The 63,380-nt window shown below is 39.2% G+C and overlaps 1 long non-coding RNA gene across 1 annotated transcript; it reads left to right on the forward strand.

Moving 5' to 3' along the window:
- Positions 1 to 31,609: 31,609 nt before the first annotated feature.
- On the forward strand, positions 31,610 to 51,169 carry LOC125693990 (uncharacterized). Its single transcript, XR_007377358.1, has 4 exons — positions 31,610 to 31,939; positions 48,541 to 48,664; positions 49,299 to 49,452; positions 50,611 to 51,169. It is a non-coding gene; the product is annotated as an uncharacterized LOC125693990 (long non-coding RNA).
- The last annotated feature ends 12,211 nt before the right edge of the window (positions 51,170 to 63,380 follow it).

The following is a 63,380-nucleotide window of genomic DNA, read 5'->3' on the forward strand; positions in this document are numbered from 1 at the left end:
CTTCATGTCTTAGAAGCTCTTTTTCTTTGTTCTGCTCTATACATCACATAGATACTACTCCCTGGTTCTGTGGTAGTCTGATAATGCTCTGATAAATTTTATCTTTCCACTGTCTTGCCTTCAGCACTCTTCATTAATGGTTCTGGATGCCAAAAAGCAGGTAGTTAACTTCTAAGACTAATGAGTAAAAGTACATCTGTTAATTGGTATTGCAGTGCTTTGTAGTTCCAGTATAAACAGGCAGACACCAGATACTGCTCCTCATATATCTGCATGGTGTTAGACAGGAGCTGGAACAAGTACAAGGTAGCTGTTTTTCCCAAAGTTTCTGATCCTTCAACCTCCAGTTCCCCATCACAGTCAATGAGAAGAGATGTCCTATACAGGTCAAAATGTGATGTGATATGGATGATCATAAGTGATGTTGACTCCATTGGATGATTGGACTACTGCTTATGTGGGGGAATCTATGGATATGTGTGATGTTGTATAGTTAAAGCTTTAAATTTTGAACTCTTCCCCATGGAGTTCACTGTGGTGTGGCACTTAGGGATGTTAAGGGGATTGGAGGTAAAATGAGCAAACTGAGTAAATTCATTGTCAGTCTGGAACATCTAGAAGAAAACTAAATCCATCTGTTATGCCACCGTTTTACTGTTGCTTCCTCTTTCTAAGAGTAGGAATGAATTACATGGTTTGAACCCTACTTTGCCTCCTGGGCCTGGCAGTTTTAAGCACCAGGTGGTGGCTGTCAGCAGCCAGGGCTTGATCTGGAGCAGATTTCTGTGTCAGGAGGGAGTTCAAAAGCTCTTCTGAAGGACGTTTTCTTGTTCAGGTTCTTTGATATTCAGAGGAATTAGAAGGATGAAAGGCAGCTCTGGTCTGTGAAAGAAGGCAGGTGATTGCTTCAAGTGCCCTTACTCTTGTGATTAATCGATATATATGCTTGTGCATTCACTAGGTGTTGCTGTAAGATATATTTATTAAAAATGGTAACAAAAATATTGCAAGTCATTAAATGCTGATAATAGAATACATTAAAAATAAAACAATTCTGGTCTAAATACTTATTCTGCTCTTAAGATGGATATTCCATACTAAGTTTGCAGGTGAATGTTGGGAACAAAAATATATGCTAAGCCACAATTTTCTTGTGTTACGTGTGTCTCTGTGAAAAAGCTGTGCACTGTTCTTATGACTTGCTGACAACAATTTGAAACTTCATGGTCTCTTTTCAAAATTCTGTTGAAATTTCTTTCTCAGGGTTTTGCTCTTATTGTATTGATTTTGATCAGCTCAGTCATTATGTGACTTCACACATTTTCAGATTTTGGAGGAAATTGTATGTAGGAAGCTCATTTGGCTTGTCCAATGCTATTTGTACTGATGTATTACTTATATTATACAAAGCAGAAAGCCTTGGTATTCCGTCTGCACTTGCTCACAGATGGAACTTGCTCATTTTCCTCCTCATGCTTTGGAGATTTCTTCAGAGTTGTACCTTCTATGCTGTAGTTAACTGAATGGGCTGAAGCAGTCGAACAGGGTCGACAGGGGCCCCTTGGCCCCTGGGAAACCATGGCAACAAATGACCTGAAGATAAGGGAGAAGAACAGGATAAACCAAATAAGGAAGAAACAAGACATTCCACATGTCCATTGGTCAGGTAGTAGCCCTAAGGCATGGGGAAAAGTTTTAAAAAGGATGCGCTCCCTGCAATTAACGCCCATTTTGCCGCTCACCATATTGGTGTCATGAAAAGCGTGTGAAACTGGCCGGGGCTGTCGGAACACTTTCACAAGGAGACTTCAGTCAGGGTCGCCGAAACAAAGGCGACAAATGGTGCCCCGTGTGAGGAAGTCTCACCTGTGGAAGTGTGACAGCCGGCTGCGGGACGGACGCAGGTGCCTGCCGTGGTAAGGCGGCGGAAGAGCTGGAGGGGCTGATCCCCTGGGGCTAAGAGCAGCGCTGCGAAGTTGTCCCACCACGGTAGCTGGTGGAAGGTCGCGGAGGGTTTGAATTCCCTGGGCGACGATGGAATCCGTCATTAAGGTATTATATCAAGTTTGTAAAACGTACTGCGGGAAAACCGCCCCTTCTAAGAAGGAGGTGGGTACCGTTCTTTCTTTTCTTGTAAAGGAGGGACTTCTTTCTTTTCCTTATGAGATTTATGACTCCAGCAAGTGGGACTCTTTGACATTAGCGCTTGCTCAGAGAGCTATGTCGTCCCAAGGGGCGTCGGTGCTTAAATTTTGGGGTCTGATTCGGGGGGCTTTGAAGGCAGCGAGGGAAGAAAAGACTGCCAAAAACCTTGCCAGAGATCTGTTGGGTTTGGATCCGGGCGGGGGAGGGTCACCGCGGCCGGGAGACTCTAACCCCTTCAAGGATCTGCCCCAAGACAAGATGGTACCGGAGGCACCGACCACGCCAGAAACTTCAACACCGGAAAAGAAGGAGGAAGAGTCACCATCATCGCCGACGGCTCCTCCCCCGTATCCTCTCCAGTACCCCTCCTTGCATGGCTTTCGTCAGGGGGAGGATCCTACACGGGTAGGGGCAGGGGTAGGGGCAGGGGCCGAGGGATTGCTGGCTGCGGCTCCGCCCTCGGGGGCCGAGCGATTGATGGTTGCAGCTCTGCCCCCATCACCCGTTCTGCCCTCCCAAATGCCCTCCCAAACGGCCAGGGTCCCAGCTAACTTGGGGAAAGGGGCCTTATTTATCGATTGGGGCCGGGTAAGGGAGGAGATGAGAGCAGCGGAGCTCTTGGATGATTATAAGGCATTCCCTGTAGAGATCAGGGGACAGGGACCTGTTTGGGTTCCTTTAGATCCAAAGGTAGTAACTCGCCTCGCTGAGACAATAGGGAAGAAGGGCTTACGATCGCCCGCTACACTCTCTGCACTGGAGGCAATTATGGCTCCCGGACCTTTGCTCCCATATGATATAGAGGGTCTCATGCAGGTGATACTTGAGCCAGCGCAGTATATGTTATGGAAGGAAGAGTGGTTGGCACAGCTCAGGGCTGTAGTTGCAGCAGCGTCATGTAACCCACAACACCCAGCAAATGGCAGGGAACAGGGAGAGATAACTAATCTGACACGGTTGTTAGGGTATGGGGAAGGGATGATAGGTTCCCCTGAAGGCCAGTTCAGACGCCTTCGCCCAGGAGAGCTGATGGCGGCCACAGAAGCAGCTCTGACAGCCTTCAGAAGGTTCTCCAGGACAGCTGAACCTTCTGCTCCCTGGGCAGAGGTAGCCCAGGGTCCAGCTGAGTCATTCTCGGATTTTGCCAATCGATTGATTCGGGCAGTAGAAGGCTCAGATCTGCCAAAGATTGCCCATAATGCAGTAATCATGGATTGTCTTAAACAGAAATCAGACAAAAATGTTAAGGATCTTATTCGAGCTGCTCCCGATGACCTCACTACTCCGGGAGACATCATTAAGTATGTACTAGAGAAACAGAGAACAACGCCCCTGACCAATGAGGGATTAGCAGCAGCGTTAGTAGCGGCGATGGCCATGAGAGAGGATCAGAGTAGGGGACCGTGTTTTAAGTGTGGACAGTTTGGTCACTTCAGAGCCCAGTGCCAAGTCCCTGAGAGGCAGAAGGGAGAAGCGGCACCAGGCCAGATCTGTCAGGCCTGTGGGAAACTAGGCCACACTGTACGCCAATGTCGGAAGTTTGTCATAGTGCCGCAGGGAAACGAGGATGGGAGGGTGCCTTAGGCCCAGGGCCCCTCCCCCGGAACACCAAATGGGCCAGACAATGCAACTCTGCCTACCCAAGGTCGGGGTCCCGTACCCCAGTGAGCCCCTCGCCCACGGTGGCGTTAACCATGGGAGTGGGAGAGCGCCCCTTGGGCAGGATCATGCTTACGTGTGCGGGAAGCGTACTTTCTTGCAGGTCCCCTGAGGAAGAGAACACCGTAAATATGCCCTCAGCTATAGCGACTAACATCTCGTCAGCACCTTCGGCATCCCACTTCACCCCCCCCACGGCTTCAGCTTCGCATAAACAAGTAGAAGAAGGCGTTCAACTGTCTGCGCTTTTATCTTGCAAAACGGCAAAAGGGCAGGAATGCAAGGTCGTTGAAACCCCTCCGCTGTATCCACAACAACCGCTGTCTCTGTGTAATCTGCCCCCTGCGGGGGCAGGGGGAGAAGTGAGCTGGGATGGGACACTTGCTGTCTCCTCTCAGGAGGTGGAATGCAGTAACACCCAGGGGGGTGGGAACTGCGGGCACGGCTTGGGTATGGATTGGTCAAAAGTTAAGGAGGCGGTAGAAGAAAAAACAGCAGAGAGAAAGGGAAGCGATGTAACTTACAGATACTCGGATGATAGTGTACGGCCAGCACTGTCCACCCTAATTGCACCTGAAGGTGTAGGTGGCGTCCGGCCGGCACCCTCTGCTCAGGCTACACCCAATGGAGAAAGAAATAACGATAGTCTCCGGACTCACTCTTTGCCACAGTGTTCAGACCCATTGACTCGACCCACACATCCTTTTACAAGATTGAGTGCGCATGCAACCAATCAGAAGCCTCTACAACAGTCAGTGCATGATCAAAGGGAGATGGGCACAGTGGGGGAGGTGCGGAGCCCTCAGGTTCCAGCTGTGTCTGAAAAGGATAGCAAAAGGAGAGAGGTGAATTCGCATTTGGGAGTTAAGAGAGATGCACTAACAGATTGTGGGAAGTTTAGATCTAGCCTGATAAAGGAAGGAAGAGCACTAGAGACCTTCCTGATAGTAGGGAATGATAACAGAGGCCCGGAAGGGGTACTCCTTGATCCGAAAGGCATCACACACCTGATAGATTGTGCAGAGAAACGAGAATTGAAATCACTCCTCGCTTTAAGTGCATTAGTAATCCTGACAGCATTAGGCCTTCTCTTTCAGCATGTAACAAATCTGATGTGCATGGTGCTTAAGCCAGTGCAGTATGCACTGTGGGCATCAGAATGGGTGCCCTTCATGGACAGGTGGCCAGATTGAGGCCTGGAGAACAAGTAATTCCATATGGCTGGTTTGTGAGAGCAATGCTCTCAAGGCTTGAGACATCTGCCTTGATATTGAACAGACGTTTGTTATTCTTGAGGTACATTCCAACAGGTACCTGAGACAATGTTGGTATATATTGGGCATAGATAGTGCCACTAGAGCTATCAGCAATCACTCTAATCTCTCTGTCTATAACTTTACTAGTATTGTAGGATGTGGCTTTAATTATTAAGTGTTGGCGACATCACATCAGTTCTTTCAGGATAATTACACGGTGATTAAAGACCTATCACCTGCTCCAAGTGGGATGAATCTCGCTTTGGCTTACCAAGGAAGGAACTTGGTAAGGAAGCTTTTGCAACATGACGACCTGCACCAGTTGCTGGAAACGCATCAGAGACAATGGACAGAAAACCTTGATCACCGTTCACCATGACACAGAAGAGATACGTCGTGTCCTAGAAAGAGTAAAGAAGGACGGAGAACACCACTGGTGGGAAGTACTTCTTGGATGGTCCCCCACAGCGACAGGGACATTTAACTCTGTACTGCATCTGGTTGTAGTTGCATTAGGTTTAGCATTATTCTAGGCTGTTAGGGTAGAACTATCAGGCGCTTTGCGATATAACAGAGCAGGGTTTCACTGAGCATGGGAGAGATTTTGTGACAGGCGAAGAAGGCGAGTACTCGGGATGTGACGGGATAGGACCTCCCTCTGCTCAGTGGTGAAAAGCCTGCGTCTAATTTGTGTACTTTGCTTCATCAACTGTCTGCAATAACGTTTAAGCAATCAATGCTTGGAATACCATAGACTTCTCGAAAGATTGTAACCAGGTTTGCGTATGTATTGTAACGGATGTTTATGTTTATTCTGTATTCAGTTATAGTTGTATTAGGTCTAATATTATTATGCATTACGCTTATAGTCACATTATATTAGTTACATAGATATATAGGTATATTACATATATAAGTATAGTTTGTGCTGAAATGAACGAATCAGCATCATCTAAGAATGCAGTATATAGCTTTATGTAGAACTCACGCTTAAGACATTAGGATTTTTATATTAATAGGTCATAGGGTTATTAGGGTAGGATTATTCTGCGAATCGGGATGTAACGGGGCAAGGCTTAACTGAGAGGACAATGGCATGTATAGGCGCAATGCGGGGATTTCGGGATGTACGCGATTAGGGTCCTCTCAGGTTATAATAGATTGGCTTGTGCTTAGGGAGGGGGAAATGTAGTTAACTGAATGGGCTGAAGCAGTCGAACAGGGTCGACAGGGGCCCCTTGGCCCCTGGGAAACCATGGCAACAAATGACCTGAAGATAAGGGAGAAGAACAGGATAAACCAAATAAGGAAGAAACAAGACATTCCACATGTCCATTGGTCAGGTAGTAGCCCTAAGGCATGGGGAAAAGTTTTAAAAAGGATGCGCTCCCTGCAATTAACGCCCATTTTGCCGCTCACCATATTGGTGTCATGAAAAGCGTGTGAAACTGGCCGGGGCTGTCGGAACACTTTCACAAGGAGACTTCAGTCAGGGTCGCCGAAACAAAGGCGACACTATGCGAATGTGTGCAGCTCTTAGAAGTATTTCTCTTTATTTGGTTCTATAGGTGTTTCTGGTAGTGCCTATTTCGTCCTAGTTAAAAAGTCTGTTGCTAATCTTCCACTTATCTCAAAGGGCCTTCACAGTATTGTGCTGCACTGAATGTGTAGCGTGCAGCTGATGTTTTACAAATCAATCTGAGCTTAAAAAACCGCAGTGTTGAAATAAACCAGCCTTGCTACGTGTTTAAAAATAACCTCTAAGATCCTGTACAGCAGCTGTGAATGTTCTGTCATTGAAAATTCCTTCTCTGCGTGGTGTACGTATTCCATTGCATAAAAAGGCCTGGTAAAATTCATCCTATGAATTTTCATAATTTTTTAACTCTGGGCTTCTGAGTGTGTTACTCTTTGAACCAACTATGTATTTCTTAATATCTTGGCTAAGATAACTATCTGATATTGCTAGTGCTCTGAAAGTTTGTTTCCTTAGCCCTGATATTTTTTCTGCCCGTGTGTTTCCAGTCTCATTACTAGATTCACTTAACATTTTGTGTAGGTGGCTGTGCGTTTATCATTCTGTTGATATTCTTTCATTTCTAAAAATGTTTGTTCCAGAGCTCACCCACGGAATGTGCAGATAGGTGTTTCACTGCAGAATAAACACATTGAGTTGTGCATATAATAACAACACATAATTATTTGGAAACAGGTCTTCCAGAATAGCAATAGATCCATTGCCTGAAACAAATCTCTGTATCTGCTCTTAGTGATTGTGATGGTAGAAAGCCATCTGTGTAAAAGAAGCTATGTCTTATCTCAAATTTCTAATTTGAAATGACCAGCACACCAGAGCTCTAGAGTAACTTGCAGCCTCTGCTGAGGCTCATACTGGCTCCCTCTCCAATCTCCAGCGTAGCAAAGGTAAGAGAAGTAGAATGAGAGGCATGAAAAGGCAGAGAAGGTGCTGGGAATATGAAATAACTCACACTTAGGTGTCCTTTGCAGGTAAAACTGCTCTCAGACAGTTTATAACTTAATGTAACACTAAGCAGATCTAAAGCGAATAAAAGCTTCAAGTAACCAGGTTGTTCTACAGCTCTTCCTGGGTGTGTATATAGTCCCAAGCATGTTGCTCTGAGCATTAAAAAAAACAACCAACAAACAACAAATTCTCTTCTACTTGGAGGTACCATCATGTCTTAAATTGAGTAAGGCACTGAGAGATTGACGTGGCTTGGCAGCCGTACTCAGTTATCATTCCCATTAAAGTACAAATGAGACCCTCACATTTTTCAAAGCACATTTATCCAAAAACGTTTGTAGCTGGAAGTTGCATCCTATTCAAAGGAACTTCTTAATAAATTGCATTCCACATTGAGAAATATGTGGCTGGTCACATTTCCTGAAATCAGTTCTCCTCTGTTATTCTCTGTCTTTGTGCTCTACATTGTGATCCCATTCACATGTCTAACTGTGCAAAGATCCAGGACTTCTCACTGTGACCTCCTGCAGACTCTGACTCATGACGTGGCAGGTCTCCAGTGGGTGTGCTGGAACAGCCTACATGATCATTCCATCTCCCCAACTTAACCTACCTTACTGAGTTGCTCCAGTTTCTACTTCTGTCAGTGAAAAAGGATCAGTACTTGCACTGATAGTTTCTTCAGGTAGGTTACTTAGACAGCAATTACAAAAAAGCCATGGTAGTAGAAGAAATAATTTTTACTCTCTAGAGCTAAATAAAAAAAAATTGTGGAAAATCTCATTTGGTAATACAAAGTTGTAAACGCTGATCCCATGAGTTTGCAAGAAGTTATTCTGACATCGAACAGGAAAGAGGCATTTAAAGAAAGTTTTCACAAAGAAATAATTTTAATTTCAGTAGTACTCTGTCCTAAAATAAAACCAAATCTGGAAGGAGTAGAATTTTCTACTGGGACTTGGTAACGCTTCATGGACAAGGAGGATGTGACTCATGGTGCTCACCACTGCTGGAACCTATAACCTGTAAGTCTCAGCTCTCTGAAGTCTCTCTCCAGGCTTCCCCTCAGGCATGCACTACATGATGACTCAGAGCTGTTGCCTAAAGAAGAGTTTTTCCTTGTCTGTTTCGTCTTCTCTTCTTGACTATACGGCATTAGAAGGGAGTGAGGATGGAGGATGCAAGTATGAACTGTGGTCTGTTTTACCTAATGTGCAAAGTTGTAAGAATTGCTTAGAAGGAATAAGCAGAAGAACAAGATAATGTTCTTTTCTTTTTAAATAATATTCTACCTAGTGTCAAGTAATATTTTCCCTTTTGTTCTTCTCAGCTGTAGGGAATGCCTCAGGAAGCAGAGCAGTCAAGCTCTTAATTTACTTTCCCCTTGACGGCTCCATGCATTGCAGCAGAGGCAGAGCCTTGCTGTTGGTCTGTCTTCTAATCAGTCTTGTCTGAGGGAATTATGCTTTGTTGCTTACCACAATATGCTTCTGCTTTGCTGTCTTATACTCATGAATAAAAGAGCAGGAGGAAGTTGAAAATAGGTTTTATTTTCATCAGGTACAAAATCTACTTGCAACCCTCATGCAGTATGTTAATTAAACTGTTGCCTTACTATCCATGTCTCCTTGTTTACTTTGCAAGGAAAGCAAGAGTGCAGGATTAACAGTGCTCTGCAAAGAGACAGAGAATGATAGGGTCCTACCCCCTGAAAATGCAACTGCTTTTCTATGTCCCCAGTGCAAAGCACTCATCACTGGGACACTGGCAGTGACGAAGTGTGCCAGCATGAGCGGCTGTTACTTTAGATCGTTTATGACAGTTTTACTATCATAATTATTCAAATGCTTTTTGGTCACTGAGAGAGCTCTGGAGGCTTATCAGAGGCAATCAAAGCAGAGGCAGTCTCACAAATAGGAAGTTTAGGCCAATTTTGCTTCAAAGCATCTAAGAAGGGCTCTTTATAGTGTTTCCCAGAATCTTCTGAATTTGTCCTGTGAGGCATCTGGGATGTGGCCATAAAGAATAACAAGTGAGCTTTGAGGGAACCTTTTGATGAAAGAGGGAATGCAGTTGCCTCAGTCACACAGCTGAACCCATGTTATGCCATTCTGCATATGCGTATTCTGTTGGTGTTTTGCTAAAATTTCATGTTGGTTAGAAGAGGTGAATGGCCCTTGTGTACTCAATTCAGAGAAAATGAAAAAGGTCAGTCACGGTACTTCCTATGAATATTCATAGTACATCTTTGGCACCGAATGTTATCTATTAAGTGTACTATCAGGGGAAAGGACAATGCAAAGAATAAATGGTGCATGGATTATAATGCAATCGCATCTTCTGAGCATGGTTACACCATGGAGAGCAGGTACATAAAGTATCTCTCAGCTGGACATCAGCCTGGAAGAACATATGTGGAAAAGGCTATAGGAAACACATATGGGCACCAGAGCAGGAAAGCAGAGCTGAGCAGACATTATGTGGGAAGTCATGGAAGAGTTGCTTTTGATTATGTGTTTTCTGAGGTGGCAAACAGGACCTAACATCATAAAAAATTCACTGAGGGCTTTGAGCTCAGTTGAGAGAGAGCAGCTCCCTTAGGTCGGACTGCTGAGTGCCAGCATGTGAGACTCAGTTTGCATTTTTGTTAGGAATAGTTTGCCTCAGTGGATGCTTTCTATGGTTAATTTCATTTGATTTTTTTTCATTTCTCATTCACTTGCTGCTGAGATATTGTTAATGATTTTGTACATTTAATGGGTATTAACAATTAGTGCTCAAGATCAAAAGATATTTAGGCAGTGAGGCCTTTCAGAGTTCAAACTCTGCTTCTTTTCCCTTATGCTATAATTTTGCTGACCAGCTTGCATGTTTTTCGAGAGTATATGAAGAAAGTTAGCTAACTTGAAAGAGCATAAACAAGTGCAGGGTGGAGAAATCTAGGCTCATAGGTCTTTGGTGGGAAGAGATCTCCATTACGGACTCAGTTTTATTGCAGGGACTATCTCTGTCTCTTCAGAAATGCAACAGGAATCAGCTTAAAATGTATTACTTTTTCTTCACTGACTACTTTGAATAGACTTGTGGAGATATATTCCGTTCAAAAACTTTGTTGCATTCAGAACAAATTCCTCAGCTTACAATTGTGGCCAGTGTATATGCATTTCTTTTTGTGAAAATAGCCATCTTTTTCATCCTCTCTGAATGCATTTTGCCAACACATTAGTCTATGTGACTCATAATGTGCAATTCCTACTGTATTCATACAGTTTTTTCTTACTTATCAATGCTTACATTACTGTCTTACACATTTATGCACTGCTACCACAGCTACACCTAATTTATATTTGTGATATGTACTATTTCCCTCCTAATATCCTGTCACATATGATAAAGAAAGACTGGTGAAGAAAGAATTCAGCGGTTTAAAAGAAAAGTAGCTATTATTTAATTTGAGAGTTTGACTTTGCGGACCAAAGAGCTTTACTTTAAGGTAACTTTTAGTATCTGTGATTTGTTGAAGTTCTTTGTGATAACAAAGCCTAGAATAAATTTGGGTATGTCATAATAATTAAGTACCTTTACTAAAAATAAGGGCATACATTATCTAGAAATTTAGAGATGTTTTCACTTTCAAATCCATGCAATATGATGATCCAACCTTTTTATCATATAAGTATTCATTATAATGAGCTAAAAATAACATGAAATTGAAATCATTACACATGCTTTTTGAAGGCAGAAAATCAATGAACTTATGACAACAGTATTCAGCATAACACCATACTAATTTGCCTTTTTCTTCCTTCTCTATGGCCAGTATGCTCATTAGTTTGTCTCTTCTTCTCAGCTTTTTCTGTTGGACTGGTAGAAGTCCAAGAGAAAAGAAGAAACAGAGACATGTTGAACAGCAGAGAGACTTCAGAAGTACTGGTAAGTATGTGAGCTCTTGTAGCTGTTCTTATGGCACATTTACCAACGTTTTTCCATGGACAGAGTCCTGTGAGTGCTTGAACAATTGTACTATATCATGTATCTGTGTTCCTCCAAGCAATTTAGCTTTTGTTTTATTTCCTTTGCCTCTCAAGGGCATTGGATTTTACCCTAATAATGCAATTTCTGAAATGTAAGGGTCTTGTGTGATTTCCTATGTCTGTTACCTTACTTGTAGCCTTATAATTTGGTGTTATTAGTAGGCTTGAAGAACACGGGGAATACAGTAATAGTGTGTAGTCCATTTGATATTTATGGTGCTATATAGCTTTGTTCCCAACATAGAAGGTCTTAAAGTAACCTTCCTATCTTTTTCAGCCTGAAAATTATGGCTGCTCACTCTCTATGGACTATTAACCTTGATTGTATGTCAACCATATATTTTGTTTGAATTTCTTACGCAAATGAATCTCACATATTGTTTTATATTGCTGTTAGTACTGCTGTGTGCCTCAGAGGCTTTAATAAAACATACCTGCACACAGCCTACTTTTTTTTTCCTTAAAAACTAATCAATTGAAGTCAGTAGTGTTGTTTCTGGTCTAAAACAAGACAGCAGAATTAGGCTGATCTGTTTGCAGCATTCTTTCACACACACTCTTCAAAGAATCGAGCAAATTTAAGTATATATAGGAATGCTTATTCAAAAAGAATAGGTGTGTGGAACTATCAATTTTCTATATTTTTTATACAGAGGCATGATTTTGTGTGAGTTTTTTCACATGCTTGGATTTTGTGCAGGTTTGGAGCTGCTCTAGTCTGTATTCTTTGCAACATCAGATTATGTGCCTTTCAGAAAGCTTGACTCCTGTGAGAAATCCAGGCAAATGCTGCAGATAGAAATCAATAACCGAGACAACACGTCAGGTCTGCAGAGCTTTTGTGCCTGGCAAAGTGAAAACATGTATGTCAACAACAGAGATTCTGTTAACAGCGGGATTATCGCTCTCTGCAACTGCAAATTAAGAGCGGAGTTGATTTCTGATATGGAGGCAGCAATACATCTCAAAGTTTTACAGATTTGTGGAGAGGTGACCTAAAATGGGAGTCAGCACTCATTTTAGCAAGTCCTCTAGAACTTGGCTAAATCATATCTGAGATCTTGAAGAAAAAAATAGCAGAAAAAGCTGGCAAGCAGATTTAGCAAGTATTATGAGATGGCAGATGAGTAAGTTTTAGCAGCAGGTATTGCTGCCCAGCCTGTCCACACTCAGAATAAACGTGTTTTCTCCCCTTGAGTGCTGGGGGTGGTGTGCATCAGGTGTGGAAATGGTGCTGAAAACATCAGAGGACAACATGGATAGTTCATTATGGAAGTGCTTAATCATTTATCTGTGCTAGGGAAGAGGATTAGGTAACAACACTAATTGGGCAGTAGTCACCCAGCCTTACATAAGCTGCATGTGGACAGGCACAGTTTCTGCAGGCAAAAGAAATCACCAAGGAAATTCAGCTTTTGCTGGTGACTCACCTTGCTAAATCATCTGAGGTGAGGGGAACTTTTTCGGAAAGGGATGAGGAATGGCTCAAGCTCTTTCTCTATTTCATCAGGAATTTAGGGCTCAGCCTTGTGAGGAAGAAAGTAGCTCTGCATATTTACTGCATGAAAGGGATTTTTGGAGAGTTGAAATGGGCTTTGTTTCTTTTTCTTTCTCCTTTTTTTTTTTTTTTTTTTTTTTTTTATTCCTTTTGCATGTGAATGAGATTAATGTCAAAGCATATGACAATCTGAGTTTTGCTTGGCTTTCAGCTAGAAGCAGCTACTTTGCAGACATCTTCACTAACATCTGCTTTAGAAAGTTACAAATGCAAAATGAAAATTACTGTGCTCAATTCCTTGGTGTAAAAAGAACAGTTACTCTGCTTAAGAAAACAAAATGTGGACTTGGAGTAAAGAGAGCAATCAGAGAATTTCTGAGATGTTTAAAAAAATGTTTTCTTATGAAAAGATTCCAGCATTTGATATCCAGGGTGAGCTGGAAATGGGAGAATATGCTGGTCCCTGTCTTTTGATCAGATCACTGATGAACTTCACAACTGAGACCCTCAGCATGCAGTGAGGGTTGCTGTATTTTTTCCTAGTAGATTTAGATAGTCTTTTTCTCTTCATGTCTATGTGTGTGTATATATATCTATAATAATATATATATATGTATATATAAAATATTAACATGGCATGGTGTACTTTGCTGCAAAAATAGGGTATGGGGCAGGCTGGTGGCTGAGTTAGCTGTCAGAATCTGTCTCTAAAAGCCTGTTAGTGGCAGCACCAATGAAGCACTGCCAGTGCTGAATGGAAATGTATACTAACACCAGGTCATTACCAGGGCTGAGAAACCAATGCTGCTCTCAAGCATCAGTGGGGGAAATAAATTGCAGTGCTTAGGAAACACTCTGTCTGTGTAGTCCTGATGACTCTATACCCACATCTTGATAATGACCTTCTCAGGCTGCGTGTTCTAGGGAAAGTTTTGAGGCTGGTTTGTCATTAGTTAATATTTTAGCCTTCAGCAGAAATTGACAGATGGAAAAGGCATTGCAGCAGAACTTGCCCTTGTATTTAATAATCATTAATGTGTGCTATAATCTGTTAAACATGCTGTATTTGGAAACCTATTAGGCTTTGATTTATGAATTAGAAGTTAGAAGATAATTCATGTCAGCAACAATCAGCTTACAGACCCGGATGGTTCATTACAGTGGATGCTATTCTGTTCATTATTCATCACAGAGTGACATCATTTGGGACAGGTATGTTTTTAACCAAATAGTAAAACATTCGGATAACGTATAAAATGCCTTGAAATTGGTGTTGCTGTGAGATTTATTTCTGAAGAAAGAAATAACGCATTTAAGTTCAAATTAGCTCAGTGTGCTGTGTGAGTACATAAATCTGTATAACACCTGAGTGCAGAAACTGCCTGGAAAGCAATCCCAGGTGCCTTATTTGGAGCAGCTCCAGGTAAGCACAAGGGAGTCAGTGTACATCAAAAAGTCTCATTATGTGTCTCGATTAATTTGAGGCAAGTATAGGACTTCAGTTTTATCCCCCTATTTCCTTGCACTGTTCTCTGCAGCAGAAATAGACTTTGCTTGTGGCCAGGGCCGTAAGCATATGGCCAATTATATACTGTTATAATTACTGTTAGCTGGCTTTGGTGCTACCAGCAGCATTTTTTATCTCTTAAATTATTCTCCAGTAAAACATGCGAGATTTGCATCTGGAACTGTGATTTTTTGTTTTTGTTTCAGGATAATAAAGGATCAAGTTTTTGTTTGCCTGATGGAAGAAATCAGGCTTTAATAAACATAGGAGATGCTGAAATATGTCTGAGAAAGCTGGTGACTGTTATCACCTGTGCCAGTAAACATAAGAAAACGTTCTGGTCATTGAAAAATACAATACGTGCCTCTTAATCAGGCAGAGTTTCATTGGGCTTAGTGGAGAGGCTTTTGAATTTAGCTTTAAGCTATACACACTGGGAAATAGATATAGGGCCTGTCATCATATGCTACAGTAACTACTGCTAAGTCAAAATGCAGAGGTAAGCTGTGATGTACCTAATGGATACAAGGAATCCATGACTGTGTTACAAGAAAACGGGCTGCAAGGCAGGACAGATATTTAGCAAAGTGCTTGAAAAATATGGTATGGTAAGGTGTGAATGTGTCATCCAGGTATAATGAGTATGTCCTACTGTAACTGCTATGGCTTGGGAGCATGCATGTTGTAAAGACAGGCACTGTGCATGTCCACGGGGACGCTGACACAGTAACTGCTACTAGAAATGGGTATGAAGTCAGAAATCAGAGCTGTATCATTTCTGTTCCTGCGTTTGCATTTCGAGAGTATTGCAAACCTCTCCTGGGATGCGCAGCCTTTGAGCAAACAGAGAGCAGATGCTGTGCTGCATCTATGCATTCTACACCAAGGGTGGCCACTGACGCAGCCTGGTGTTTTCTATGGAACAGAGCAACCCTGAGCATTCCCATGGGCTGCTTTTAGTGCAGATTCCAATTTGCACAAGGTAATCCTAAGTGGTGAGGCAAGAAGATCTTCTCAAGCTTGTTTCTTTTGTCTGCACCATTAATGCATCAGTGCAGCCAATTTCTTACCTTTGTCTCAGCGGAGAGAGATTCGATTTCTCCTTGCTTCTCTTGCTTTAAGTAAGACAAATCACCCAGTCCATCCTCACTTGGCTTTCACCAGCCATAATGACCCTCATCTTGGGAAGAAAAGTTCCCAATACAGTGATGGGAGGGGGGGGGGGGGGGAAGGGAATCCTTTCTTGTTCTTGTTCTGAAGTGTAGTAGTCTGCTAATGGTGCCATTTTCTGGGGTTTTTCTATACTTTTAAAACAAAAGGGTTACAATTTCAAGTTACAAATCTGACTGAAACTAAAGATAATGTTAACTTTAAAGCAAACTGTAGATTTGGTAAGTCTCCAGGTAGAACAGTCCCAGGACCCTTACCTTTCTGTGGATTTCAGACCACTGCTGGAGGAACTCTGTACTTCTGTGTAATCCACATGCTTGGTGTGCCAGAGCCCAACAGAGATAACGGCCGTGTTCTTGGCTTCCATTCACCTGTCACCTCTCTGGAGATCTGCAGGGAGGGAAGCTGTGTCTTAGCGCTTTATCTTAGGCTCACATGGATCAACTGAAACAGAAACATCTCATTTCTGTGATCCTTGGCGCTTTTGAATACCAATGAGCTGGAAAGATCAAAGCAAATTATAAGCACTCACTCTTGGCACAACAGTGCTGTGGATAAGGAGCAGATTGCCATGAGAGCTGGTACGGATCAGACCACTGAAAGCCTTCCCTCTGTTTTTCCCTTTCACCAGCACAAAGGAAAAATAAAGGTTGTCTTGACACCCTCATTCCCATATTGCCTGAGATGCAACTCTTGTCTATTCAAAATGAGTATCATAGACGGAACAGTTATCAAACTACAGTCATCTGAAAGAGGAATGGCATTTAAAAGTACTATGGTGGTAGGAGGCGATGTGTGGCAGTGTAGGCTTCCAGAAGTTGGAACAAACAACAGCGAGGCCAAGTTCCAAGGTTATAAAACTTTACTACAAGGACTGAGCACAGATCTAGTGATGCCAGTGGAAAAGTCAGTGGCTTTTTCCCTGAGGAAAGCACAAGCTGTTTCCAGGCAGGCAGGCTGCTGGCACGGGCCAGGCTGTCTGTAGTATCAGCCAACTTGATGTTGCTTGAATGGCTGCAGCTTCAGCCAGAGGCATGAGGACAAAGTCTGACGTGGTAGCAGAGATGAGGACAATGAGTCTACCAAGGCCCCAGTGATGAAAGAATGTAAGCCAGCCTACCACACTGGATTAGGCACAGTTCCAGTCTTTGTTATCTCTTCTTTAATCTTCGTGCAACAGGGCAGCTCCCCACTTCTTCCCTGTAAGACGAACACATTTTCTCAGGGGTCTTATTTTTTCTTTTTTTCTTCTTTATTTTTTGCATAAATTGTTCTAGGAAAAGTAAATCTACACAATGAGGTGACCAAAGGTCATACCAGAAGGCTGCAGAGTATTTACCTTTTTCCCCTTTCACCAAAACACCACAGCCTGAGTGTTTGGGGATTGGACTCGATGATCTCAAGGTCCCTTTCAACCCCTACAGTTCTGTGATTCTGTCTGTATTAAGGCCCTGGCAGCCATTGTGGCCACTTTCTTTGCATTGTAGATGTCAAGGATATTTTTTCAAATGAGGCTGATCTCCAGGGTTGTTTGTTTTTTTTTTCTTTTTAAATAAGAATCAGGTAATTGACTTTAATTAAACTCTATTTTACTTGGAGAATTAATGAGCTTATTAGCTAATTTCCAATGAATCTATCCTTTTCTGAACGTCTTCTGTCACCAATAACAAGAAAATCATTAGATTAATAAATACACAACTTAAAAATATATACTAAACATTATTTTCCTGTGTGTGGTCTGAAACTCACTTAAGTGAATGTCTGCTTTAGGTGTTTCAAAAATTGCTTTTAAATGCCCATTGGCAAAGCTTACACAGAACAATGTGTTATTAAAGATGTCCCTAGAGATGTCCCTGGTGATACCACAGTCACATTGCTTAGAGGAAAGCTTTAAGCTAACAAGACAATTTCTCAGTGCAATTTTCTGGAAGGTTTGAAGCATTGAAAGACTGCTTCCAACTCTTAGAGACAAAACAAACAAACAAACCCTGAAGCCAATGGCCACCACATTTCACCATTTTCAGAATTATTTGCAGGAAGTTTTTTCTCTCTCAGATGTTTTTTGCTTGCATTCACAACAGCAGATGTTCAGTGCTTCTAACTGGGTGATCCTGCAGTACCTCTGTTCTCAGCAGAATTTGTGTTCTTGCAGAGAAAAGTAAGGAGGATTATTTTTACCATGTGTGTTCCTGAAGTCCCTCTCTATTAAAAAAAAAACAACTTCCTGATCCTTTGGGAATTTTGCTGGTGACAATTTTCTTGCTGGTATGTGAGATCTGACAGACTAATTTTTGTGAGAAAAATTCTTAAAAGTTGCACTGCCATGTAATTCTAGCTTGGAGGCATTGTTAACTTTTATTTGGTTTATTTTCAAGTCGTGCTTTCCAACAGATCTCAGTTGACATTCTAACATTCTCAACCACCTTTTTCCTTCCTCATTTTCTCTCATTCCTTTATGCTCACTCAGTTTTGTGATCAGTGACTCATTTCTCAGGTTTCCATGAGTCCATATTCTCCTCATGCAGCCCACCTTTTTTCTCACCTTGCTGTCTATTCTTGCAGAACTAATCTTGTACTCCTTTTAGAGATTCCAAGTAAGGAGCTTCAAAAGATTAAGAAAATAAATAAACACAGAGAGAGGAAGCTAAAAGAAAATGTTCCATCCACAGGCAACTGAAGAGGAAGGTTTGGAAAATCTTTAAAGTCTGAGTTTGTGATTTGTTAAGGAAAAAAAGATGCGGAGTGCTTCAGCACCAGTCAAAGGCTGGAACTCAGCTTCAGCCTTAACGCAAATACAGCTTTGTGCCAAACTACTGAGTGCTTGTGCTTCTGAATGCTCTTGAGAATTCTAGCTCATTAGGCAGAAGGAGTCGCACTGTGTTGTATGGTGCCTAAGCATTAGAATCCCGAACATAGCTGCCACTTTTCTGCACATGCTATAAGCCATGACTTTGAAGCAAATTTTTCAAATGTCCCAGAGTTGCCATCAGCATCCTTTCTCCTTTTTCAGAAAGTAGCACCTGAAATGGGGAGTTGGATATCTGAGGCTTGTCACTTCTGGTGGCTGTGCCTGGATCCTGAGAGAAAGATGCATGTTCTGTGACACTCTTCCCCCAGATTCTTAGGAATAAATTATGGCTGTCACCATCTGGGGACAGAAGCACTTTTTGCTCATGTCAGGATGACAGAAAAGCTGTTACTTCTGCCTGATTCATTTCAGAGCTCGATGAGGTCATGGGTACCTGCCTGGACATCACTATTCACATCACAGCGCAGGGCACTGGGTTAGATACTAAGTATGCTTAGAGAGGAAACGGTGAGAAGCCTTCAAAAACGTGAGCTCTCACCAAGTTGTCATGCAGGGAAATGGTGCTGAGAGCCTGCATGGTTGGCTTCCCCGTAAATCTGAAGGTATTACATGCAGATTGACGAATTGTCCTTCGACATTTGAACTGTTGATCATCATGACTGTTTTCAGTGAAAACATATTTCAATGATAGGCATTGATTAAATTATTATTTATTGTGCTTTGAGCTATTTTCTGCTTAGATCCTTCAGTAGCATCACACCCACATCAGAATGTCTTGACAGCGCAGCAGCTTCAGTGCTCTGATGCAAGGACAGTTCACACACCTCAGGTTCATTGCAGCTTCTCTGCATAGTCAGCTGTAATTTAAAGATGCATTTTTCTTTTAAATTTATTATTTTTTTCTTCTAAGCCAGAAATATTTTTTGCATTAAATCTTGCTTGTTAATCTCACCAGTCAAAGATCTAATAATTCTTATTAATTAAATCTCCCTCTAAGGAAGTCAGAACCAATCAAGCATAGTAAATAGCCAAGCAGCTTCCATCGGTTGGAGCTGCATGCTTGCTTCAGATCTGTTTGTGCATTCAAACAGTGCACTGTGTCTGTGTGTGAAATAGAGAGTGAGGAGTTCGAGAGTAAGATGGAGAGTCAAGAGAGAAAAAGAACCAAGGCAAGTGAGTCGGAAGGAATATAAAGACCTGGAAACAAAGCAGTGATGCATGGTTCAGGCTGAATATAGCACATTTTCACGGCTTATATGTTTTCCTACACGCTTTATGGACAAACTCACAGCTAAGTTCTGAAGTAGTCAGAATGGTATAAAGACAGGGGAGAGATGACAAAGAAACATGGCAGCTGAACAATGTAGGTAATATAAGGAATGAACGACATAGAAAACAGAAGGAGAAGTCCAAAACACAGATTAGAGATTTTTAAATAGAAATGTAATACTTTCTCTGACTGGAAAAAAATAGTATTAATATGCTGCCTTTGTTTGGTCTCTAAGGAAATTTAAAATCACACAAAATCTAAGTTTAATAACAAGTCTAGCTGCTAATTGGAGCAACTCAGAAAAACTCAGTGGGAAGAGCAGAAGGGAAGAAGAGCATGGTTAGCTCATGAAAGATAACAGCCAAACTGAAATGCAAGGAGTCCCAGACGGAGCATTGTTTCCTTCCCTGTGCATTGCGTCTGATGCTGCAGACACATATCAAGATAAAACGTAGTGAATTAAAGCCCAGCCTTTGGCAGCCGCATGATCTAATAGCAAAGACTGATCAGGGATTAAATCCTTCTGACTGCTGAACCACTTAGTAACAGAGGTTTCATGAGGTAGAAGGCTCAGGGCAATTGGACTGTGAGAAAAATGGACATCTACCAAACTTCAGTGTGCAAAGTGAAGGTAGATATTGGACCCAGTCTGTGGAGTTGTAAAACTTTCCAACAGGACACTCTGGAGTTTGGATTCAAAGCTAGGCCTTCTGTTTAGACCTGAACCAAACACGATAATTCACAATAATTTCTCATTTTTAAAGGTTTCTTGATGTTCTTACCCTCCCTCTCAGAAACTTATGCACAGGAAGCCAAAAGAAATGGAAATAAATTGATTTTCAAATGTGAAAGCACCAGTGACATAAGGAGGAGTCAGTAGTATTGTTCAAAAAATCCTGAAAAGAAAATCCCCAATTAAACTGCGCTTTTTTCTCACCATGTTCTCAGTTTATCTTTCCCCTAGGTCCGATTAAGGCAGAGCTAATTAATCTAGAATTACGCCAGCATTACCAAAACAAAGTGATTATTTAGCATAACAAGGCTGGCAATTAGTATAATTTCAGAGCTAATGTTACCATTAGCAGTGGTGAATGCCTTTGTGGGATGTGCAGCTAAATCTTGCTCTCTGGTTGTATCTCCCTTCAACAATATTATCTTGATTAGAGATTATCTCACTGTGATCTTAAATTCAGTCCTGGTGGTAGGACTGGAAGACAGTATCTTGACAGCCATGGGGGGAGCAGCTTTTCTTATGCAAGTTTGGCCAGGTGGATAATCAGCAGGTTGTGCTTCCCCAGGGTCAGGCTGGTATTGTCGGGTGGCCAAAATCTTCCATCCAAACAGCCTCATGATCTCTGTCTGTGGGGGTTTCTCTCTTCCTCCTGTTGTTGCTTGGAGTAGCTTCCCTTCGACATGCCCTAAATTACAGCTGCAGCACAACAGATCTGTGCTATGACAACTCCTGAAGTCTTGGCCTAAGGGCAGTGTCTACCTATAAATTTAAGGTATTGGAAACATATTTTCTAACTCATAGTGACAGGACTGGAACGAGCTGTGCTAGGTGACCATGTGGCTTGATTCCAAGAGGCCTGGCCGGACTTGCTATTGGAGCAGAAATTTGGAAACATTGGATCCAGAGGTAAACTGTCCCTGATGCTTAGAGCTGCAGTGCAGGGTGAGGTGATGGATGCCTTCCAGGTCTTCTGCAGCCAAACCCTTACTCCTCAGTACCTTCACAATGTTTTGACACATAGATGCAATTTGATTTTTTCCATGTGAGCAGGATCAGCACAAATGAAGAGGGGAAGATGTGTTCCTGGAAGCAGAGCGAGTTTGGGCAAGTGATATCTGTACATCTAAATTCATTTAGGCTCTTCTCAAAGAACTGCTAAGAACCCAAATGTTGGTCTGCATTCAGTAATTAACATTTCCCTTGAACACACAACATAAACCAAGTCATGTGGGAAGAATCAACTGACAGCATTTCAGTGGGTTGCTCCAAGAGCCTTGGAGAGTCATACGTTATGTCTATCTATCAAGAAACCACAGGGAGCAGAGTTTGTAATAGTCAGCAACTTGATTTTCTTTTTCTTTGTTTTCTAAATTGGATGAGGTCTGACTTGGAGGTAACTTTACTTTATCCCAATATCTAGGATCTTAGTGTCTTCCTTATTCAGTTTAGCTACATTTTCAGTTAGCAAGTATAAAAGAAATTTCCGCCAGGACTGGCTGAAACTTGGACTGACCTCTGTTAATGGTTTGCTATTTCCTGGGAAGTAAAGTATAATTTAATCATGAATTTTATAATGAAAATTGCCAAAAGGATCAAATGTAATTAATCATTTACCAGAATAAATGTTCTGTGGGCAAAGGAGAGGTGATCTAAAAAATTTAGTTCCTCTGACCTCTGCATCACATTACAGCATCTGAAGGACTGACACAAGAAAAATTCTCCTTCCAGAACATATGCCATATTCCCTTGCTGCAAGATTTCGGTGGTCTTACACATCAGAAATGAAAATCTCTATTGCAGACTCCATATCATAGTTGGGTAGTGGTAGTTAAATATTAGGAAATATTTTCTAAGAGTAAGGTAAGTGGAATTCTGCAGTAGCTTGCCTGGAGGAGATGTGCAGTTTCTGTTAGCCATCTAAGAAAAGGTTTGAGAAACAGACAAACACTGTTATTTCAGTGTTCAGTGTGTTCCATCAGAGAAATAAAGCATGTGCCTCTGTTTAAGTGACTTGGTCTTAGACAAATTGTCAAATGTGAAACAGAGCAGCAACATCATCAGCTGGCATAAGTCTAGTGATCCATTCTTAATGGCAATTTACCTGTCTGCTCATTGCAGTTATATTCACAAACCTTAGTCCATCTACAAATCTCATATTTCACAGTGTGCGTTTGTATAGAAATATATAACCTGGAAAAAAAGCAAAGCGACGTAATTGAAATTCTGTTCTGGGGAAAAGCAGAATGGATTTGTCAGAAAACAAGAATAGGAAGAAAACAGCCTGTGCATTTTGTGTAATTTCATTTGACTTGCTGCATGACGTCAGGTAAACCACTGTAACTCTTTTATTCTGCTCCTATTCCCACTCTTTAAGGTCTGGGATGCTTTAAGGTCTTTGCACTGCAGTGTAGCTGGACCTCTCAAGTTTCAGTGAAAATGATCAGTAATCTCATCTGTGGTGAGGGCAACATCTTGCTGTGCACATAAATAGTGCCAAGAAAAAGGTGACCCATTAGACCAAAAGAATGATTAAATTTTATAACACTGTTGGATTTTCCATTCCAAAAAAACAATATTCTCCAAGCAATGTATTCAATCAGGGAAGCATTCACACCAAAGTCATGCCATGTTTTTTTGCATATATGCTCTGTCAGATTACTTGCTAAGATTTAATTTCACGGGAGAAAACTACTGTCTTGTGAGTTTGATGGTGCACTGAATGGGAAAGCGTTGGACAACTTGCAGCACTGCAGTTTTCATTTCACTTCAGATCAAAGTCTTATTGTATAAATTGGAGAAAAGGGAGAATCTGGCTGCCTCTCATTAGAGATTTCTCACTAGAAAATCCTATTAATCTCTAAAAAGAAACTAGAAGACCAGCGGTATCAAGCTGGAGGTAGGGCAAATCAAGAGAAAATGTACTGTTCATAATTTTTACTGGAAGTGGCCAGGACATTTTCCATTCTCAGTGTGTGGTCTGTTCTTGTAAATTTTTCTGTAAATAAGAGACATTTTTATCTATAATTTATATTCAACTACAGCATATAAAAATGATTTGTCTACCTTACAAATATGAAAAAAATTATGTGCTGTTTTCCACTGCAGCTATTACATTACTGATATTTCTAGGGCAGATTGTGCTATCCAACAAAATTTGCTTATAACATGCTCTACCTCACCCACATCAAACAAAACCTCGCAAATAAGCCAAAAGCATCAAACAGAACCTCACAAATAACCAGCAAAGCAACAGCTTTAAAGCTTCAGTCAATACCAGAATTGGGTCATTATCCAGTTCTTCCTATGCATAGGTTTAGTGGATATTGCTTTAAACACGACAGGAAGAATGGTATGTTTATAAAGCTCAAGGTGAGTGCACAGAATTGAATACACTTTCTCTTTTGTAATATGAATATACTGAGAACTATTTAGCATCCTGCCTTCCAGCTTGCAGAATTTCGTGACTTTTTGGTGAATTTTGTGACAGTTGTGAATGCCCAGGGGAACAGAGCCCCTAGAGCAAAGCAGCATGAGCCAAATTCATGATGTTGATATACTGGGAAATAGAAAAGCACTGCTTAGCTTTGTGCTTGAGTTTGAGCTGTAGCACAGGGGATGGTGGAAGCTGTGTTGTGTATTTCAGGCTAAATGAAATGGTTGTTGTTGGGCATCTGTCACAGATTCTCTGCTGTTTCTGGGCAGTGAACTGAGTCTCTGCTTTCCCTTGGTTATATTCTGTAAGTTGCTGCTCCAGGTTGATGTCAAGCAGGGCAGTACTAAATAGATTCTATTTCCACGATAGTATATTCCACTGTTGAACGTGTCAGCTGCATGCACACATAAAATGAAGACAACAAGCACTACAGATAGAATCTGCAGTGGGAAGAGGATGAGGTGATCAGCAGATAGCATTTTTATCGTTACTACTTTCAGACTGTGGTGCTGAGGTCAAAGTTTTGACCTCATGTGGAGTCTCCTTTGCCTGTACAGACAAATCTGAACGACAATCACTGCAATCTGGCCAAAAACCTTTCATCAGGCAGTGGAAAAGATCAGGAAATATACTTTTCAGTAATGTTCCTCTTGTTCTCAGCATTAATCACTTTGCCAGGATAGAATAGACGTGACAAAAATCTGCAGTAGATTCCTCCAGTGTCCCATGAATGCAGGTAGCTCCTGTATTTTTAATCATGTACCTTGGCATGCATGAAAAGGACAGTAATTAAACCTAATCCTTGATGCTGAGAGGTGAGTTATTCACATGCATGTTTTACATTCCTAAAATACGTTACTACAATTAGTATACTTATTTTGGAAAAAAAAACACACACAAAAAAGCACTTTCTTTAAGAAGTATCTGTTGTGTGAAAGTTACCACAGTATTCCAGCAAAGCTCATAATCCTCGTTAGTGTCAGTGATCCAGTTTTGGCCAATGCAGCTCAAGAAAAGTAAAGAAAGTCTACTGAAAAGTGAGGGGGTTGATCATTATAGAGCTCAGTTCTCCCTCTCCATGGTGAATAGGTTCAAAATTCTAGAGTGACTGAAGTTTGATATTAAGAAAAAACCCTTTTATAAAGGTGAGGATATGGCAGCTTTGGAACAGACTATATGGTCAAGGTACAGTGTTGTCAGTGCTGCTGATTTAGAGAGACATTTATTATTTATGACAGGTGTAATTGATCCTGTCTTGGTGCAGGGACATGGGCTGAGTGACCTCTTAAGGGCTCTATCAACCACATGTTTCTGTGATTGTATGACTGCCTTTAAAATTTGTGCTAGATGAGGGTTTTCCATTTGCTGTATTCTTTTGCCTCTCTGCTTGTCAAAATGAAAAATAGCCCATTCTGGCACAGGACTGTTCCAGATGAAACTGTCAGCCAGAAAGCCCAGTGCTGTAAGAAAGCCACTTTGCACATGCATCCTTCAAGAGATTAGCTGAGCAGCCAGAATACCATTTCTAAACCCTCAGAAAATATGAAAACTACTTATTGAAGACAGTCACAACTTAATCAAAATAAGACGTTCATCTTATCCTCAGTGTTTCCCTAGTATTCTGCGGTCAGTAAAACCTGAATAAATGGGTTTCTATTATTGTGCAAATGTGTGACATAGCTTCAACATAACCAAAGGTTTTACTGCATAAGAAAATGGGGACTCAGGGTATCACGGAGAGACAATTGCAAAGATGAGTTTTGTTTTTTGATGTTGTTGGTGGCGTAAAAGATCTCAAGGAACACACAGAAATGCCTTGTGTTACAGAAAGAAGAATAAACCATGTGCCAGGAAACCTTTTGTTCTACAAAACCCTTTGTCCTGACCAATATAATGTAATAGATTGAAATCTTTTTCAAAATGGGATTAGAAATGTGCTTTGGCCAATGCTACTTAGAGGGCAGAGACTTAAAACAGCAAGAAACAAACGTGCAAAGTTCCTTCTGATCCTAGCTTCAAGCCCTGAAATTTTCGATGATGTCATCAAACTCCTGTGCCTATATACTATTTATGTTCTATGTCAGATCAATCTATTCAAACTCAAGAAATTTGTAATTCCAAAGTGAACATAACCCAGCTTTGTTTTGTTTTCTTATCAGGCTGCAATCTAATTTGTGAGGCAAAAAAATTTCTCTCATTTCTTTGCCACTTATTGGACTCCTGTATTTGCAATATATTTGTCAGGTGGAAAACTTTTGCTTTGTAACTGGACTTGCAAAATTCATTTAGAGGCAGCACCTTTACGTGAATTGACTGTGGGATGAACATGGCTATTTCCTTCTTTCAAATTCCTGTTTCACCACTGACATGCACCATTGTCTTTAAACAAACTGTTTAGCTGCTCTCTCTCTGCTCCCTATTGGAAACTGAGATAGTGCTTCAGCAAGTGACATGGCTCTGTGATGCTACAGAATGCTGTTCAGTGAGTAAAAATTCTGCCACTTTTGTACAGACTGCAATTATTAGAATCTATCTTAAATTATGATTTGCTCTTGGACTTCCATTGACACACTTCTTGGTAAGACTTCCAGCAAGATGAACAAGATGGGAAGTAATTACTGTAATCCTAATTTGTGTGCTGAGAGTTCTTGCTGTAAATTACAAACATATCTGGTGGTGAAGAAATACCTCTGCAGAAAATTAACACACGTCAATAATTCATCTCAGAGTTTGAGTTTACTATTCTGTTCTTGCCTTGCAAATACTTGCGAGTAGCTTTTCTTCTCTCATTAGAAGCAAGAAGTACTTCAGTATTTATGAAACGTTCAAATATGAAGTAGAAAAGACATGAGCAATTGTAGCAGTTGAATCTTCCTCACTGTTTAGCAAAGTCTTGGATTGTAATTTTTTACTCTCTGGCTATCTGTAAGGACAGAGTCCCAAATACAGATATGAGTTTTGTTGATAACATGTATATATTAAGCAACATCTGTTTGGTGTAAAATATTACTGATCATAACTTATTAATTTATAATTCACTTATATTTTATGATTTCAGGTAAAGCTTTTGCAGACAGGTACAGATTGTTCGGCTGTAGTTCTTGTCCTGTTAAAAATCTCTAACGCTACATAACCAACATCACACAAAAATTAAAGGAGACATTTAATATACACTTTTGTATCAGCCCTGAAGTGAAGACATGTCAGGAAAGGAAAAATTATTAACAAGAAATGCAACATCTAAGACAATAGCTTCTGTTTATTCAGTATCATTTTCAAGTTAGTTGAGAATCTGTTTGCAGGACCTGGTAACAAGATCTGGTTTACCTTCTCCCTTATGCTAGGACCCTCAGAGTCTCATACAGGTACAAAAGTAGTCTCCTATTTAGAAGGAAGAAATTTTTGAAGAATCCAACTGCAACAGAATCACTGAGAAAGCCAAAAGACATTTCACTTTGTAAGGCAATTTCTTCACTTCAACAAGCAGGGAACAAATGCCTTTTTTCCAGCACCTGAGAATGTATCTGCTTGACAGTGATCATCATCAGAAGGCAGGCACACAAAGTACAATTTCTCCTGATGACACAGAAATGCGACGATTACAATTCTCTCAGAGAATTCTACCAAATGCATATTCTGTAAAATGGTGTCTTTCAATTATTTTTGAATAGATCTCATAATCTTCATAGCAGCTTGTGGTGATCTGGCATTTCGTAAACAAGAATAGCTTCAAGAATGGGAAGAGTTGTCTGATATCATTGCCAAGTTGACCTAGATTTTTCAAAAAGGGAGAACTGAAAGACTGGAGCTTCCTTGTGAGTCTGGGAGTGAACGATGTAGTGTTCAAAACTGGGGATAATGAGCCAAACATCTGTAGTCACACTTCATTAAATATACAAAGAACTCTTGATTAGAACATCTGTGGGTCACAAGAACTCAAAAAGTAGCTTTCTGTCTTGATATAATTTTAAGTGGGACTTGCTTGAATTCATGTGGGATTCAAAGGACAAGTTGTTTTGTTTTACTCTCAGGCAAAATAGTAAAATAATATACAGTATGAAAAGATGTGGCAGAACTTTGTATAGGAATGCATTCTTTTCCTAACTATTCTATTAGCAGGTGGGGATAACAAGCATAGTGTGATTAATAACCAGAAAAGAAGTTTCTGGGGATTTGGTGCTTCATAAGTAATTCTAAGTAGCTCCATGTAGTAGGTTTTATGCTGGTAGAATTTTGATCCACATCTCCCGGAGCTGTAAACTAGCTTCAGTTCATTGCCTTCTGTGAAATAACTCTGATTTATACAGTTGAGAATAGTTATCTTGCTTTGTCAGAATTGCTACTGCATAGTTTCATTGCAGTAGCTCTGCAAAGACAAGCAGCAGCAGCTGGGGCTCGTTTATAGTTGTGTTGAAGATGTAGCAGAGCAGCAGTGCAATGCGTTAGTGCAATGTCTTTTGCAATGGACTGCAGCTTACATTCAGTTTGCAGATGGGGCAGCATTCTGGGGCTAGCAAATGACAATCCTACTACTGCAAAATAGTACCATAGTTCCCAGCACACTTCCATTTCTCATTCTGGACAGTTGACAGAGCGTGATTTTCCCAAGGAAAAGAGAACATATGTAGAATAATAAGGAAATTAGTCACTTACTTCACAGCTTCAGTGGACTGTTAGAAGAAAGTGGCAGCACTGTTTTTGGCCTTCATTAGTATCATTTTTTTTTAACATTGACACTCTTGCAGCTGTGTGTGATCTAGTGATTACTCGTAAGACACCTATGCAGTGACAGGCCTACATTACATGTAGATAGTATGTCCAAAGAGCTATCAGATTGTTTTACCAGTTTCTTATCGCTGTATCTAAGTTCAGCCCCTTTACTTTAGACCTTTATTATGTTAGGTGTAATGAGATAAAATGAGATCTTTTCCTGATATACAAGACTGCCTAGGAGTTTGTGCATGATCTCACATAGAATTTCCTTCGATCAGCGCACACCACATTTATGCTTCATTTCAACAGAGAAATTATTGTCACTTCTCAGTAGATAGCTAATGTAGTTGGTAAATGGCTAAGGTTTTAGTATATCCTCACAAGGTATTAAGACAAAATCAATACTAAAATGCTCTAGAACTATTCCTTTCTTTTGCTTTGCTGATGATAAGCATTCTTTGGCTGTTAAGCATCATTCTCCATGTAGTCCTGTTCTTGCTTCTCCTGAAACTCTCAGGTATTCTTGTTCCTTTGATCCAAAGTTAGAAATAAATGTAGAAGAGCTGTATTTCCAAGATCTCCACAGATATTCACTCACTCCAAGATTTTCTTAATCAGTCTTGACTGTATTTTTTCTGTGCCCTGTTAGAACTGTGATGCATGTGAATCCCAAAAGAAGAGACTGCAGCTCTTAATCACTGGAGGTAATGTAGGACAATCTATGTTAAAGCTTCCACCTGAATACAAACCAATAATGGTACCTGCTATTCTCTATCCAGGGGACACTGAGGCATGGGTTCTTCATAAACCTTATTTTCACTGTTATATCACTGCCTCAGTTATAGAAGAATGGTTTATAAATACCAAGCTACAGTTTTTCATTATAAACTCCTTTAAGGTGTTCAAATTAACACCTGTCAAGAAATGAACTTTAGTAGCCAATGTGAATGAAAGGAGATGACAAGAATTAATGAAGTACTGTACTTAAAACAATGCTTAGAACCCTTAAGAAATTCTTGAGAGGCTCAAGGTAGGTGAGATGCCTCTTCTCAGTTGTTATAACTCTCAGCTTGTTATGTGTAAATTAGTTGTATTTGATTCTCTATTTGATGCACAGAAAAACAAATGAGAGATTTTCTGGACTGGATATTCATTGCCTGGTCCTTGTGTATCGTACTGTGTGTCTCTTTCATAATTATAAAGACATGCTTACATTAGAAATCTTCCAAATATAACTCTTCAGGCATAGTTCCAGTATAGGTTATACAAAATAGGAAAAAGTCATTTTAAAGCTGAATTAAAGAGCTTAGCGTGGTAATTACTCTTGACTAGCAATTTTGGTAAACTTCCAAATGTAGAAAAATCCTAAGAGTTCAATAAAACAGCACTACTGAATGCTTCTTGGAGTTGCTCCATTAAAGTAATCATGATTGTTACTCTTTAGGACTGTATCTGTCTTCATTTATTTCTTACTTGTGGGATACGCTTCACTCTGAGCTTAACTACCCCTTCAATATGGAAAGCAAAGACATTATAATGCCATCTAGAAGTGGGGTGAGATTTATCCAGTGCCAAAACAGGCAGTTTTGTGGCACGGGGTAAAGCTGTAGGAAGATACAAATCTGGGATGTCTGTGAGGTCTGGGGCGCTGGCATGGAGCTGACCTCCAGTGCCTCCAAGGTTGGTCACTGCATTTGTGTTTTGCACCTGGCCTTATTGCTCGCTTTATCAAAGCATATTAATGCCTTGAGAATTATGATTTACAGAGAGAAATTGCAGTCATACTCAGAGTTTTAAAAATCACTTTCACAAAAAGAGAGATGAAAGAAAAGATAGTAGAAGATACCATCGTGGATATAAAAGATTCTTCTGAGTCGTAAGACATCTCCAGGAATGCTGAAGTGTACATCCATTTCAGGTCATTGCTGCATCTGTGAACATGTTGGATTCACTAGTTTGTAGACGATAGTTTTTCATTAAAAAAGCAATACAGTTTTTTTCAACTGAACAGATGCTTTTAAATGCCGATTATCTTCATTTCATCACTTTCTAAGTGAAAACGTAGCTTTAACCTGAAAATCAAAAATATTCCATTTAGAAGATACTGAAATGGAAGCCTTTTTAAGAGTTTGTTACATCTTGAATGAATTACGTGCTGAAAATGATAGAATTCCCTGGAACTTTTAGTTCCACTTCTAATTGTGCAGTTTGCCTTTTATATAAAAAAATCAAACAAAAAAAATGTTCTAAAACTGTCACTCAGTGCTGTTGTTTCTTGGACTTAATGTTTATTATGCCTGTGGGCCAGATTCTGAGAGGGAATCTTGACTAAGCTGTGATCATCCTAGTGGATGTGATTCAGCTCTTGACCGCAGGACAATGCCCTCCATAGTAGTGACAAGAGTGATTAATATGCAAGGCACTGCCTATTCAGGACCATGCACTGCAGCATATTTAGGTCATAATTCGAAGAAGGGTATCTCCTATAAATTTCTGTGTGATGGTAAAGGAGGAGGAATGGTCTTATAGCTGCATATGATTTAACTGACAACGCACTGATTAACATTAGTGCATTAATATATAGCCACCCTTCCAAATTCATAATCACCCTGATGCTCTACTTCTGTTGTAGATGTGGTTCAATTACATCCCTCTCTCATAACGAATTTTATTTTTTATTACAATTGTTATTTTTTAATACTTACATTGTGTTCTAAGAGAAAAAATCCCACTGCAAATAGAACCACGGGTTCTGCTCTATGATAACACCACAGCTGCATTTTCAAAATGTGGCTCCCCTGGCAGGGGTAAGCTACCACCTGCTGCAGAGCAGTGTGAAGCTGTGGGACGCAGCTGGAGCATCTTGTGATAAATGTTTCTCCTGGTTTCCTGTAATGGCAAGGGAATCCTTTTGGAAAGTGTTTCTTCACTGAAATAAGTTCGTTAAATTTTGTTCTTTTTGCACTGTTAAATAACAGAAAGGGTAGAAGAGCTATATTTTGTTTTGCTATTTTGTTAACACTCTAAAGTAACAGACTTTTTAAAGCAAGTGCAATAAAAGCTTGCCAGAATAATTAGAGAAAGTATTTCTTTTGTAACTGCTGGCAGAAGTGAAGCAGAGCCAACCAGGATTTCTTCCACCTACTTCAGCTGAAGAAATAAAACCACACCAGAGCTGCTTTCCCATGTGAAATTGAAAAGACTCCACTTTTCAGCAGAACATGAAGGTAAATTAGTCAGTGGAGTTCTGTAATATGTAATGATAAAAGATGGTGGAATAGCTGTTGGTTTGGAATCTGATAAGTTCCCTTTTGTATGAAATAAAATACTTTAGTGTTGAATGTCATTTAATAGTATTTAACCTAATGTATGATTTTTCAATGTATTTTCACAACATGAGCTTATGTTCTTCTGGCTTAATTATTTTTGCCAGCTTGACAAGCTTATTTGAGAGCTAGAAGACAGAGCCTAAAGGATTTAGCATATATCAAACAAAGTGTGTCTGTGAGCCTGTCTGGTATGCAGGTAACAGAATTAATGACACTGTAGATGGGTCTGGAAGATTACATTTGGTAAGCTCTCTGACTCCATGAGGGAAAACCCACCATTACCATGAAGTTCTAGCAGTGCATGGTCTGGACCTGTTTGCTGAGAATTCCATAATTAAATCACATGTATTAAAATGGAGGTTTAATGTCTTTAAACAACTCGAACTCAAGTGCTATATGTTTTTAATGATCTTCATACATATTCAAAACGTGACATTAAAGTGTACAGCCAAAAAGGAATGGAAAAAAGCACTTTAGCTTCCTTTTACTTCACTTGAAGGAACTGTGTAATAACTTGGAGACCCTATCAGCTGCAATTTTGTGCCTTTATTCCATAGTAAATTGGAAGTAATTACAGAAGCATTAGTGAAATTATACCAATGTGAAAGCAGAAATATGAAATCTTTTTGTTGCACCAAGTTTTATTGGCTGTGCTCAGTCTGCACTTTGGCATCAGAATGGCAAATGTGCGTGGATGGAAGAGGGGCAGAGAGAAAGCAGGTTGTAAGGCAAGGTTAAGCCACTGCTTGCTCATGGGCTGCAGAGTACTAACATTTGCTTATTTTTATGGATGTGGTGCAGTGTTTAAGAGATGCACACAGAAATGTTTTTAGCAAGATCCATCTCCTGTTCAGAAAGTGGCCATCTGATGAGAAACCCTTGCTTTGCTTAAATCAAGGCAGTGAAGATAATGAAACTTTACTCATTTAAAACTATTGTGACTGAAGGAAGGGATATGGCAAAGAGTTTTCAGCTCTGGTTACAGCTTTAAGCCATGCTGAGTGCTTCTTATTGTGAAAAAGCCATATTTTATATTGTAATAACTGTTCTGGCTGCGTTTGTGTGGTCATAGGTGCATAGATAGGATAGTTCCGCTCTATGGCAAACCAATGAAGCCCATTATATTAGGCATTTATGAGTATTTATGAGGACCTTGCCTTTAGGAAGCTGTAGAAGTTGCTGATGAGAGTGACTTAAAAACATTCAGCCAAAGACTCACTGAGTACAAAGAAAAGTTTTGAAAAAGCTTCCCAGTTCTGCTTGTATCCTCTTGGTCTTTCCCTGCAAGTTTTATTAAATTCATTTCAAAGCTCATTCCAAGCCTGCAATTAAGACAGGAAGACAGAAAACAAATGCGTTGTATGTTGTAGTTTAGGGGACTCATCTACAGCTATGGCCAACTTGACAGCCCGTCCTGTCCACCACCTTAAGGTGTTTTCCTGCTGAGAACAGTGCCTTGGCATCAGGAAGCAGCATTCCCACTTAATGAGTTTTCATTGTATCTTGAAAAACTACTGATGTTCACTCCACACCTGTTTGCTTCTTCTTTTTTTTCTTCTTTTGTTTCAAATTTCTGGTGTGGTTATGCAAGGAGAGAAGTATTTTCCAAAGTTTTTGACACAGCCAATGAAAACTGCATCTTTAACAAAATCTACATGAGCTTCCTGTAGTGTACTGTAGTTAAAACTCCACAAAAGCTGAGGTTTAAAATTGAGCTGACTGATCATGTTTAATTTAAATGTCTTAATGGGTATATTTTAAATAGAACATGGGTACATAAATAAATCTGGTTTTGCTTTGTATAAAATATGTAAAAATCTCTATGACTTTGCTCCCCAAAAGCATGCTATGTGCTCACAATTCCACTGAAGTCAGCAATGTGAATTACATGCTTGAATTACCTGTTTGCATTGAAAGGTCTGCATCAAGAGCTTAATCTTAAAGCAGCTTTTTTTTTGCACCAGAACAAAAACATTTTGATGGATGATGAATATTTCCCTATTCTCTCGTTCTTTTGGGACACAACAACAATCTTTCTTTCTTCTCCATCTGGCATAGTGTATTCAAAGATCCCAAGCTATGTGAGAATTAGTTCCAGCTAGAGCAAAGTAGGGCATTACTTACACCACTGGGGATAATGAAATGGCTGGATGTGTTAAATTATATTAAATTAGGTCAATTTTTGCCATTAATTTCAGTTCTAATCTAATTTTGGATCATCTAGCAGATTCTGTTTCTTTGTATGCTCTCTAGAACAAAATACTATCCAAACTTTGAGGAGAGTTATTCGAAAACATTCAGTGAACAGCAACAAATTTTAGGGATAACTATGTATTTGGAATTGTGAAATCTTCCATCTCCCTTCTGTTTTGCTAGATCAGCCTTTTTGATGAGAAAAATGTGTTGAAAAATTGTGAAAATGCTTTAGTTTTGTGTTTCATGATTGAAGTGGTCCTTTTTCTATTACTCGGACAACTTTTGAAGTTGTCAACATGTAAGAATTCCTTTAAAGTTTGATACTGACTTTTGTTTTCAGTCATCCTTGATTAAACAGTTCCTCTTGAAATGTATTAGTTTGCAAAATGGACAGAGCTGATACTGGAAGAAGGTAATCATTAGGTTTTTACATGGAACACACATTTATGGGAACTCATGAAGCTGAGTTGTGGTCGGCTGTTTGAATGCTAACTGCATTTTAAGGCTAATTTTCAAATTCCTGGCCAAAAGAGGTTTGAATGGACTTATGACATGTCTTTTGATAGTCACTGTCAAGCAGCAGCAGGAATGAGTCTAGTCCACGCTGCAATTAGGAGTATGAAATTCTGACTCCTCTCTCTTTTTAGACTGGATTCTATTGAAAGATCATGGACTTCAGTCATTTAGAAACATACCAGACCTGAAGTACAGGTGAAGAATCACTGTTAAATATATAGAAGTAGGAAAGTATGAAAATGAAATTATTTTTACAAGAACTAAGCCATATATTTGGCTTCAGACTTTCAAAACAACAAGGTAATAAATACTGATGAAAATGTAATACTGATGAAAATGCAACTTCCTGCATTCGTGTTGCCTTCACCTTGGCTCATTTCCTGTCCTTCCAGGCAACCACTGCTCTTCAGAAAGGTGCCTTAGAAATACTCATTTACAAACATGGGGAAAAGTCTGTCAGTGTTTGCTCTGATTTCACAGCTGTTCCTAAACATGGAAGAGGAAATACTGCTGTTATTTTCTGTTATATATCAGCAAACATTGTCTATATTAATGAGATTAATTAGTCATTTAGAAGTTAAGCAGATTAATTAGATGCTATCTTAATTTTTGTGTGTTAATGAATATTTTATATTATACATTAATATACATATAATTTTCAGCATGTTTCCTTCCTGGTGCTTCTGTTTAAAAAGTATTAATAGCTCAAAATTTTTATTAATATCTCAGTGGCACACATTCCAAGTAATAACTCAAAAATTCAATTTTGTTTCATATCATCTGCTATCTTATCTCATGCAGTTCTTGCATGGAGTACTTTCCTCCTCTTCCACCTATGAAATTGTATTCAGGTAAACTTTTCTCCAGACACCAAGGGCTTTACCTGTAGTTTGACACCAATTGATTCGGTTTTGTTTATAGAGACATCCGAGTTCATACAGTTCTGATTCCCTTACTATGGGGTCCAACAGGTCCTGCCCTGTTTTCTCAGAAGAGCTTTGCTAGATTTTCATTTTGGAGTATCTCACCTCTTCAAAATTTTAAGTCTTATTCAAGTACAGCAAGTACTCAGGAATGCATTGCTAGCTGACAGCATAGCAATCTATGACCTAAGTGTTTAGCTTGCACTAAAGAAGTAGGAACTGTACAGAGTTTACAGATCGGGTCTGGTGCACAAAGTCTTATGAGAAGTGGCTGTGAGAACTGTAATTGTTTTGTCCAGAAAAGAGGAGGCTCTGGGGAGACCTTATAGCTCTCCACTACTACTGGAAGTGAGGTTATTAGGAGTTGGCTTCTTCTCCCACATAACTAGAGTTAAGACTAGTGGTAATGGACTCAAGTTGTGCCAAGGGAGGTGCACGGTAGATATTAGGTAAAATTTCTATTCTGAAAGAGTGTTCAGGTGCTGGAACAGACTGCCCTGGGAGGTGGTTGAGTCACCACCCCTGGAGAGGTTCAATAAGTGTTTAGATGTTGTGCTGAGGGACATGGCTTAGTGGGGGGATATTGGTTGTAGATGGATGGTTGCATTAGATGATTTTGGAGAGCTTTTCCAATTTTGGTGATTTTATGATGATTCTAATGTGACAAACTCTTGGAATATTTGGACGTAATCTGAGAAATGGAAGTGTAACTATGAAGGGAGATCTAAAATCTACTGTTGCCATTTGGTGCTTTTTTGGGCACAAACAATAGATCTGCCAGTGCTTTTACAGTCATAGAAATACAGAGCTTTGATCCACAGTCTGCTAAATCTTAGGAAGTTAATCCATTCCCAGAAACATATAATGCTCATTACCTGAGTGCGTCCATTCTATTTTTATAATTTCAAAAATAACTTAATTACTTTCTGGATAAATATATAAAATATTAAAGAAAATGTTAGCTGTTCTCAAAAAGTCAGCATATCCTTCCTTCCTGTTCCCCAAAGCAAGGAGTGCTGATAAATGAGTTTCATTAGTCGGTGTAGCACTGTGGCAGAAGGGCCTCCAGCACCTCATCTTCATAGCCACAGCCTAATCTTATACTGCTTTGCTCCATGCATAATGAATCTAAACTGGCCTTCCTGGTTTCCATGCAAACTTGGGGAGAAACTCTCTGTCTTAGTGAGTGACTTGCTAATAGATCTCGCTTAGATTAATGAGAAGGCAGTTATTTTCCATCAGCCTTTTGAATGCAGATGAAAAAATTCCTGATTTTTTTTTTTCAATTTGAAAATTCTTTAAACTCCAAAATGAGTGTAAATGGTGGAAAACTAGTGTACTGTTTTGTCTTGAAACTGTTCTTCATACATTATTTTTATTGCTACTACAGATGTTGGTGAATGCAAGCCTACACATTTTCAAGATTTCTTGAGTAATCTTGTGTATGTAATTTGGAATTCCTTTTCTATTTATTTTAATGGTAGTTTAGCTTTATTAATGATGTTTTGAAAGGGATAGTTTAAAAAAATTTTCATTGTGAGACAAAAATAATGTAGCTTTTTAAACTTCATATCCGGTGCATTTGTTTGCAATCACTTAATCACGTGTGATAACAAGGAGGATGGTCTTGATAGCAATGATTTTCCAAAGAGAGGAGCACCTTGAGTGTGACATATGAAGTCAAGTGAGAGTCTTGGCAAGAGCCCCCAGCTGCAGGGTTCTCCCCTGCTCAGATCCTCAGGCTTCAGATTTATTTGCAGACTTCACTGAGGCTTTCTGCAGATTCAAGGGTCCAGTGCATAGACTTCAATCCCCTGACTTTAGGTAAAACCTCTTGAATGAGGATGTTTGTACCACATTCTTGATTGGATTTCACTTAGATCTTGGCCTGTTTTTATAGGAAGAAGTGTGCAAAACAACAACAATTGTATTGTTATTTCACTTAGTTTATAGGTTGCTAGACCTAGAGAAACAACAGTCACAGAGAAGGAGAAATTGAAAAGAATTTTGAAGTTGTCTCTACCTGGGAGAGTTCAAAATGGCCCCAATTTTGTATTTTCCATTAATATTTTTGCAATATTTAATCAATATTTAATTGATTTCATTACTCAAAATTGTTAATAAATTCCTATTCTTTTTACTTTTCTAAATTCATAACTATAATTTGCAAGTACATTTCAAAATTTTAAACTGATTTTTAATTATTAGGATAAATAATTTCTTATCTGCTAAAGATTATATTTCTATATTTGTTTCCATTAAGGGCACTTCTCTTTGGAGCTGTTAATAAATTTTTCCACCTAATTATAATCTTTTTTTGGAAATTCATTCAACAAATTTTGGGTTTAATGAACTCCTCTGGATCCAAAACATTCATCATAGAATGCAGTAGGGCAAAGAGTCTTAAGTCAGCTGCAGGGGGAGTGTTTTGAAGAAAAGCTAGGAAATCCACTGCACGTATCCACTGAAATTAATGCTCTCAAATGTCAGTGTTGCTGAGAAGCTGTATTTTTTTGGATGTTTCTGACTCAAATTGGTGTTTTGGATTCTGAAACAAAAGTAAGTTTTATTCAGGTAGGATAATTATCCCTTCAAATAGAAACCTCTACTTTTTGATCAGCGTTGCTTCTTATCTTGAATTGATGCTATAGTATAATTCTTTCTGATTTGCTCAGACTGAATTAACTACAAACAAACAAAAATCCAGAGAGAGCAATGCAGTGAGTCTTGTTATTTTCCTGGCTGTGAAAATAGCAGTACACTAAATCTAGAAACAGACTGGCATAAAAAAAACTGCAATGCACTAAATGAAAAATGAAATCAGATGACTAACTCAGGGAAAAGGAAAAAAACAAGATTTTGTTTTGTTTTCTGATACTTCTAATTAATTTGGTGTTTTGTGCTATGCAACGTTTACTGCAGTTCGTTCATTTGGGATTAAAAGCAATATCACATCATCTTATCTACTGTTGTTGGTATTCAATTCTAATACAGTAACATCAGGATAAGATCATGAGCACAGATTTTGTCGAGAACAGGAGACTAAGCACAGTTCCTGGGGAAAAAAAGAATGAGGTATAGCTGTTGTCAAGAGAACTCGAGGGACTGAACTGGGTATTCACATTCTTTCTGTCTCTGCTGCTTCCCTCCCAGTGTTGTGCCCTTTGTTCTTAATCATGATTTGCTTTTACTTAATTGCTTTCTGTGATGAATATAAATTCAATCACCTCCTAACAGAATCTTCTGATCCAAAGCCAGAGATGGCTGTAACAGAGCATAAACCATGCATTGCTAAGTAAAAGCTGAAAAGGCCAAGTTTACCTGAGAGAGACACAAATCATACCCAGATTGAACTATAATCAGAATTTTCAGAGCAGTGAGAACATCTAAATTTGTCTCTACTTAAGGAAAATAGGATTTTCAGCAGATTTTGGGTACCTGTATCCCCCACTGGATTTTGAAATGTCAGAACATACTCAAGAGATCTCGCTACAAAAATTCCACTTCCAGTCATGCCCAGAGTTCAAAACAGATGAATGTCCATGAGAAGTATGAAGCTTCACTCTGTGCTAAATGAAAAAAAAAAAAAAAAAGAGCAGGTAATTAGGGAGTTTTCTACTAGTAATCAGATTGGAAATTTTTTTTTTAAGATTTCCAACTTCTGGGCTAAAGATGGCAGCTGGAACAGGATGCTATTTTTATTTTTATTCTTTTTTTTTTTTTTAATGTATGGAAGTAGATACTGGAACAAAGAAATTATGAAAAGCTGCAGACAGTGGGTCATAAATAATCAACTCTAAGGGTAGGTAGGTTTCCTGGGCAGTGCCTGGAAGGACTAAGTAGAAAAGTAAGGCAGTAAGCTGAATGGGAACTGCTGGTAACTAATTGGTAGAGACAATAAGTAAGAGGGCATCTCTGCTTTCAGTCTCTCATTTAAGTGTTTATGAGCATGAATTTAAGTCACTTTTTCTGTATAGTTTAATCATAAAGCATTTTGAAGGTGTATTCCTTGACCCCCAGGAAGATTTCTCAGAGGACTATGGGTAATTATTGTACAGGCCTTAATCTGCTCTAACTGTAGGGTTTGATAAAGTTAAGTATTTGCAGGTTTGGAATGAAATAAAGATATTCACAATTGAGTCTAGAGCTTATAGGTTAGAGTGCTCTCAGGGCATTGCAGAGATTGGAGTTTGAGATGCATCTCAGAGATGCAGTGAATACTGAATCAGATTTGCTACAAAATAGCTCCAACAGAAAAGACAAGGATAGAGCTAAGTCACTCCATGATTTAACTCACAGTTTGCTGATATCAGATGAGGTAGAGGAGAAAATGTGAACCACACAATTTTACTCATAAATTGTTAATTGGCTATGGAGAAACTGAAAATCCTAGCAGATACTACCTCAGTGATGTACTATGCAATAACTATATACTGATTATATTGAATTCAAGTTCAATTATATTGAATGTTAAGACTCAGATTTTCTTGTAAAGCTGGATTTTGTTCAAAGCCAGGAGTTAGTACATTAAGGAGCTACTGCGTCTTGTATGTGCTATTGAATTAAGCTCAAGGCAATAAAATTCTCTGTTCAGTTCCTAAAGGTAGGAAATTTATCAGTACAGGAAGCATCACAAAGGGCGATGAATAATGGTGATCATTGGTTCAAGAAAAAATGTCAAGTCTGACCACCTCTCTCACTTTCAGAGCCACACCAGAAAGCAAAGACCATTCATTCGTGAATAGAAAAGATTGTAGTGATGCAACGTGTGTCATGTCCAAATGGAGATTTGGGAGATGCCAACCGTATGCATTTCTGAACAAGAAGGCTATCTATCCTTCAGAGCAAGGGAAAGAAGTTCAAGAGGTCAGATTTGTTTTGTGTTGATGGTTATTTTCTTGTCTCTCTTTTGTAGTCTGAGTTTTTCTGGGCAGCCATATGGTTTTCAGCAATTGCTCCCCTGATGTGTTCTCTTAAGTCAGATTTGCCCATCAAGGGGCAAGAGTTGTCTTCCAAGGGGCATGTGTAGGAGGAAGACAAAGGGGAGGAAGTTAAAGAATACAGAGCTCCAAAGATTGGCAATTTGTTCTAACTTAAAAATAAATACTTCAGTTTCCCTCAGACTAGATCAAATAGTGCAAAAATAGCCAATTAGTCAGCTAGGAGGCTTATTAGCTTTTTCAGATACTGGCAAAGTTATACCTTAATGCTGCCTATATAATCAAGGCTGTACTGTTCTTATGATGGCTGCAGTGGAGTTAATCAGAGTTAGAATTTTTGAATCTGCATGGGTTATTATCCATAAGCAAGAATATCACAAAGTTCAGAGAAATCAAATCCAGCCTGGTACTGATACACCACTGAGAGCACCTCCTCACGCCTTTTCTATCTGATGTTACAGGGACACATACTGCAGCAGTCTCCATGTCAAGTTAGTTCATCTGTTTCAGCAGTTTTCTAAAAATGTCAGGTAATGAGGCAGTGATATGATTCAAAACAGCCCCAGAGCTGAAGGCATCTGAGAGCTGCTTTAGAAAGCAGAGTTAAAAACATAATTACAAGAGACTAATGAAGGGCAACTCAATTTCCCTGTGGTCCTTGCTAAGAAATTAAATCAAGCTTATGGCAAATAAACATGACTGAACAGTTAGGAATGGATGGAATGGGAAGATGTAAATGTTATCTTCCAAACAGCAAATGTATGATGAGTAGAAAATAAAAAGAATTGGTACTAGAAAGTGTCCGGCAAGAATTTATTTTGAAAGAATAACTCCAAAATAGTGGAACTCCTTTGGAAGGAAGCTTCCTTGGTACTTATTAGGAGGAAGCTTTTTACATGGAGGGTGGTGATGCATTAAAACAGGTTGCCGAAGGAGGTTGTGGATGCTCCATTCCCGGATGCATTCAAGGCCAGGCTGGATGTGGCTTTGGGCAGCCTGATCTGGTGGTTGCACGTAGCAGGGGGTTGAAATGAGTTGATCACAATGATCTTTTCAACCCTGGCCATTCTATTATTCAGCAGTGGTAATGCTGAAGCTGTGTCTTAAGCTCCCATCTTTCAAAGAAGGAAAACAAGATGCCTTTACAGATAGGTAAGCACTGCAATGCAGCACCTGTCAAAAATCTTTCAATTGCTGTCATTAAGCTCTGCGTGAGGCTTCAGCAGAGCAAGTCCCCTCTGATTTTGAGATGAATGTTGTGTGAAATCTTGTCTTGATATCTGGAAGACGCAGGAGAAGAGAGCTGTCAAACCAAACGCAGCTGTGGGATAGCAGTAATATGCTTTGCTGAGCTGGGAGAGGAACTCTGATTCTAGATGTAAAACACCCCCAGAACTGTTCTGCTTCAACAGGGACTGACAAGGAAGCTAAGAGCTGAAAAGATAGCAGGGAAGTTCTGCCCATAAAGAAAAAAAGATATATTTTAATGAGGAAAAGAACTGTTCTGAATTTTTGGAGAGTGCACAATTACCAGATGACCTCAATTAATTATTTCAGCTTGCCAGGGCTGATTGGGATGATATTAACCTCAAGGTGCAAACAGCTTCTGTCCTACTTCACTGTTGACTAGAACGTGAGCCAAACTGAAGAAGTAGAGCTGATGATTTTACAGCTACTAGTTAGCAAATCTCCCTTATATTTGGTTTGTTGGGGCTCTGTGTATTATCCATAAGTTCTCCTAAAGAATAAATTTAATTGCATTATAAAATATTCATGTTAGTTAGATGTTTCAGGATTCCTTTTTAATCATCAAAGAATCATAGTTGGAAGGGACCCACACAGATCACTGCGTTCTTAGGACCACCCAAAATTCAACCTCCATGTCAAATGAAACCCTTCAAGGCTTCTTGAAGGCCAGCAGGTTTAGTGCCATGATCGTTTCATTAGGGAGTATGGGAATGTAATTTTTGTTGTTTTGTTGAAGTTTTTCTACTTAATCACCAAAAAGAACATCGACAGTTCAAGAGTTTGAATACACACTAACTTTCCCATGGAATAAAAGCTGACCAGCTCAGACAAGCAGTTTAAATCCTGCTTTATATTTATTCCTTGGTGTTACAAGTAAGATGTCAGACTATCTGAGAACTTTTATGTTATAAACAAGAGAAGAAAACAGTTATTAGCTAGTTCTTCTAGCTGCTTCTAAAACTTAAATTTGCAGATTATGGATGTTTATAACACTGTTAATTCCCTAGCTCTTTTCTGTAAAAAAAAAAAAAACAAAAAAAAAAAAACCAAGCCACATAGAAGCATAGAGACGTTTGAACAGAGGAATGGAATGTAAGCCTTGGGGATGTTTTTTAACATTATTTCGGGTCCTGTGACCTTGGCCTCAATCCCTTTCACTCCCTGCTCTGTTTCATTTTGCTAAATCAAGTTTTCAAATGCAGTGATTGTCAGTGCTCAGGTTAACCTCTATTTTTGGAATCAGAAGAGAACTCAGCAGTTTGTGGAACTTTTCCAAATATGCCTACGGGGTCCTCTTTAAAATTCTGTGAATCTTAGGCAAATGTGTTCTTGCATTAATTAATACTACAGACACTTAGCTACACAAAATCAGAGAGAAGAAAAGTCCTAGTTGCAGCAAATATCTTAACAGATCAGGTCCCGGTTTATTTTGTGGGCTGCTGAAAGTCCCCAGACTATATCAATTAAAGGCAGTCTCCTGTTACATTCTTTGCTTAATTTAGTAGTCTTAGAGTAAATGTACCTTTTTCCTTCACAGCTTTTACAATTGTCTTACAATGGCATTGATACAACTAATTCTGTTCATGGAGACGTAGTCTCTTCTCTCCATGGAAAAATGGTTGTTTTTTTCCTGAAACCTTACTGGTTTCTCTATCTATTGTCCCGTTCCTGTTCTGGTATATGTTTTCTGTCTTCAGTAACAAGCTTATGGATATGAATACCCCCACATTTATAACAAATTATGGATGAAAAACCCTTAATCAAAGACACTTGGGGATGTATGTGAAGGCTACTTGGTACATGGTGATAGATGACCCTCTGTAGACTCCATAGCTCACCTATTTTACTGATTTTGTGTAGTGATAAGATTTTCTACCTTAAAAAGCTATTAATAATTTAACCTGCTCCATTGCATTCAATATCTCTATGGGATGTGTCAACTGTGGAAAAATGATACAAATATGAACTTTCTGAAACAGTAAATTTGATCAATACTTGAGCCAGCTTTTCCTCTGAAGCTAATTCCTAAGTAATTTCTTCTGCCTGATGAAGTTTGCTGCCTGCAAGTAGGAGTTAGATCTCGATGAGCAGAGCACAGTCAGCTGCATTTGCAGATGGAGCTCAAGCTCTCTGTAGAATGTAATGGAACTTTCAGTGAATGAGATAAATGGCATATGTGTGGTTTTTGTTTACTTACAGAAAAACAGTGAATTAGTCTAAGTGCCTAATGAGTTCTTTGCTTTTATTATCATGTTCTTCTGATGTTCCACGGAATACAGTCTTTCATAATCAGAAGAACACGATAATCAGTGAAATTGATATCATATCAATTTTACTTGTTTCGCTAGAGAAGGAAGGATGCTATTCTTTTGGTGAAATGAACAAAGTATAGCATTTTTACTGCAACGTGCAATTACACTAGGCACCAGCTTAGAGTCATTCTGTAGCTAAAATTCATCCAGTGCTCTTTAACTACATCATTAAGAATTTATAAGCTAAGAGTGCACATCTTGCAGTCTACTGAGGAAAGGCAGATGAAAGACAGAGTCAGAGTGATATAAACATATGAAAATAGTGAGCTCATAATTAAAATTACCACCTCTGGAATGATTTCTGAATCTCATTACAAAGGATGTCATTTTGGGAAAGAGGGAAAGGCACAGACACGGGAATAGAAATTACACTACAAGTACCAGGTAGCTTAGAAAGACTGTCCATAGCTTGAAAGGAAGGGAGGCTTCTCAAGACAGTAGCTGCTATGAAACTGTTCTACGTGAGTGTGTCCAATTTATGTTCTGTCTGTCCCTGCCTGTTGGTGTAACCTCTCAGGAAGAATAGCTGTCTGCTGATTTTTGGGCAAATCTTTAAACTTATTTTAATGTATTTTAACTTGCAACTCCAGAAAACACCACCAACCCCATCCTGATTGGTTTTAAGGGTAGAAAATGAATAACTGTTTAAAGCTATTTTTGCATATTGTCACGTAAACCATGACAGTATAGAACAGCACCTTGACTTCTACTAAGGAACTTCTGTTTTACTGACATAACCCCAAATAAAACACTGGTGAATCACAGTTTGACAGCTGACAGTGTTTATCCAAGCAGTGACTGCTTCAGTGTGCAGCTCAGTCACAATGCCCTTGGACTGTGCATGGAGAAGCAGTAATGCCTTCAGGAGGCACTCTACAAGACAGAAAGATATTATCCAAAAGTTCAACGTTTATGCACTCTTGTAAAGAGGTCTGCTTCTATATTAGTTGTGTTGGTTTTTTTTTTCCCCAGGAAAATGCATTTCCATAGGAAAGTGTAATTCTTCAATCAGTGATAAATCTTTGCATCCCAGAAAATGTACTGATGGACTTGGAAGCTGAGATTGCTCTGACACCTCAATCCCAACCTCTTTGTAGCATGAGAAAAAACAGAACTTATGAGCCATCTCAGGTCTGATATTCAGATTTGTGTGAAGATAAGCAAACAATATGAGGTATTTCTCTCACAGATTTTTTGAATTCTAGCAAGGACAGATGCCTCTGAATTTACAAGTGAAACCTTTGTTTGTTCTTGTTAGCCTAAAAAAATCTTATGGAATGGAACCCAAGAGCTGAAATATCACTCAGTCCATATGCCTAATTTTTACACTGAAGATTTATGTGCCAGGTTAACAACATAATTATCCTATTAAACGATATTGCAGGGTATCTGAATTAAGAATGATAGCATAGATGGATACGTAAAGGTCATTCTTTGATGCATTAGTTCTTTTATTGATGGAAAATTTAACGCATAAGTAGTTTGTATTTAGCATGAAACCTCCTCTAGCATGAAAATCACATCCCACTGCCTGTCTTTATAAATATTAATTCAAAAAATGCATTTCCTTCATGTAGTTCCTGACAGCCTATGTGGTGGAACTGACAAGTTAGTTGATAAGAGTGAGGCACAAAAGAAAAAAACAACAACAATAACAAAAAACACCTGACAAGTTTACTCTAAGGTGTCAAAGTGCATTAAGATATTTAGATATAGATTCCTTCTGAGTTGCAGTGGATAAGGGTCAACTTGAAGATGGAAGAGTCAGCAGTATATTCAGATCATTAAAATCACACATAGTCCAGAAAGGACTGTGCCACTATAAAGCTATGTACAAAACAACACAAAACCACCACCAAAAACTACCGTGGCAAATTAACTTCAAGACTTTGCAATGAGAAAGCACAAGAACTGGCAAAGGCTACATCAAGAGGTTTTACCAGGTTAACAGAAACTAAGATAGGAAGGTGATATGGGCACATAAACAATGATTCAAGAGAGCTTTTAGAGTAATTGATATGTTCTGAAAGGTGCTAAGTTAAAATTTTCCTGGCAAATCGATCATTACTGAGCCAGAGGGAATTCAAAGTGGGGAAAGGTGGTAGGCACAATGAACTGCAGAGCTGAAGGAGCTGCCAGGGAAGTTTGAGGAAATGGCTGACCTGAAGTAGAACCAGCTCTGCCCTTCGGTATGGTGCAAAATTCCTAGCAAAGCTGAAGCTGCTGGAGGCAGGAGGTCAGGGAGTGTCAGGGTATAGGCATCCACAAATCATTCTAATGAAGGATCAGTATTTGGCAACTATGCACATCCAAACAACTTTTTATGAGAGTAAAACTCTTCTTCTACTTCCCATGAAAAATGACAAAAATTTGCATTTATCCTCTGTTAGCATCGTGCTAAGAAGCTGACGTGCATATCTATGTGTTGGCCCCTTCTTTCCTACTTGTTTCAGATCTATTTCTCTTCGCATATGTAGATCTGAGGATGCAAAGTTGTTAAGGAGCACAGGTTTGGTTTCCTCTGCAAACAAATATATCGCTGTCTGTCCTTTGGAGTCCAACTTGAGTTCCAACCATTCTATTAATCCAAGCAGCAAACAAACCAATGTAAATCAAACTTGAGGCACCCTTTGTATGAGTCAAGTGTGTGTAATTGACTGTATATTACAAAGATAGAAGTAGCTCTTCAATTTGCTATCCGTTCTTAAGCCTTTTTTTACTGCAAACAACACTTGATTTCAGTGACTGGGGATATGTCCAGTCTGCTTAGCCACTAAGAAGTCCTCGATTCATGGAACTTCTGAAAAGAATCTGTGAATTACAAAACATTCATCTTGATTCAAGGAGATCTATATCTCAGTATTAGTGTGTGCTACAAGAAAGTCTTTGCAGGGCTAGATCATTAATTTTAACTAAAGAAAAAACATTAGAAAATATAGACGCATTTTTCAAAATGGGAAAAATCAAATGCCAAGACAGTTTTCAGAGGTCACGTATTTCAAGGAGTTGACTAAACTCTAAACAATGCTAGGACATTTGGTTACCTTTTGAAATATCTTTTTGCTGATGCTGTACATATTATAGCGTGGCAATACAGAGAAGCTATAGCCAAATTTCTTGCAGTTTGGTTTTGGTTTCAATAAAAAAAACTTGTCCTATTTTAGGTCTCATTTTGTGTGTTTCTTACAGTCTGATCAGTTGAGAAGATTGCAACAGACTAAATTTGCATTCTCAATGTGTATTAATTTGTTTATGTAATAACATTGGCTTTGAAATTATATTAATCTGAATAATTGAATTAAATTATATGTTGTTCTACTCTTATGCATTATGGCAGCTTCATGCATAGAATACTGAATGCTTTCTTCAATTTAACCAATGAACTTTGGCTGCTGGGTGCACTTCTCATTTCCCTGCTTCTATAAAGCAGATTTTATGTCTCAATGTTAAAGTGAGGTATACACATTTTAGATTTATTCATACCACTTAATCCACATTAGTTGTTATTACAGAGATAACCGCCTAGATTTGAAGAGCACTGAAATCTAGTAACTCAAAAAGTAATTTCATTTTTATGGGAACAAAACAGGGTGCTGAGGGCTATGTTGGGTAAATATATTCATGCACTTTCATTTAAGCAGCAGAAAAGTGGAGTAGCCTAGCACACCATGGTGTTGTTTTTGCTTTTTTTTTTTTTTTGATGCAACATTAAACCCCAGCATGCAAGCAAGTTAATAACTTCATCATTTTATAACATAGGTATACTTAAGAAAAGAAAAAAGATGGAAGGAAGATTAGCTTGCAATTAAAAACAGTGGGGAAAGCATTTTGTGTTTACAATAAATAAATTACAAACAAAAGTTATTTTAAATATTTTTTGTTAGTAGAAAATTTATATTTCAAAGCTGTTTATAGCACTGAAATATTGAGCTTGCTGGAGCAACTTGCATGTTTTTATTTATCCACAAGAAAGCTAAGGGTGGAAGGCAAAGATACTAAAATAATATTTCTACTTTTTCGCTCTGCTTCAGAAAATTATATTGGTCCTTACATTTATTTATTTAGTTTACACTAAGGGGAATCTGCACAGTCATTGTGCAAGCAAAATCTCCAAGTGTGTCAATCAAACACGACTAATTTTCATAATATTTTCCAACAGTAATGTAGCTAAATAAAAGTTGTAACACTTTCTGAATTGGAACATGCAATTGTATGTTTAATGGCTGGCTCAAATGTCTTACCACTGCTTTAATGAAAGATGTAATGCTTGAGTCCATGTTAAAATCTCTCAGTCTTTAGAAATTATTTATTTGACATTTTCTGTGGATATGAACTTGTTATTCCTTTTGCATAACGCTTCAAAGCTTTACTATGAAGACCAGACGACTTTCTGAGAATATTAAGATGCATTTTCATAACTGGACTCTCTGTCTCAGGAGATTATCTGACTTCTTCACCTCCTCCAGCTGTGAGTTCCCCCCTGCTTCTGTAAGTAAGCATTAATATTCAAGCAGTTCTGCACTGAATCATTGGACTGAAAATGTAACCTCCAAAAATTAAATGGTTCATTTTCATTTGAGCAATGAAATGACTGAATTTACCCTGTGGGCCACGTAATTTTAGCAATAAATTAAGGGTAATTACATGGAACCAGGATCAAGAGGAAAGATGGGGAGGTACCTTTTGGTAACAGAGCAGTCTTAGGTTGGCTTGTCATTGTCCTCTGAGACAGTTTTGAGACAGGCTTTGAATGCTAATTTCTTTAGAAATGTGGACTTGTGATTCACAGGTATGTGGTGGTCACGTTATGTGGTCTTTTTGGACTCAAGAATGTGAAGGAAATACAGAATTTATAGAGGTTTCAAAGGGCATGAACTTAGTCTGTGTCTTCGGGCACCTCGTCTAATCCTACATATCAAGTACCATGCAATTCTGTGCTCTTCAGAAGTCTCATGGAGCATGAAAATTTAAACTAGAGTTCTCTTAAGAATTTTCACTTTAAAAAAAGAGTATATGAAAATCCTCTGTTAATTCTGATTTTTTTTTTTAACAATTCCTTGAAACAAACAAACAAAAGTTTCTATTTTTGATGGAAACATAATTATTCTTTTCCTGTTTTTAGATTATTATATTCCAGGAGAATCCTTTTTCAATGGAACCTGCCTCTGTTATGTGCTGAGAAATTTCATGCCCAAGGGGTGTGACAGGACAAGGAGAGGTGATTTCAAGCTGAAAGAGGAAAGATTTAAACTGTGTATAAGAAAAAGATTTTTAAGGTAAGACTGGTGAAGCACTGGAACATGTTCCCAGAAAGATTGATATTCCATCCTTGGAGACACCGAAGGTCAGGGCTCTGAGCTTCTGATGGAGCAATCTGATGTCTCTGTTCCTTGCAGGAGGTTCAGGCCAGATGGCCTTCAAGGGTCCCTTCCAACTCAAACAATTCTGTGAAATAGCCTCTGGCATCTCAGACCGTTCTTTAACCAGATTACTTGCATGTTCTAGGAGATGTTATGTGTAGAATAATTTGCTCATGGTCTGTTTTCCACCTTCTGGGCATTATAGTTACATGACAAAAAGGAGGACACGTTCGTGAAAATACAGACCATAGCGTCATTTGAAGATTGTTCCTATACAGATGTGCATTTGTAACTTCTTCCCTGCTCTGCTGTCCAGACATACAGTTCTAAAAATTGCATTTTATATCTGCTGATGAATGACCTACGTATTTAGTCCCATACCAAAATTCCTTGTTTTGGACTTTTGCCAGAGCCATGGTGGTTTTTTGGAGAGGATTATTTCTCCAAGAAGATTCAAAAGGAACGCATTGAGAAACTGTCACATAGCATGTCATGCTTCTAGCACTGTGTGTGACAAATCCAAAAGCTTTAATGTCACTATTAACAAATGTACTATCACTCAACCTTATCACCTCCTGACATCATATGACTCTTTCTCACTTCCTTTCATCTTCTTGCTGTCTCTGAGTGCCTATCACTACAGTAGCTCTTAGTGCACACCGTAAATGAATTCAGACAGACTGTCATAGTTCCATGGCTAATCTTTCATTTCTTTTTACCTTTCAAATTTAAATGATCCAATTGTAATGTTTTTGAAATCTCATTTGTCTAAAACTTTAGGGATGTTGAAAAACCATCTTTGCCCCACCAGCAAAAACAATGATTCCTGCTATTTTGGGTTCTGTGGAGCTAAAATGAAGTATCAAAAAAAGTGAGTTAACACTTGGATTTGTGAAAATAGTATTACTGAATTGTAAAGTAGATGATATGGGTACATTTTCACATGCAAAGAGCAATGAGTCACGTTACAAAAGAAGTTTGAAAAATAATGAGACTTGCCTCAACATATATTATTCATACTATAGATATTAATACTGGTCTTCAATAATTCATGGCCTGTGTTTGTTTTTGTAGGATTCCGATGTTTTCTGACACCATTGCACTCCCTGGCACAGGAGGGATGAATGGAACGGAAGCTCATGTGTGGAAGATTACTGATTTTTGTAGCATTGCAGACAGGAGCTGCCAGCAGGGAAGCTAATACATGAGGGGCTGAGGAGTGAGTGCTTTAGGAGGAAACCATCTAGATCTCTCAGACAGCTCAGTGTGTAATTCTGGTAATACTATGGACTCTTTTCATTCCACCTTCTGTAATAATTTATGAGAGCTAAGAGACTGTAGTTAGTAATGGGTCTACTATGGCTATTTTTCCTTGGAGCTATATCCTTAATGGTATTTTTATACAACATTTTTTTGCCTTTGTGAGCTGGACTGTTTTGCTGTGTGCTCAAAGCCCATTGGGGCACAGTGTGGGTGGCTGTGGGTGCTGCACCTGTAGCAAAGTAGGGATATCCCAAAGCTCTGGAGAAGGGGAGGATGTGCCCGGGGCCCTCTCACATTTCACCAGGAGTTGTTCTCTTCTCTTGATAAATAAATACTGAGTATTAGGGTTCACTAATATTCCAATATCAAGATAATTTTCTCTTGTCTTTGTACAACATTCCAGTTCCTCACTATGCCCCCACAGAACCATACTTGAACACAAGGATGGAGTCTATAACTTGTCTGTAAGCAAAAACGCCTGCCATGTGACTACACAAGAATCCAAACAGCTAAGTTAAAATTTTCATTATTTCTAAACAGGTGGCATCTTTCCTTTTTTCTTTTTCTTTTTTTTTTTTTTTTTTATGGTAGTGAGATGGGTGCTGAATTTCAGCATTACTCTCATGAAAGATGGATACGGTTCATTTTACTCATTCATCTTTTGTACTGTACTGTCATTTGCTACGTTGACTGATTTTACACATTTACTTTGATGCCATCAGGGCTAAAGGAAAATTCGATTCCAGAAAAGCAGAATGATAGGAATTAGGTAACTTGTAGCTATTGCCAGGTTGGAATGAAGGGCTTTTCAAGGACCATCAGCATATGAATAGGTTAACCTCGGATGCACTGGTAGAAGAAAAGTGACCAGACATATTTTTAGCCTTTGGCAGCCAAGGAGAACAGAACCTCTGAAAACAGCATGAACTGAAACTCAGAATGAAAGAATGTGTCAGGAAACTAGGCAAATACTACAGAGGGGAAGCTGAAATTTTAGGAGAAAAGGACAAGGGGAAAGGCAGAGTCAAAAGTAGAGATATGCTTTTACCCTTTGTTTTTCTTCCAAGTTTAAGTTCCTAAAAGAACACTGTCCACATGAGTAAAAATGCCAGGTTGTTTGCAAAAGCCTGCCTCTGCAAATTCGTGTTTTATTGATTCTGAAAGAAGGAGTTACTAAATAGATGCCTATGTTCATTTGAAGCAAGCTGGAGTTCCTGGAGAGAATCGCGTGCTGTGAACATGGCAACCAGCTCTGATGCCCAGAGATCTAAAACTGAAATGGTGCTTCTGCCAGGGGAGGATGGCCAATATCAAAATGTGCAGCCTTCAAAAGGTTTTAGTTCTCGTTTAAAATTCTATCTCCTTTTACAGTGACCTTTAATTATTACACTGACTCTTTACTTGTGAACTGTACACTAGCTGATAGTGCCTGGCCTCTGCTGAAATGTGTGCTGCTGCAGAAGTCTCAAGGCTTGACTGTGTTCACTCTCAAGAGATTGTAAGTCAGCTTGATATACCTCTTCCAAATGCAATGTGCCTCTCAGTGTCAAGTTCATGAGTCTATGTAGCTTAGAATATCTTGTATATACAAATCTGTGATTAGAGTTTAATGATCTTATGGTTTAAATTATTTCATTGAATAAGCTCCATGCATAATTTCAAATATATTCCACCATGGGAGTATTTTTATACCTTACTAACCAATGTTGTCAAAATACTTTCAAAAGAAGTAAAAGTGAAAGAAACAAAAAAAGACAAAATCAGAAAGCATTTAAACCCTAATGAGGGCTAAAGTATTTTCATTCACTTCTTTTCATTAGCCTTTATTTTTTCATTTCTGAACGCCATCATACTAAAGCACACCACAGACAGGTATCTCGTAAAGCAATTTATCTCATCGCAAAAAAAAATGGACAGGATGACTTCTCTGAAGATGCTGCTCTCTCTGCATTGACTACAAAGTAAGTTTAAATGGCTGCATTAAATTACATAAGAGATGACAAAGTGAGGTGACAGGAATACCATGATAAATTCAGATTCTTGGGTAAGCTTTCAGAGGTAAGGTTTTTATGATCCCAATTTTTATGAAAGTCAACAGGACTTAAATGATAAACGATTTTCAGACTCACCCTTTCTGTAACTGGAATCAGTATTATCATGCCTTCCCCCTTCTTCTCTGACCTACTGGTGAGATGTAAACTTCCAGGACCAGGATCAGAACTGTTCCTTATTATCACTATGAAAAACACATAAGACGGTGTAACGATATCTTTTGTAGTTGGACTTGATGATCTTGTGGTTGGACTTGATGATCTTGAAGGTCTTTTCCAACCTGAGCAGTTTTGTGGTTTAAGAACCCACTCATAGACACAGATCTGAGAGGTCTCAGTAAAGAATTAAATTATGAATATATGCAAGAATCTTACTTTAAATTCACTAACAGCTCTGAGCCAAGATGCACATGGTACATACCAAAACTGTTTACTAAAATCTGTAGCTTCTGATACTGTAAGGAAAAAGCATTTTCTAGACTTGCAGCCAGGCAGGTATAAAGCAGCAGAGTTACATTGCTTCTTTGTGCTGCGTTTTGTAGCAGTGACTGACGTTTATTATTGCAGTGTTCATTAAGCATAAGGTACCAGTGGTCCTCATAAAAAGAAGTAGTAAGGATGTATTTGTCATCCATGGTTCAAATGCCTGTAAATGAAAAATTCTAGTTGTTGCCTGCACCTTCCATATATATTTTCAAGGCACTAGTTTTAATTTCTGAATTCTGTATAATCTAATCCTAACATTGGATTGGGCTTCTCAAGGAAATGGTGGAGTCCCCATCCCTGATGTGTGCATGTGTTTTAATGATGGGACTCAATAGGCCAGGCTGATGGTTGGAATTGATCTTGAAATTCTTTTCCAACATAGATGATTTTGTGATTCTATGAACTGTCATTAAAATTCTCTAGAGCAACAGTTCTTCCCTTCTCTCAGGGATTTGGGTCCCAAATCACAGGTTTCTGTGTATCGTAGAACAAAGTCTTGGATTTTTTTGCTTGCTGGGTGATAAAAAAAATCTCAGCTTCCTGGAGATTTCACAGCCTTCAGAAGGCTCATGATGAGTTTAGTTGAGGATGCTGCCAATAAAATTTCATAAAAGTGGGCAACAAACGAGATGGTGAAGTCTGTCCTTACTTGTTTATTTTTTATGGTAGAGATTTTTGTTTTCATAAGTCCCTAAATCAATTTTAGTTTTTGTAATCAGTTGTATAAAGCATAAGTACTTTTCTTCCAGACTCCAGACCTGATGGTTTGCAGTCACAGTGCTGGATAGACAGTTACTTGCAGCAGGACCTTCCAGGTCAGTTTCCCTTTAACTCAATGGATCGTTGCTAGTGTGTGTGCTGCAAATCCCCATTGCACGTACAAGTTCATCTCAGCCAGAGACATTTTCTTTTGTATGCCTGGGGGTCTTCTATTATAAATGGCCTGCTCATCTGCAGTTACTAAATTCTAAGTAGGATAGATATGTATTGGTCAATAGGAACTCTAAATAAATCCTTGTGAACATTCTCATCTTTTATTGATCTTCTCAGTATTTATTGCATTTAAAACACTACATAGCAACCAAGATATTTGCATGAGGTTAGATGGAAAATAGGAACTAATGAACACACAGCACTGGAGCATTTCCATTGGCTTTTCTTCATTAGTAAAGATATTATTTTCTATTTTATCTATTATTTTCTATTTTTTAATCTTCAGATAGTCATTCCAGCTGTCTCAGACATCTACTTTAGTATTCATACTCTCATTTAATCAGTAAATACAGAAAAAGGGATTCTGGGAAATACAGTGTGAATGAATGACAGAAGCCAGCCTGGTGACTGTTAACCTCAGCTCTGTTGGACTATGACTACATGCTCTTTATGAAAGAGTTGATAGAGTCAGCAGAGGATTGTGCTGAAGTAAAAGAATCTGAAGTGATGGAGTGATGAATCATTTCTGAGATTTGGGAACCTGAGAAGTCTGAATCTATACATAAGATTTTGTAGGCATCAGTATTGCAATTGGTATCTGAAGATGCATCTTTATTAGTGTATCAGCACCTGAAGTATGCTTTTTGAGTGACTTTCCTGAGCACTGCCATTTAGCATCATTGTGGTGTGCTTCAGAGCATAGAAACTGAGTTTTATTTGGGTGAAACTGAACTGGAAGATCCACCTAATCTGGGACTCCACAGAAAGCTCAGCAAACATTCTCTGGTCCCTCATGGGAATTCAGCTCGGGACCAGCCTAGATGCATTCTGGAGCAATCCCCTAAACATACGTAAGAGGTATTAAGTGCTCAGCACCAGCTGTTTCAGTCCACTCCTAGGAGGCTGTGCTACCTGTCAACCTAATATGCACATGTAACCCATACTAGTAAGGACTAGAATATTGCTCTGTTTTCCAGACATTCCCTCAGGGATTACTCACAAAAAACCCTCCAGTAGCACAGGCTGAAAGATAAACACAGATGTTGCAGCAAGATTTTGCTCTGCTGGGATCCCCTTTATTTGCCACATAACTTGTTTTTCTTTTCCAAAGGCTCCACTGATATTATCACATCTGAAAGCACAGCATCTTATCCTTAACATTCTCCAATTGTGTCCAATTTTGAAATGAATAGTTGGAGAGTTTCTGAGCTTCTCCTTTCTTTTTGCTCAAGAAATATTATAGGAAATGAAATATAAAATCATATCAGCATCTAATCAAATTCCCAGCCCCTTTTCATTTTCAAAACAATCCCTACACTTAGCTGCGCAGTCTTGCTGAGATAAAATGTGGGCTGTGCAACTCTATCTCTCTGTGGGACATTATTCTATTGCTTTGATGATAGCCTTCAGACCTTCTATCGCTACCCCATGACTTATAATACATTTGCTGCAGGGTCAGGCTTCCATCTGCTTTGCTCTTGGCAGCTGAAGTCAGCTTACTACAGAAGCAAAGGTGAGGGATGAAACAGGAAAGGAAAGCATAGCGGCTAAATGTTTTGTCCTTTTTGTTAGATGTGAGGTCATTTGCTGAACAAACAGCAAAACTGTCCCTGTTCTCTGCGTGGATGCCAACATGGGCCAACTGGGGAAGAAGGAAACAGGTAGTTCATAAAGAAGTCACTCCTTTGTTCTTCTGAAAAGCAAAATGTTTACACTCTTGGGCCTTGCAGGAGAAATTGGATTTGCCAGAAATTGGAGCCATTTAATGAAGAAATTAATTTAAACTAAGACTGCATTTACCAGTTTTCGTAAAGGCTCTTCAACCTGCTATTGCTACAGCTACTTTTTGAAAGAGGAATTAAAAAAAGAAAAACACCATCAAAACCAACATTGATTGCTGCAGTGATGCTTTAAAGATCTAGAAATGACAACTTATCTCCCTTTTATATAAGAAATGTATTTCATTTTTACATATCAGTGAAATGTACTCTATATTCCTATATTTTATTCAAAATTATGTCAACTTGTGACACAAGCACTGAGATTGCTTAGTACATGTAAATTCCCTAGAATTATAGATGTATTTTTGATTATGCTGCACATTTCTTAGTGTTAGCTGGAGTAAGTCACCCAGAACTTAGCATTACCTTGGAGTTTCTTGGCTTCCTCTAAAAGTAATGGAGTTACCTGAAGATACGAGAGTCACTGGGCAGAGAATCCAGGTCTTTGGTAATCATGGAAGAGAACAGAGAAACCATAAATATGGTTTTTAATCATAAGAACTGACAACACTAAATGTCATTGCTGCCTTTGTCTTAACAATGGCAATAAAAAATCCAAGCTTTACCACACGTACATTGCAGGAAATATACGTAAAGTTGCACAGTAAATAGAAATGGATGAAACAAGGGACAGCTTTCTCATGTGGCATGGCAAGATTTAATTCATTCAACAATTTAAGCTACTATTTTCATGATAAATATGCATGTAAAACACTGTATATGATGCAGTCTGCAGTATAAAGTATGTTATGAAATATGTATGCAATTCTTTTAAGGATTAAAAGCACATCTTACAAGGCTAAGAACTCCAAAGGCGATGGTAAGGAACTAGTAGCTTTATCTCAATTCAGACTGCGATGGCTTTGTGTGCCTTTGAAATTGCCACACTCTTCGAAGAAAAAAGAAAGTGCTTTAAGTGTTTTTCCTTCTCTTTCAGCCAGGAGCTGCATTTTGGAATGAACTCAAGTTTGAGTAAAGAGAGTGTTCAAAATTTTAAAATGTTATGATAAATACTGCATGACATCTGTGTAAAACAGGTGCCCACTGTACACAGGACTGTGCTTTTGTTTATGTCAGATCTCTTGAACATCAGAAGTTTCAGATTGTTCTGGAATCGGTTTTATAAATGAGGGTTGGACGACTCAAAAGTACAAAGCATAATGGCAATAGAAAACTGCATCTCAGGAGATGAACTTAAGTCTTTTTTCTTTCTCACCCCCTCATTTTTATCTACATTTATCATTATTATCTGCATAGAGCAATGTTTTAAAGAAATGTCTGATTTTTGATGCCTCCATTATTTGATGTCTTTTTTCAAGACATTTTACATTTCAGAGAGTGAGTCAGGCACTTTAAACATCCAGACTGGCTGTTTATACCTTTTCTGAGCTGCATTTTTTGTCTCTAGATACAAAGTAAATTCCTTTAATGGATTTATTATCAAGAAAAAGACTCAAAAAAGCTTTAGCTTTACTCTTCTACTGTCTTGACTGCAGTTTAGCTTCTCACTCTGTGGAGGGTTTGAAAGGCATGGAAAATGTAAAAGGACCTGTGACACTGTGCCACAATTAGGAAACATGGATTTATCTCACAGAAACTTGTGGACTCTTCCATCATGTGTCTGATGCAAAGGCTTATGCCTGCCTTGTGAGCTGCTGCTGGAGGATAAAGGGAGGACTGAGAGCCCCCACTGACACCTTTAGTGCTTGAGACCAGTGAACTCTTCCTGTCTTTCATAAACTATGCTTCGTGTGACTTCTGAAGGTGCTTTGGATTCAAATTGAAACTGAGCTAATTTGGATTACCATTACTGCAGTGCCTATTAGACAGCATGCAACACAGTCTCTGCTATTCAAAGGTGAAGTGCTTCACCTCAATGCTTTCCCCTCAAATCACCTCTGTAGACCAAAGCTGCAGATTTGTCCTGCCAAGTCTGTGAAGTTCGTAGTTTCAGAGCATTGCTGTGCTCCCATCCACCTAAAGGACAACTGTGAGCTAACATCCTGCATTCATGCCACAAGTACTGGTAGATGAAAAAAATGCACCCCTTATCTATAAAATGATTTGTTCTACAATATTTATGACACTTTTCCATTATTACCTCTTCCTAGGTTATGGTAAACCGAGATGATGCTTTATATTTCTGTATCAGTCTAGCCATGGAAAATTAGATTTAGTAAACTGAGAATCTTAATAATCTTAATGTCCTTCTCAAAGAGAAATGAATCAAATTATCATTATGATTAAATTACACATTTGTTGTTTCATAAAAACACAACAATAAATAAGTGGGGATATTGCCAGTACTTCAGACACTGCTGCAGATTCACTGACATACCAATGAGTGGCTTGGCAAATTGCAGCTAATGTCCTCTTATAAAAATAAATATCTATACCTTTGCACCATAGCAAATATACCTTGCAATATTAATTTCATACTGTATCCACATGATTCGTTTAAAAGCAGTTAAACAATAAACCAAAGCAATGTTTTTGGGTATAGGATGTGGAGCACCTATTCCTGAGACGAATGATGTGAATTTTCAGCCCCATATGGACTGAAAATAGCACTGAAAGAAATCATGGCTTGATTCCCTTGGATAAAAGTGGCCTTCTGCAATGCACTGCTGAGCTCTTTCTCTGCTGTTGTGAAAAATTTCTTTTTCACTGTCTCTAGCATGAATTAGAGCTATAGCTTTTCAACAGCTCTTTATTGTTGCAAAAATTACAAAGAAGGACAAATCATAGATGCTTCAAAAATAATGAGAATTCAAGGCTATTTCTGGATTATAGTGATGTGAGAATGCTTTGGTATTTTTCTAACAGAAGAAATCTAAACAGCTCTCAATTCCAGTTCCGGAGCATTAAGAAGATCTCTCTACTAACCCTGTTAACACCAGCACCAAAACACTAGCTGCTAATTGGTCCCCTTTTTCCATCAAGACCCTTACTGCAGTCCAGTAAAAGTATTTTTGATTCTCTGGAGGAATAAAGTGGGGCAGGAAAGAGGCCTGGCTCTTTTGAGGAGCAAAAGAAACAAAAAGATTGGGTAAGAATTAAAAACGGGAAGAATCAGAGCAGGCATGGAAAAAGATAATCAGAAATGATTAATCAGACAAAACGAGAAGATTGAGGAGGCTGAGAAAGGGACATTCTTTTAAGAATTTTAGTCATTAGAAGGGAGTTTGATATTTTTATGTGTTCTTCTTTTGCTATATTCAACACAAATGTAGCATAACTGATTAGTTATCACATTATCATTAACAACACTGGGGACCAAAGAGGGATGAATTATTCATGTAAAACCAGTACAAATAGACACTTGAGGACATAATTTGTTTTGTATCTTCCTCTAAAAGTAGCAATTCTATCTTTTTTTCACTATTCCTTTCGAGAAAAAAATGGAAAAGAAAAAAGGAAAAAAGTCTATTTTACAATGATCAGTGAAGCCAATCTAAGAGAAGAAAAAAAGAGCTTTACTGCTTACAAAGGAATTTCCCAGTGTGCTGAGTTAAATGCATTGCTATTTTAAAGCATTTTAGATAATGTGTATCTCTGTGACATTACAGTGGCAGCCCAGTGAAAGAGCCTCTCAGCGAACCCTGGTAAACACCTACTGCATTCTGGTACCCCACTTCCAGTGCAGTTGAGCCTAATATTCCCTTTAGAACAAATTAGAGCACAAAACATGTCAAGCCTTCCTTTAAAAGCCTTGGAAACTTAAACAGAAAGCCTGTTATATCTGCGGGCTGAATTGCTAACAAAGATGCTCTGTGCTTTTTGATTTGCAGAGATGAAACATTCAGAGCACTATTAGGTCCTTTCCTAAAGCTTCGTAACAAGTAACTGATCATTGTCGCTCCTGTACAGCACCAATTGTGATAAATACACATAACTAATGGCAGTGAATATGGAATTCTGTAGGAATCCCACAATTTCATTTAGTTTGAATTGATATAACCAGTTATTTGTGCTTGAATCCACGGGGATCCTTTTGTATTTGCACAGCAGAAACGGATCTTTCTACCAAAACCAGTTCCAAACACAATATTTACATACAGCAGCATTGTATGGCTTACTGTTAAAGTTTTCTCTCTACCATCACATGATATAAGAGCTAATTCTTTAAAACTAGCTGATTAAAATCTGTCTGCAGTTGTAGAAAATAAAATATGTATGAACTGATTTAGCTCCATTTTGCTCAATTATCGTAATTTACGAATCAATACGTAGAACTTCATAATATGTTTTAAAAGGCCAATAAATATTTCAGATTTGCCTTAGGCATTCCTAGGAAAAATTGCAAAGGAAAAGAACTGCTGATTTCTGATTCTAAGAAGAAACATATTTTAGTGAGAAAATGAAAACTAAATGTTGACTGTGAACCTAGAGCAGCCAGCATCCACCTTGCAGCAGCCTGCGATATCACCTAGCTCAGATTTACATTACCTAGCTGATTTACATTATTTTATGCCATCTTTAACAACCACTGTTATCACTGTCAACTGATGCACGACAGTCACTCTCTGGCTCACCTTGACCAGTGCACTTAGGTTTGCCATATTATGCAGATGTCTAGGACTATAGGTTTATTCCACTAATGGTGCTTACTTTCCCTGCTAGGAAACATTGACTGGCTTGGAACAAAGACTGCTTTGTGTTGTGAGCTGGGATTCAACCACTGTGTTTAATTAATAAGCAGTCTTTGTTTTGCACACAATCAGATCCTTAGCCTACTCGAGATGCAGAGCTGCTGATATTTTTAGAATGTAGATACTATAGAAGAGTAAGTAAAAGTAATAAAGTACTGAGGCTGTCACAATGCTCCTCAGGTAAAAACAAGCCCTGGGGTCTCTCAGCCTACTTTGCAGGAAATCATGAAAGTGTTAATACATTTTTTAGGCATCTAAATGCTAATATTCCTTGACACCTGCCCTGTCCTTCCTCTTCTTGTGTACTGCTAAAATACATCCTCTGCTGTATGCTAGATTTGATACAAATTAAACCACACATCTTCATGTGACAGAAATACAAGTCATGCAAGATGGGCCAAATTTAAATGAGCAGAATTATTATGATTAAGCAGATGTTATGAAGGATGAAATCCAGGGTTCAAGCTGAAGAAATCTAGGACGAGCTTTCCCCCCCCCCCCCTTCCCCCTCCCCTAGTGCATAGCATTTCGTGTTCAAATCTAATTGCAGTTTACCTGCAGCAGCACTTGTGGAAATTGTTATTAAATTGGGATATTTCTGCCCTCCTTTTACCAGTGTTGTGTGCTGACAGAACAACATCAGGATTAGGTATGGAAATAAGAACATTCCTATTACTTCTGCAGCTGCACAGCTCAGTGCTCAATAAGGTAAGACTTGGATGCAAGGAAAAAGGAAATTGCTCTTTTCACTGCAATGTGAGTGAATGTATCAGATCTCAGAAGATCACAGAATTTAAAGAGGGATGAAGTCCCTGCTGATTGTTCCTACTCTCTGGCTTTGGAATTGCTTTTGCACTAGCTCATAGCTACTATTTTGAAACTAGTATCATCACCATCCAGCAGAAAATCCTATTTCTCTTCCTATGTATCACTGACCAGTGGCTGAGGAAGCCCCCAGAATGGTAGCAATGCACAGTTCCTGCCAGAACACCTTGAAGTGTTGTTTTTGGAGCCCTCTAGCACCACTGCAGCAAGCACAAGCCCTGAGCATGCAGTGTTCTCCCGATGCTGGGAATGTAGGTCCCTGTGTATCATGTGTACCTCTGATTCCTAGGGCTGTGCAACAAATGGCACAGTTAAAGGACAATCTAGCCTAAAGCTTGAAGTTCCACTAATACTCTCTCAACCCATTTTGCTGTTTCTTGAGGCTGCTTCCAATAGAACTGAGATAGTACAAAATCCTACTCCAAGGAGCTTCAATAGTCTCGCTTGTTTACTGCAGAAAACCCAGATGAAATGGCCAATAATTTCAAAAAGTCCCAGGGAAACATAAGCAAACAGTCCTGTATTGCTACTGAGGGCTAAACAACAAAGCTACATTCAAAACTGGGAATATTTGTTCTGCAACTTCTTACCAATCCAAAAAGTGGCCATTTTAACATGTTTTGTGCTACTTGTGTTATTTGTTCTTCTGGTTGTGAGCTCATACCCAGAGACTGGTAGTCAGTGGCTCAGTGTCTGGATGGAATGTGATGAGTGGTGTTCCGCAGGGGTCAGTACAGGTCTTTAACATCTTCTTGAATGACACTGACAGAGGGATTGAGTGTACACTCAGCAAGTTTGTGGATGACACCAAGCTGTGTGGTGCAGTTGACATGTCTGAAGGATGTGATGCCATTCAGAGAGACACAGGCTGAGCAGTGGGCCCAGGGGAATCTCATGAGGTTCAACAAATCCAAGTGCAACATCTTGCACATGGCAACACATGCTATCAGTACAAGCTGGGGGATGTAAGGATGGAGCACAGGACCTGGGGATACTGGTGGATGGTAAACTGGACATGAGCCAGCAAGGTGCCCTCACAGCCCAGAAAGCCAGCCATATCCTGGGCTACATCAAAAGAAGCATGGCCAGGAGGTTGAGGGAGGTGATCCTGCTCCTCTGCTCTTGCACTGGTGAGACCTCGTCTGGAGCAGTGCATCCAAGTGTGGAGTTCTCAGTGCAGGAGAGACATGGACCTGTTGGAGTACATCTGGGGGGGGGGGGGGCCACAAAAATGATACAAGGGATGGAAAGCCTCTTTGCAAGGACAGGCTGAGGGCTGGGGCTGAGCCGCATGGGGAAGAGAAGGCTCTGGGGAGACCTGAGAGTAGCCTTTCAGTATCTAAGGGGAGCCTTTAAGGAGAAAGAGAACAGACTCTTTAGCAGGGTCTGTTGTGATAAGATTGGGGGGGGGGGGGGAATGGTTTCAAACTAAAAAAGGGACAATTTAGATTGGATATAAGAAAGAAGTTTTTTCAGTAAGGGTGGTGGGGCAAAGGAACAGGTTGTGCAGAGATGTGGTGGATGCCCCATCCCTGGAGACATTCAAGGTCAGGCTGAACCAGGCTGTGAGCAACTTGATCCAGCTGTAATTGTCCCTGTTCATTTCAGGGGAGTTGGACTGGATGACCTTTTAGAATTCCTTTCCAACTGAAAATATTCTATGATTCTATTATTCTTCTTTCTCCCTCTTACATTTAATCATTCTGTTTTGTTATGTTCACTTTTGAGTCAAGAGGTATTTGAACATGACTATGGCATCTGTTGACAAATTTCTACAACATTTGCAAGCTAAAAACAATTACATAACTGTTTCATTGAAGTCAGTAAGGCCATTCTTGGCATGAAGTATTTCT

The sequence above is a fragment of the Lagopus muta genome, chromosome 5, assembly GCF_023343835.1.
Source record: "Lagopus muta isolate bLagMut1 chromosome 5, bLagMut1 primary, whole genome shotgun sequence".
Taxonomy (NCBI): Eukaryota; Metazoa; Chordata; class Aves; order Galliformes; family Phasianidae; genus Lagopus; species Lagopus muta.